Raw genomic sequence first — 72,089 nt, forward strand, 5'->3', positions numbered from 1 at the left:
GCTAATGAGATGGAAAATGTATCTTATTCTCATTAAACTCCCAAAGGATCTATAACAAAGGATGTCACAACATAAATGCCCAGAATCTCACTCAGAAAACATGGGTCAGAATATGCTATAATTTGAAAGGTTTTAATGCAAAGAATTTTAATGAGGAAGATGAATAATGAAAAAAAAAATACAATTTGATTTAAGACTTAGGCTCTCTTGGGGAAAGCAATGCCAAGCACCAGATTAACCTCATGACTTTTATTTCTAACCAGGGTCACTTTTCCTGGAGGAAACTAGGAAGGCTGCCCTAGGCTACAACGAGACAAGCTATCTGATTCCCAAAGAAGCTGAAGTCTGGGGCAATGATAATAAAATTTCTAATGTTTATTGCCTGGGGAAAGATTTTCAAAGATGGCATGGTGCCAATAATAAATTACTTTTTAAACAAATTGCTAAACCTTTGCTCTCGGTCACTTCCCTTTGGTATCTCGTCGAATCTCTCCAGTCTGATAGCCCACTTCATACTGAGACTGGTGCATATATAATTTATTGAAGGCCCGACAGCACAAATTCTTTCTCTTACATCCCATTCAGAAATTTTCCTAGGTTACAACAGTAATAACATTAGCAACACATAGGCTAGAAACTAGCAACAACTGTTGCTCTGCATATTTATTTTTGCCTAGAAATGTGTTATTAAAGGCAAATAAAAGGAAACTGAATAAGCTATTACAAAAATGTAGCTATTGTTTCTTTCTTCTTCTAGGACATGGAGCAAATAAATAAACTGTATAACACAGATCATATACCAAATAAAATCCTTATATGTACCAGTTATTCCAGAGTATACTTAGGTAAATCCTCTTAAAACTCATTAATTTGAGTGTAATTAGTATCTGATCATTATGTTTTGCTCTGTAATATCAATATGTGCCCCTAGTCAAATCAAATAAACTAGAAATACTAGTTTGTCACAAAATAGATTTTAGATTCAGACAGAATCTTTTTGTATACACACACTTTAGTGACCAAAAATCTCATTAGGCAAAGAAGTGGGCAATTTATGATTCTTAGCAAATATGAAAAAAGTCATCCAAGCCTGTTGAAACTATATGAGTTGCCAACACAAAAAGATGCACAACAAAAACATGCCTTAATCATCAAGATGAAAGAGAACTGCATTCAGGAACGAACAAAAAGCATGCATCAACTGGAATATTGCACACACACACCCCAAATCCAGCTTTTCATTTGAGTTATGTGGGGCTATCTCTTACTGCATGTGTTTTTCATAATCTCCATAGTTTTTGCTATAAATGGAATTTGATTAGATGTAACAAGAAAGAAGAGTCCCCTGATGGCTCAGTGATAAAGAATCCTCCTGCAATGCGGGAGACTTGGGTTTGATCCCTGGGTTGGGAAGATCCCCTGGAGAAGGAAATGGCAACCCAATACAGTATTCCAAGTATTCTTGCCTGGGAAATCCCAAAGACAGAGGAGCCTGGTGGGCTACAGTCCAGGGGGTGTCACAGAGAGTCAGACAAAACTTAGCAACTAAACAACAAAAACAGCAAGAAAGAAACATGTGCAGTGGTCATATCTTCCAGGTTATGAAGAAAACATTTTTCTATCAAAAGTTTTTGTTATTTAACTTATTAGTCAAGAATTATAGAATAATAGAGGTATTTTCAGATATTCAAAGATGTATACAGTTTAGGTCCTATTAACATTTTCTTGGAAAGTTGCTTGAGACAATATTCTAGCACAATGAGAAGATAAAAGTAACAAGAGAAAGTCAGATGACTTGGGGTATTTTTGAGGGTAGATTCTCAACAAAACCTCACACACAATCCAGCTTAGGTCAGAATAGTACTCAACAGAACAAAGTAATTATAACAGGAAAACTCTACAGAATTAATCTCAAATTCATGAGACATCCCATAAAAATACAATAGTAATTATTTAAACAAGCATAATATGAAATAAATAAGCAACTACAAACTCTAGAAGAAAACAAACAAAAGACTTTAAAAATGTTATGATAGAAATTTAAAGAAGCTGAAACACAGCTTCAGTTTTTTGTTTTTTTTTTTCATTTATTTTTATTAGTTGGAGGCTAATTACTTTACAATATTGTAGTGGTTTTTGTCATACATTGACATGAATCAGCCATGGATTTACATGTATTCCCCATCCCAATCCCCTCTCCCACCTCCCTCTCTACCCAATCCTTCTGGGTTTTCCCAGTGCACCAGGCCCGAGCACTTGTCTCATGCATCCAACCTGGGCTGGTTATCTGTTTCACCCTAGATAATATACATGTTTTGATGCTGTTCTCTTGACCATTACAGTATACTAACACATATATATGGAATTTAGAAAGATGGTAATGATAACCCTATATGCAGCTTCAGTTTTAACAACTGATTGGATGTCATTATGAGACTCAATTTACCTTGACCATGTCACATGACATTTTGATGACCATATTAGAAGTGACATTGAAAGAGTTATCATCTTATTATACCACGGTGTAAACCCAAGTATCATAAATTCAAGGGTGACACTTGGATTTACAGTGACTGATACTTATTTAATTTCCTGAAAATAGTGCTTGCTGACTTTTATTTTTTGGAATCAACAATGGACATATCATAGAATGCTTAATTAAGTTTAGAGAACATAAAGTGAATTTGGAAGTCTTGCCAATATAAACATACACTTACATTCTACAGAGACTAGAGAGAAGAAGGGGAATAAGACAGAAAAAAAAAAGAGAATCAGAGACTTCATCTTTTAAAGCAGACATTAGGAAAGTTCATTTTCTCTTATAGAAACAAGTAATAGAAGATTAAGTAGATTTTTAAAATTTCTATAGTTGCCATAGCAGGTGAAGTAAGAATTTTGATATAATAAAATCATCTGAGAAATAGAACAGATAAAAGAAAGTGTGATGTTACAAATCCACATATATTAACAGAAAATGGAAATGAAAAAGTTGTTTGAGCACTTCAAAATTACTTGAAAATATTTGCCTTTGAGAAGAATAAATTAAGACTCATATTCTTTATTAAAGTTCTCTGTGCTGTTAGATGAGATTTTTACAAACCACGTGTGCTTATGTTACTTCAGTCAAGTTATAAAACAATTTGAAAACAAAACTTTCATGTAAAGGGAGAAAGACAGAGTAGCAAAATGCATAATGAAAAGTATAATAAATTTACCAGTGCTGTTCTGTGGTTCCCTTATTATTTGTTAATTCCCTAACAAATTCCCCAAAAGTGGCTTCTCCATATAACAATTATTTAGTTCTTCAGTTTCCCCAACTTTGATACCAAGTTCCTCTTTGTTTGATATTTAAATAAGAAGGTAGATGCTATCTAGAAAAAAAGCTGCTAAATTCCTTTTTTTCCACCTTGAAATGCCATTTATCTTGTCTTCATTTATTTTTTTCTTTCTCTTCTGCTCTGATAGTTATGTGTCTGTTCTTCTCTAAGACTGAGTCTTATATAATCACCCTTAGTTCAGTCTCAACCGTCCAACCTCCTTCTAAACTTTATTTCCTTATTTGTCTTCGGTCTTGGTTTTCGGGGTCTCCTTGCTTGCCCGCTACTATGCTGCAATGTTATCAGACTCACACTTTTCAGATGGCCTATCCTCTTGCTCTCTTCCCGTCATACTCAATCTTATAATAATGATAGTGCACATTTACTGTGTGTATTTTCTTACCTATTGAACTCATTTTAATAATCTTTTAAAACTTCACAGTTATTTCTATTGGTAAAAATAAATTACCTCTTTATAGGTTAGTGACGGCCCCACAAATACCACATGAAAATACCTTTTCTCAGCTTTTATCCTCTTTTTCTCCTTCAACTTACCAGTTTTGTTCACTTAGTCATGAGTGAAAATCTCCTTTTTAGTATTTTTTCATCAATTTGTCCTTGTGCCTTTATGAACATGGCTGCTACTATTATCATGGTTCGTCCTTCTTCACTTTTCTTAAACTCTAAGTGATGTTAGTGTGCAAGTTTCTTCTGCAGACCTATCTTTCCTGCATCTACATTCTCTTTTTTTGTATGTGGTTTCATAGATTCCACAAAGCTGTATCTTAACTAATGCCTTTGTAGGTACAGTGCTGCATTGGAAACTGAAAACATACTTTGTCTTATCTATTATTTTATTGACTACATTTTGTCCATCTATTGCATATTACGTATCTTATTACATTTCACCACCAAGCCAGTTTCTCCTGCTGACTGTTCATCTCTGCCACTCTTCCCATTAACTAAGCTGAAGTCCTCATGGAGTCCATCTTGACTTCTTTGTCCTCCTCACTGCAAACATGCAGTTGTTTAATTCATCCCATCTTTCCTGTCCTCACAGCTCCTCGGGCATTTACCCTCCATTTTTTATTCACACTGCCTCCATTGAAAACCCTCAGATTTTATCTTTTACTTCGATTTTCCACACATACTTGTCACTCAATCCTAGTTCTTAAAGCAATCCAGACCGACTGAAGATATATTTCAGTACCTTCAGCCTCCCATCCTAACAGGGCTTGAATAGAAATTATGAGGTTGATGATTGGTGACAGATGCTGGAGGTGGAAACCAGCCTGTTTTGCACTAACAAATTTTTCTTCTTTTCTTATTAGGAGATAAGTCCCAAGCACCCAAAAGGCTACAAAACTCAGCACTCTCCATGATCTGGACCTGGCTCAGTTCGCGGGATCTGGTTTCAAGATTCATCTACCATCTTCCCCAGTGCTGAGCAGGGATAGCACTCTTCTACCACAGTTGGGATCTGTGCTGATGATCAGGGAAACTGCTTTATTCAACTTCTGCAGGTATGTGATCTACTTTTCCCCTCTTCCTGTCCTCCTGTGAAAGTAGTTGAACCATGTGTGAAAGGACTGCCACTCAACAGACTTCTCTGGAAGGTTGCCTATCTCCACTTCATTTAGTTGTTTTTCATGGGCTTTTATCTTGTCCCTTCACCTGGGACATAACTCTCTGCTTTTTCATCCTGATTGGCTTTCTGTAATGCAGTTTTGTCCTAGCTGCTGTGGGATCGTGGTTCTTCTTGCTTCTTCTGTCTTCCATCTGATGGAGGAGGCAAAGAGGCTGGTGTAAGCTTCTTGATCGAAGGGCCTGGCAGTGGGGAAAGCTGGGTCTTGCTCTGGTAGGCAGGGCCTTGCTCAGTAAAGCTTTCAACCAATTATCTGCTGATGGGTAGGGTTGCACCCTCTCTCTCTGTTAGCTGTTTGGCCTGAGGTGACTCAGCCCTGGGGTCTATGGTAGGGTTAATGGCAACCTCCAAGAGGGCTTATGCCAAGGGAGGATAGCATAAGCCATTCTTCAACCACTGCTGCCGCCAGTGCCCCCGTCCCCATACTGAGCCCCTGTCTACCCACGCCTCCACAGGAGACCCTCCAACACTAGCAGGTACTTTTGGTTCAGTCTCCTGTGGGGTCACTGCTCCTTTCCTCTGGGTCTTAATGCATACAGTATTTTGTTTGTGCCCTCCAAGACTGGAGTCTCTGTTGCCCCCAGTCCTGTGAAAGTCCTATAATGAAATCCCATTGGCCTTCAAGGTCAGATTCCCTGGGGATCCCCAGGCCCTTTGTTGGATCCCCAGGCTGGGAAGCCTGACTTAGGGTTTAGAGCCTTCCCAACAGTGGGAGAACTTCTTTGGTGGTATTATTGTTCTCCAGTTTGTGGGTCATCCTCTGGCCAGTATAGGGTTTGACTTTTATCGTGATTGCACCCCTCCTGCCATCTTCCTGCAGCTTCTGCTTTTTCTTTGGATGTGGGGCATCTTTTCTTGGTGGGTTCCATCATCCTCCTGCTGTTGGTTGTTCTGCAGCTAGGTGTGATTTTGGTGCTCTCGCAGGAGGAGATGAGCGCACGTCCTTCTACTACTCCACGATCTTGAACTGAAAGTCGGCTTCTGGTTTTAATCTGCTCTGTGAGTTCCCCAGTGATGTCCTAGCATCACGCTTATTGTACCACTCTGCACCAGTGCATGAGACTGCTACATTTTTCAATACTTTTCATACTACTCATCTCTGAGATTAGCCCTCATCGCCTGTTTATCTCCCTTTATTCCCACCTTACTCTAGTGATGTATAATCCATGGTAGACTTAAGACAGCCTTCTCATCTCTTGTCGCAACTGCTGTGATCCCAAGTTTAAATATAAATGATAATCACTATCCTGATTCAAGTGTTCAATACCTGCTTACTCTCTCTACAAAGCAAGTTGTTTAAGAATATTTATTACTTATAAACACTCTTCTAAATCTCCTTGCAAATCACTATTAGATTGGTTTTTCTATGATTGGGGAGTGTTCGTGTATGTGAATTATTATTTCCTATATTAGTTCCCCAATTCAACACATATTTATTAATTTAAAAAGCACAAAACTGATCATATATTCTCTTTCTTGAAGACCTTCAGCAGCTTCCTATTTACCTGAAAAATAAAATTCAAAACCCATTTGTTTCAAACTACCTTGACTATATTACTGTCATTATAGACAACCCACATTTTAGATAAACTAGATTTCTAATCTTTCTACAATAATTCCTACACATCTCTTTATGATATTTCTTTCACTGGAGTTAGCTCCCTGCCCTTATATGTATGAAAAACTGTTTTTTCAAGTTCAAATAAACCCAAGAGGAAACTTTACCAGATATCTGACTATGAGAATAAGGGAGGTCACTCATTTTCTAAAGATTTCCCTGCCTTCTAGTTCTGCAGTGTTGATAGCTTAGAATGTGGTGAAATAATTAATAGGAAGTTGCTATTTGTTATGCCTCACAAATGGTAACTTATTAAAGAATATTGCTATATTAATTCTGAGTGGATGTCAGCTTTTGTCATTTGATATAATGAGCACACAATAGAATTTAATTGTGCTTAACATCCTTCAGCATATTCTAAGTGATTATTATGGCAATAAAAACATCACTTGATATTGGTTAAACACGAGCAATTTTTTATGATTCATTAAGAGCATACATTTGATATGGTATATCCACCCCTCTGGTCCTCTCTTCCATTGTGCTAAAATGGAAATATTCAGCATGAAGATAATAAACACATATAAATATGGTCATTATAAAAAAAGTCAAAGGCCTATGTAGCTAATTATTTTGATTTATCAATAATACAAGGACAAATAACTCAGAAATCATTTTATGCTTTTACTGATAAAGAGTAAAATGTAACACTCTTATTTTAAATTACAACTAAAATCATCACTAAAGCATGGGGAGGAACTTTGAACCACAAATTAGTTAGGTACCTGCCTAAATTATGTGCCATATAAGCTCTCTGAAAATATACATAAGCACTTTAATATTAAAAAAGTGATATGAATTTGATAGTTTCAAAGTAAAATGTAAGTCTATAAAATATATTTAAGAGTCACTAATACAGTGTATCCATGAAAATGGAAAGAGAAATAAAGAAAAAATAGATTCATGGAAATATAAGGAAAAAAGAAATTTTCTTTCTGTCATTCAACAAATACAAATGGAACACAAAGATAGAATAGTTACCAGGACAGAGGTGATTCTTGCTGTCACAACACTTTATATTTAACTAGGAGAAGGCAAATAAGCTATCAGATAAACAGGGTAGTTTAGATGGTGATCATTGATAGGAAGAAAATACAATAGCTTAGTATCAGAGTAAAAAGGTCAAAGAAGGAGTAACTTCTGACTGAGGGTCAGAGACAGCCTCTCCAATGTGGGATTGGAGCTGAGAGGAAAATGCCAAGAGTGTGTCGTTTGTGAGGAGTCCAGGCAACAGCAAGTGCAAAAACCCGCAGGTGGTGATGCAAGTTGCTTTTTAAAGGAAATAGAAATGAGTGCAGTTGAATAAAAATAAATGAGGAGAGAAAGGCAAAAAACTAGATCAGAAAGGGGTGAATTCATGTAGAATCTTCTAGACCATGCTAGGGTGCTTCAGGTTTGTTCTAGAACTTTATTAAGACATTGTCTTCCTTAAACCAAGAGTAATGTCTAATTGACCTCTGACTACCAAAGTCTCTTTCTACAAAATATAAAACAAATGTGTCGTGGAAATTGCAGACACCTTGTTCTTATTCTTACTTATTATATCTTATGGGAAATATGTATATATATATATACACATATACACAAACACACATATGTATATATACAACTTTATTTTATTGGAATCTTTGCATTACATACAAACTCTGTCTAAAATTTTAATTATGCATACATCTTGCAATATTTATTTTAGAAAACAGGTGGAGATGTTTTCATTGGAGGCTAATAGTATTGAACAAACCATTGTGTTTGCTAAATTAACTGTGTCATACTCATTACTACTTAGGTAAATCATGTTCGGAAACTAAATGGAATGTGTCAGGTTGAGACACAGAGATTCTCATTTTCCTCTGAGATGTGACCTCTGGTACCATTGGTAGAAAGAAAGAATGGAATTGCATCTGCCCATGCCAATCAGTATGAGTATAACTTAATTTGTTGATCTGGACTTTTTCTCCTCGGTTGCTGAACCTTTACAAACATAAACACTGGGGAGTTAGACTTACAGTGTATAAAATTTCTGGTGCACTATTGCTTTTCATAATAAGAGGATAAAAGAAAACAGCCATCTTTCTGACATTCCTCAGCACCTCTCTTTAAGCTATTACACATATGGCCAAACATTTGTCTCCCTTGAGGATTTCCATGACACAACAAAGAAGAGACTGAATATAGTATTTGTACCCAACATGTTGATCATAGCAAAAAGACTTCTCTTTTATTATAAAATAATATATATTTTAGCTCAGGGAGATGGTGAAGGTCAAGGAAGCCTGGCATGCTGCAGTCCATGGGGTCACAAGGAGTCGTACACGACTGAACGACAATGATCCATACGTTTGTTCTCTATGTCTGTGTCTGTTTCTGCTTTGCAAATAAGGTCATCTATACCATTTTTCTAGATTCCACACATATACATTAATATGCGATATTTGCTTTTCTTTTTCTGACTTGCTTCACTCTGTGTGACACTCCCAGGTCCGTTCACATCTTTCCAAATGGACCCATTAGAGATGCCATTTCTGCCTCTTATTCTTTGGCCAAAATGAGTCATGTGGCCACAGCTCACTTCACAAAGATGGGGAATTGTCCAATTACCTTCTGCCCAGGGGTAAAACCAGAAATATTTGGTGAGAAATGTTAATGACTGCAATTTCTGCTTCCTCCGAGTTGAATCTCGGGTTATTCAGTCAGTCATGTCCAACTGTTTGCGACCCCATGAACTGCAGCTCGCCAGGATTCCCTGGTGATGCCATCCAAGCATCTCATCCTCTGTCGTCCCCTTCTCCTCCCACCTTCAATCTTTCCCAGCATCAGGGTCTTTTCCAATGAGTCAGTTCTTTGCATCAGGTGGACAAGGTATTGGAGTTTCAGCTCCAGCATCAGTCCTTCCGATGAATATTCAGGGTCAATTTCCTTTAGGATTGATTGGTTTGATCTCCTTGCAGTCCAAGGGACTCTCAAGTGTCTTATCTAACACCACAGTTTGAAAGCATCAGTTCTTTGACACTCAGCCTTCTTTATGGTCCAACTCTCACATCTGTACATGGCTACTGGGAAAACCATAGCTTTGACTATATGGACCTTTGTCAGCAAGTGTATTCAAAATCCTAAAATCCAAAACTTAATCTATCTTCATTTACATTTCCAGCCTCATCTTCCTCATGACCCCATGTCAGAATTCCCCTCGCATTATATGCTTTCATAATTTTTCACATACTATTTGAAAATGTCTGGTATTTTCTTTTTTCCTTCATCTCCTTCTTGGTCTAAGAATCACTCTTGAAGACATTTGTCAAGTTCCAACTTTTCTGAGAACCTTTTCAGTTTTCTCTTAGATCAACTCAGTGGCTTTTTCGAGGAACCCCCATTATCTAAAAATATTTAATTGTTTTAAGTGTTTTCATCTAAAGTTTAAATTATATGACATCAATTTAATTATTAATATGTAGTGTAGAAAAAATGATTATGAAATAGATTTCGTAATTTATAACATGCTTTTTACTTGACACATTCATCATCTTTCTATTACTTATAAACAAATTACACTAGCTCCACTTACCCATGACATGTCAGGAGCTGGCAAAATCCTACCCACGGGCCAAATCTGAATGTTTTTTGTTTAAGATAAAGTCTTATTGCAACACAGGTGTTTATATATATAATATGCATTATCAATGGCTGCCTTTGTGCCATAGCAGAAGAGTTGAGTGGTTGCAACAGAGGCTTTTTTTTTTTTGGTCAGCATCCCCGTTGATGGTATTAGGAGGTGGGGCCCACAGTGGTTTAGTGCTGAGGACAGAGCCCTCATGAATGAGATCAGTGCCCTTGTAAAAAGGACCCCAGAGAACTCACTTACCCTCTCTCTACCATGTGAGGACACAACAAAAATGACAGTCTGCAACCCGGAGAAGGTCCTCCCCAGAACCTGACCCTGCTGGCACCTTCGGCCCAAACTTCCAGCCTCCAGAACTGTGAGAAGCCCATTTCTGTTGATTAGGAGTCACCCAGTCTGGTATCTTATTACTGCAGACAGCCAACCCTTGGAGACACTGCCCTTTATAGCAAGGTGGTGAAGCCCTGGTTGTTGTCGCTACCTCATGTCTGACTGTTTTTGGACCCCGTGTACTGTCTATTTTCCAGGCAAGAATACTGGAATAGGTTGCTAAATCCTTCTCCAGGGGATTTTTCCAACCCTGGAATGGAACCCACATCTCCTGCATGTCAGGCGGGTTCTTTACTGCTGAGTCACCATGGAAGCCTGGTGGACCCTAAATAAATAGGGTCTATTAATCTAAACAAATAAAAACATGACATTTCTAAATAAAGCATGACGTTTCCAGTACATGAAGGAGGGAAGAAGGTCAATATTTTTTAAATATATTTTTTGATATGGACCATTTTTAAAGTCTTTACTGAATTTGTCACAATATTGCTTCTGTTTTATGTTTTGTTTTTTTTGGCTGCAAGGCATGTGGGTTCCTAGCTCCCCAACCAAGGGTTGAACCCTCAGCCCCTGCATTGGAAGGTGGAGTCTTAACCACTGGACCACCAGGGAAGTCCCAAGAAGTTCAATATTTGTTCAACTAAGTTTTCTATTGAGAACCGTGCTATATTCTTTATTTTTGTTACATCCCTTAACTCAAAATAGCCATATATTGGTACATCATTTCCTTTATTATGCATGAAAAAATTATTACTGAACTAGGGTAAATTTCTCCAAATACTTTAGCTGGGCTTAAAATGGAAAACTTTAACTAACAAGTTTTCTTGAGTTTCTACTATATGATTTTATTTTGGGGCTTCTGCCTGAGAGAGTCTATTTGTAGTAACTATATAATTGAATCAATTTGATTTTGAAATGTATATGGAGGACAAGCACTATTATTAGTATCATTACATATGTAGAGAAGAATACCTGATGTATTCTGAAATCTCCAATGCAAAAATCATCCTTGTATCAGAATTTTCCATTTCGTTATCTTCTGTACATCAGTTTCCCTAATACTCAGCATACCTATTAAGTACCTTGGACCTATACCTACCCATTTTTCTTAATTGCTACAACCAAACACATTTGCTTCACATGCTGTCTGAGAGATGACATGTGTCCCCTTGACTTTCCTGCCTCAAGCCTCTTTACTTGATAAGGTAAGATTAACCTTCTCATTTATCCCTTTTCCTCTGAAATGGCAGCATTTATTAAAAATAATAATGATAGTTCAATCTTCAAATGCAAAACTCATTATAATAATGACAATTTAATTCATTGAGAAGTATATTTCGAGTGAAATATACTCTCGCTCTTTTTTCTTTAAATCTTATTTAACCTGTATAACATGACATTGTATATTCTAAACTAGTGGAATAGTAAGCAATTGGCCAAACAATGAATGGACTCAAGGATTACATTTCTTCCGTTGATCCATTTACTCCTTACCTGGACTTCCTTTTACTTTCTCCTCACTGTTCCTCTGATAATAAGGTTAAACATGTGAATTTCTGTAGAACTTATATCTTATATCTCACATGACAGTGATCACATCTTGCTCATTAATAGAGTGATTTGTAAAATTGTCAGTTTTCTTTGGGCTTCCCTTGTGGCCCAGCTGGTAGAGAATCCGCCTGCAATGTGGGAGACCTGGGTTTGAAATACTGTGTAACATATCAAACGTGGATTTTTAGGCTTGGTGGTCTAGGGTTCAAGTCCAAGTCTTTCGCTTACTACCCATTCCTTGATGAACTTGGGCAATCATTTTATTCTCATTTTGGTCGGTTTTTTCATTTAATTCGTTATAATACTTTTCAAGACTGCAGTGAGAAATACATGCACACACGTGTATATCATGCAGAGCAAATAGAAAATAATAAATTATCATTGTATTTAGAATTATTCAATGAACTTAACTTAGGAAACAAGTCAGAATCATTTAATTATTATTGCAATGGAAATATGATATCTTGTTATATTCTGCATCCAATAAATATTTGCAGCTTCACTTTCTCACTTTCTATTTGGGCTTCCCTGGTGGCTCAGATGGTAAAGCGTCTGTTTACAATGCAGAAGACCTGGGTTCGATCCCTGGGTCAGGAAGATCCCCTGGAGAAGGCAATGGCAACCCACTCCAGTACTCTTGCCTGGAAAATTCCATGGCTGGAGGAGCCTGGTGGGCTACAGTCCATGGGGTCGCAAAGAGTCAGACACGACTGAGCGACTTCACTTCCCTGAGTGGTATTTGTCATTGTTCCTTTTGGATTCAGTCATATCATGAACTTATAATGAAACTTTTCCTTGGAGTGTTTGTGAGAGAGCTTATCTATGTATCTATTTACCTACCTATCTATCTATCTCTCTATCATCTTAATTTAGGGCAAAGGAAAATGGATTGACATATAAAAAATTACTATAAATAGTGGTAATGTGGATATGAGCCATAAACTTTATAAATTTAATGTGTTGCTTCTTGCCCTAAAGCCCTCAAATAATGAGAATATTATTAAAAGGTGACTACAAAAGAGAACATAGATAGGAGTCCATTATTTCCCAAATGGATGTTTTTTCTTAAAGACATTTGGTTCAGAAATTGATCTTTATCAACTCAACCCATGGGAGTACATATAAATTTCCTAGTACACAGAAATAAGAGGGAAAAAAAGAGACAGCACTAACACCAGCATGAGGAGGAGGCTAATTCAGTTCAGTTTTTGAGTTCAGATTAACTATTTCGGTTATTGGCCAGTGTAGTTTAGGTGATCAGCACACTCAGAAAGAAGATATGATCACTTTTTTTTATTATGGTCTTTGTATTGAGCTTCCTTAGAAGATTGGCTGCCTTAATGCCTTAGCAACTAAAAAGTATTTGATAAGAGGATTCAAAAGACAAAAAAGAAATAAGAGCAGACTAGTTTATCTCAGAAATTACTAACCAGAAATGAAACGCATACAGCATGACTTAGCTGATGAGAGCAAAGGGTAAAAAAGGTTTTTATTAGAATAATGAAAGGTATATTTGCTGGTTGAATAACGAACATTTCAGTAAAGAAACAGGGGTGCTGGTGGTTTAGTTGCTAAGTCATGTCTGACTCTTGTGACCCAGTGAGCTGTAGCCTGCCACGCTCCTCTGTCCATGAGATTTTCCAGACAACAAGACTGGAGTAGGTTGCTTCTTCAGGGGATCTTCCAGACCCAGGGGTCCAACCTGTGTCTTCTACATTGCAGGTGGAAAGGTTAACAAATTCAAATGTTTATGTAATAGATAGGCCACTGCAAATCGCAAAAATTTTTTAAATAAAGAACTCAAATTATATTTAAGTAGTAAAAGTTACATTCTTTACCAAATGTTTCATTAACAGAATATCATGTTAAGTTTTTCTATCCCCAAATACAAGTTTCAAATGTCAGACTTGAAATTTTTAACTTCTCTTTCACTATAATACGTGCATGAAATTGCTTTTTAAAATTTCAGTGCAAAAGCATTGATTTTATATTTAGGTGGGCTTTTCCCCGCTCTTGATAGCTTTGCCTCTGTTAGACTTTAAGTCTACAATTTGCAAAATCAATAAAAACACAGCTTTCCCCAAGAAAGAAAAGTCCTCCGGAGGTTTACCTGAGAGTGTCTTGGGCAAGATTCCTGTGACCTTGAACTATTTGTAAAGTACCAGTGGTGACTTTTCAGAGCGTCACATCAAAATTGGTTTTCTGTCTCCAAGGAAGGTTAGGCGTGTAATGTCAGGAACAGCTGGGATAAAGGCAACAATTATATGTCAACTCTGCTTTCTTTTCAAAGAGAGAGTTTTCCCAGGCTGACACATTGCTGGGGAGAAAAAGGACACACACAAAAGTTTGTTTTCATTTTCAATTATTTTTGGAGATATGGAACTTGTGACAAGCCAATAATAGTAAACAAAAATGACAAGAATTGACACTGGTGACCATAACATGTGGACGCCACTGTGGTTACTACCCACTGGGGTTGGCCCCTTTCAATTTTATGAGTTTGGAGAAAAGGAAGGAAAGGAATCCAGAAAACCATACCCATTTAATAAGATTTTGCTGGCTCTAAAAATACACAGTCAACCATGGCTTTGAAACTCCCACCATTTAAGGAATATTGAAATAATTACTGAGCATGAAATCACTGCAAAACAGTTTAAGATTGACTTCACCAAGCATCCCAGCCCTTTCTGAAGTCTGAGGCTGTCCATCGTTCACACATTTATAGGGACTTATTTATGTTGTTCGAGAGTTAGCTGTAAAAAGATCACTGTAAAAGGCAACTGTTGAAACTCACCTACGACTAATTACTGTTTAATCTACACTTTATAAAATGTAAAAAAAAAAAGAAAACTGTTTCATTTATTGAAGACAGTTGTGTGGGCTTGCTGGCAGAAGGAACTGCTATGTTATGTTATGAAATAATCAGAGGAAAAACCCTCTAATGCGCTTTTCATAACATTTAAAGGAGGTATTCTAATATCATAGAAACCTTGGGGGAAGGTTGCAGACAAAAAGCAACATAATTAAATTTCAGTTAAAGGCCTGCCAGAAAGGGATTAAATCAATGGTCCTGTTATTCTTGGTAGATGTTACGGTGTGTGTTGAACCAATAGGGTAAACACAAGCCATGAGAAGTTGTCCTGGTTGAGGTTACTGCTTTATCAGGATTTTCAACTATTTATTTTCAAAGGTGACTGGAGATTTTTAAATGCAAAGGTAAAAATGCTCTTGTTTTACTGATTAAAAATTCAATGACATTTTGCCGAATGCCTTTTATTTGAACGTTTGTCATCTTCTATGTTGGAAAAATAAGCTGCAGGAAGAGGAGAAAATATTTCAAATCTAACCATCCTTGGTTTGTGATTCATTTCAGGCTGGCATTTATAGTAGGCCAAATCTAGGTTTATTTGTTTGTTTGAATTGAACATTTTCTGTCTTAGCACTTCTCTCAGGGTATTAATTTGACCTTTCCAAATAATTAGGGAGGAGTAGGTGAGCATTAAACCCAGCACGGTGCCAGGAGGAGACCTGCATAAGTATGGGCTGATAAAAATTGTTAGCAAAGTCATAGGTTGGCAGACTGTTAGGGCAGATGGTGAAAGATCTTTCTTTTCCTTCCAGACTTTGGAAAACAAACACAAATAAACAGTCTATGAACCTGGTGGACATTCTGTGAAGTGAAATAAGCCAGCCACAGAAGGACAAATACTCTATGATTCCACTCATATTGACGTAGGAGATAAATAGGTCCCTGGGCCAGGCAGCTGATGTTTGTCAAATGGAGCAAAATGAAGTTTTTGTCTTCAGCCAGAGAAGAACAATCACTTTTTCCATTCCTCTACTGATACGGAGGGAATAACTAACAGGGGGGAATTTATTGCAACAAAAATGGAAATGAGTGAACAACCTCTGACACATACCAGCCTTCTGGTAGCTCAGACCATAAAGAATCCTCCTTGTTTCTCCTTGTTTCATAAAAACCCAATGCAGGAGACTTGGGTTCCATCCCTGGGTCGGGAAGATCCCCTGGAGAAGGAAATGGCAACCCACTCCAGTACTCTTGCCTGGAAAATTCCATGGACAGAGGAGCCTGGCGGGCTTCAGGCCCTGGGGTCGCAAAGAGTCGGACATGACTGACACTACAAGAGTTAAAAAATCTTGGTTGTGCTTTAGTTGTTACTACTAACACACATTTGTAGCTGGACTTATGTTTCCCAGAGCTAATTACTCTGTGACTCTATACAGACGAAACTCTGCACCTGCTGTGCTTCTCCCCGCTACACCCTCTTGTCGCATTCTGCATTTCAGAAGGAAGGCCGTGGTCCAATAACTTCAGGGATGTTAGACCCAATTGCTGAGTTGCCTGAATGTCAGTTGTGGTCATTTTGCAACTTTGCAAAAGAAAACAAAAAAAGTACAAGACCCTCAAGAGGATATAAAACCTCTCCTTATTCCTGAGAAGGGGGGCACAGTTCTTGAGGCCCTAGCCACTGCGTTTCCCTTTGGCCTGGCAAAAAGAATAAAGTTGCTCTTTTCTCTTTCCCCCAAACTCTGTTGCTATATTTCTATTTGGCATCAGTGGACAGGGTGCCAAGGTTTTGGCAACAATTGTTGTTGTTGCTCAATTGCCAAGTCGTGTCTGACTCTTTGCGACCCCATGGACTACAGCACGCCAGGCTTCCCTGTCGTTCACTATCTCTCCGAGTTTGCTCAAATTCGTGTCCGTTGAGTCCGTGATGTACTGGCAACAATGTGAAGTATCTAAAATGGTCCGCCTCTTAGGAGCCGACTGAAGAATGGCTGTAGCAAGAGACAGAAAAGAGCGTTCTGGGGCTGGTTGCTCAGTGAGTGGAGAGTATCACTTACGCAAGATAAATGCATTCTAGGGATCTGCAGTATAACACTGCGGCTGTAATGAACAGTATTGTTAAAATTTGTTAACAAGGTGACACTCATGTTAAATGTTCTTGCCATAATGTAAAAAGAAAAAAAAAAGTGGGAAAAGAAAAGGACTGAGTCCTCCCTGGCAGTTCTGAATGAGAGAAACAGTGCCATTGTGTGGATGGCCATCAGCAACTGGGCATAAAGCCTCTAAGTAGCTTCAGTATTTTGACTGTATAGAAGGGGAAGGATTCAGAGGGTGCAATCATGGAAAAAGTGCTTGTGCTTATTCAGATAGAGCATTCAAAGAGAAAACTAGTGAAGAGGTTTTCTCTGCTTGCCTAAAGCCACGGAGCTTGAAAAATTCTGCCATTTCAGCTGCAGACAGGAATTCATGGAAATTTTGAGCCAGACATTTTTCCTGAGGGCATTTACAAACCATCCCCAGCAGTGGTCACATTTAAATATACTGGAGGAAAGGGAAGTAAATGTCCCTACACATTGCAAATGCTGTTGATGAAGTCTGCGTGTGTTCAAAATTTCACTTGGGAGTGATATAGCCATCAAGACGGTGGACCTTTGAAGTCATATATTAGCTCTGAGCTGAGAAAAAGTCTGGACATTAAGGAAAGAGATTAAATCGATGAGGGATACTGAAGCAGACTGAAGTGGCCCAGAACCAAAAGATGAAAGTGGAGGAAGCTTGGCACAGGCCCAAATCCCTCATCACACGTGGCTAAAGATGTTACCAATATTCTAGTGGGTAAGATGGGCATTTAATGCCAGACACAAAAGATAGCTATATATATATGTTCATGTGCACTGTTAAAGTTGTGTGTGTGACTGTGTGTGTGTGTGTCTGTGTCTGTGTCTGTGTGTGTCTGTGTGTGTGTGTGTCTCTGTGTCTGTGTGTGTCTGTGTGTGTGTGTCTGTGTGTGTGAGTGTGTCTGTGTGTGTGTGTGAGTGTGTGTGTGTGTCTGTGTGTGTGTGTGTGTGAGTGTGTGTGTGTGTGTGTGTGTCTGTGTCTGTGTGTCTATGTGTGTGTGTGTGTGTGTGTGTCTGTGTGTCTATGTGTGTGTGTGTCTGTGTGTGCCTGTGTGTGTGTCTGTGTGTGTCTGTGTGTTTGTGTGTGTCTGTGTGTGTGTGTGTCTGTGTGTGTGTGTGTGTGTGTGTGTGTGTGTGAGTGTGTAGGGTTTCCCTGGTGACTCCTGGGGAGTGGTAAAGAATCCTCCTGCAATGCAGGAGACATGGGTTCAACCCCTGGATCAGGAACAGCATTTAGAGAAGGAAACAGCGACCCACTCCATTATTCCTGCCTGGATAATCCCATGGACAGAGGGGCCTGACAATCTATAGTCCATGGGGTCACAGGAGAGCTGGGCATGACTTAGTGACTAAAACTGCAACAACAACAGGAAAAAATATATGTATATATAATGTACATGTATACACACATAATACTAAGATACATACATACATACTTAGCATTTCACATGTTTTATATTCTTACATACATACACATAAACTTATGCTTAGTTATTGGCCTTCCTTGATGACTAAGCAGTACAGAATCTGCCTGTAGATGCAGGAGACCTGGGTTCGATCCCTGGGTGGGGAAGATCCTGTGGAGAATGAAATGGCATCCCCCTCCAGTATTCTTGCCTGGGAAGTCCCATGGACAGAGGGGCCTGTGTGTATATATATATATATATATATATATATTCTTAGTTACAGGCTTTACTTTTTCCATGAATTGTTTTATTTCCTTTAAAATAAAATCTTCAGATTAAATAAAGTTCCAGGTATTTATGGACCATCTCCTGAATCTTATCTGTAATCACAGTCTGTAAGCCAGAAGTACATTAACACAGGTATACCTAGTTCATTAGAGGTGTTACCCACAGCCACGCCCTTTAACTGGAGCCTGGGTTTCCGACTGTCTGTGGACACTGTTCTCTGTGGTTTCATTGACATCCAGAGCCCATCCAAGCCCTTGGCTCAAAGCTCTGTGACTGAGCAAATGGTAATCCTCAAGGAACAGTTCCCTTTCAGTTCAGTTCAGTCGTTCAGTCATGTCTGACCCTTTGCAACCCCATGGACTGCAGCACGACAAGCCTCCCTGTCCATCACCAGCTCCCGGAGTTTACTCAAGCTAATGTTCATCGAGTCGGTGATGCCATCCAACCATCTCATCCTCTGTCATCCCCTTCTCCTATTGCCTTCAATCTTTCCCAGCATCAGGGTCATTTTCAAATGAGTCTGTTCTTTAGATCAGGTGGCCAAAGCATTGGAGCTTCAGCTTCAGTGTCAGTCCTTCCAATGAATATTCAGGACTGATTTCCTTTAGGATGGACTGGTTGGATCTCCTCACAGTCCAAGGGACTCTCAAGAGTCTCCTCCAACACCACTGTTCAAAAGCATCAATTCTTCTGTGCTGAGGTTTCTTTATAGTCCAAATCTCACACCCATACATGACTACTGGAAAAACCATAACTTTGACTAGATGGACCTTTGTTAGCAAAGTAATGTCTCTGCTTTTAATATGCTGTCTAGGTTGGTCATAACTTTTCTTCCAAGAAGCAAACGTCTTTTAATTTCATGGCTGCAATCACCATCTGCAGTGATTTTGGAGTCCAAAAAAATAAAGCACGTCACTGTTTTCACTGTCTCCCCATCTATTTCCCATGAAGTGATGGGACCGGATCCCATGATCTTTTCTGAATGTTGAGCTTTAAGCCAACAAAGCTTTAAGCCAACAAAGTGAGCTTCTCTCACTTTCATCAAGAGGCTCTTTAGTTCTTCACTTTCTGCCATAAGGATGGTGTCATCTGCATATCTGGGGTTATTGATATATCTCCCAGCCACCTTGATTCCAGCTTGTGCTTCATCCAGCCCAGTGTTTCTCTTGATATACTCTGCATGTAAGTTAAATAAGCAGGGTGACAATATACAGCCTTGATGCACTCCTTTCCCAATTTGGAACCAGTTTGTTGTTCCTTTGTAGTTCTAACTGTTGCTTTCTTTCATCTAAATTAAGTAAAGCCTCAAGAAATATGGGGAATGTTAGAAAATGACATTAGCTCCAGACTCTTTTTTTTTCTTTTCAGAGTAGAAAATAAAAGGTTTGAGTATGTATGCTCAAAAAAAAAAAAAAAAAAGGAATATGAGTTTAGATGAGTTATTAAGGTCACTGATATAATACCCTAAGAAGTGGAATTTGAGATATGACAAAGAAGAGGCTTAAAATAAGTTAACTTACATATTGTGAAACAGTACAATTTCAGACATATTTGTTACATGAAAGTGGCCACAGAAATGAAGACCTGGGTTTGTATCTCAATCCTGCTCAGGTTTACAAATAGTTTATGCCAGCATGCAAGTTTCTCATTTTTATGGAATCAGATAATTATATAATCAGCTGAACTGTTTTCTGTACTTGCTGTGTGCCAACGACTATTTGACTGTTTTACATGCATTGTCTCTTTTGTCTTCACAAGGACCACTGAAGATGAAGAAGCTGAAGAGTCTACATAAATTGTCACAAAGCTACCAATGGTAGTGTCAGGACTAAGCATGTATCTGCCTGACTCCAGGTCTGGGTTGTTAAAGGCTCTAGTATTTGCTCTTTTTTTGTACAATACTGTACAAGATTTAAAGAAGGGACACTAAACAGATTTGCAAATATTGGGTATGATGCTTCTGTGATTCCCATGATAATGAGTAATATTAAAACCATCCCTATAGGATTTCGTATTCAATTGGGAAGAAAATAAAGGTATCTTGGGGCTTCCCTGATGCCTCAGATGGCAAAGAATCTGACTGCAATGAAGGAGATGAGGGTTTGATCCTGGGATCAGGAGGATCCTGTGGAGAAGGGAATAGCAGCCCACTCAAGTATTCTTGCCTGGAGAATTTCATGGACATTGGAGCCTGGTGGGTTGCAAAGAGTCAGACACGACTGAGCAGCTAATGCATACACACACACACACACACACACACACACACACACACACACACACACATCACCCATCACCCATAAAGGTATCCTAATACTATATTTGATTCAGCAACAGTGGGTTACATCATAACTAGGTATATTAAACAACTTTGAAGTAATTGCAACTATATTTTTGTGAATATTTCTTAAAAGGTACGTTGGGATTTCTTTGGAGTCAGATTCTTTCGGATTCAGGCTCTTCAGATCCTTCTGCTATTTACTGAATATTTACTATGTCCAGACGTGTTAGATTCTTAACTATTAAGAAAATATTTATGAAAAAGTACATCCCTTAAGGTTTGTATTCCAAATATGTAAAGAACTCTTCTCAGTGATAAGACAAACCATCCAGTAAGTGAATGTTTAAGTTTTTTAAACTGACACTTTGTAAAGAAGATGCACAAATGGAAATTGAACAAGCACAGGAAAATATTTTCATGTGACCCCATGGACTTAGCCTGCCAGGCTTCTCTGTGGAATTCTTCAGGCAAGAATATTGGAGCGGGTTGTCATGCCCTCCTCCAGGGGGTCTTCCAGACCCAGGGACCAAACCCATGTCTCCTGCATTGCAGGCAAATTCTTTGCCATCTGAGCCACCAGGGAAGCCTGAACATCTCTAGTAAAATATAAAATTCAAACCGTGAAGGGACATCATTACACCCCAAAGTGGTTATTTTTTTTTAAAGTAAATGTTGCTAAGGATTGAACAACTGCAGAACTGTTATATTGCTAGTGAAAATTCTAAATGAAAGATATACTTTGGAAAACAGCTCAGCAGTTACTTATAAATGTAAACATGCTTAGGAAACCCAGTATTCCCATTTATTGCTAGTTAACAAAAAGAAATGAAAATATACACATAGGAAGAGTTATCACTGAATGCCCATTGCAGTTTCTTCATAATAACTTCAAACTGAAAACAACCTTCAACTATCAAGAATTAAAAGATAAACAAATTTGGTATATCCATGCAATAGAATTTCAGCAATAAATAGGCAAGCAGACAGATAAGTAAAGAAACCACTGATATATATAATGATAAAGTCAAAAACAAAATGACAGATGGCAGACACTATGAAATATGCACTATAGGACTCGGTTTTAGTGGGTTCCAAGGTTTTGTTGTTGTCGTTGTTGATGGTTGTTTAGCAATTAATTGTGATTTCAGTGTTTTTTTTTAAGAAGGGGCAAGACCAGGTCCTTGTACTCTGCCATTTGGTGCCCACAATCCTTTCTGTGCAGAAATATATAGTCTAATGGTAGCTGGACTCTACAAATAAACAAATAACCTCAACTATAAAATATATTAGCCCATGCAAATTATGTAGTTGCTTGCTCTATATTCCTTTAGAGTTTGCTATTTAAATGAACTCACCTTCCTATTATGGAAAGATTACTTTGTAGGAAGAATCTATTGTAATCCTGATTAATTAAGCTTAAAATTTTCCTCATGTTTAAGATATTACCAAGAAAATATTTTTTTGCAAATTTGCCAGATAAAAACCAAACTGCATAATGAATGATTATGTGGATGTATGTATCTTAGCAAAATTAAATATGTGACTTGCAGAATTTCAATTCAAAACTTGTGATTGAAAATTTTGGGAAATTATCACTTTATGTATTTACCGTTTGACTATTACACATGGTAAAGAGTGACAATGGCCTTGGTGATAAAGCTCTAATTATTCAACTATTATATAAATGACTTCAGATTATTGGAACACTAATAATAATAGGTAGTAATAACAATAGGTAACACTCAATGAAAATTTAGTATGTATTAGGGAATACTCAGGGCTTCCCTGGTGGCTCAGATGGTAACGACTCTGCCTGCAATACAGGAAACCAGAGTTCAATCCCTGGGTTGGGAAGATTCCCAGGAGAAGGAAATGGCAATCCACTTCAGTATTCTTGCCTGGAAAATCACATGGACAGAGAAGCCTGGTGGGCTGCTTTCCATGGGGTAGCAAAGAGCCGGACACGACTGAGCAGCTGAAGTCTAAGTGCTTCGTATACATTAATTTAATTAATTCTCACAACAAACTCATAATGTAGGTGAGTATAATTCTTTCCATTGTATAGGTGAGAAGACAGAGGTACAGGGTTCAAGAAACTCCCAAATAGTACAGAGTCCTGGCAGAGCTGGATATCAACTCAGGCAGCGGGGTTCTAGAATCCTTGATCTTAAACACTATTTTCTGTTGCCTTTAAAGAAAAATTGCTGACGATATTCTTTCTTGTGTAATGTTATTTTAAAAGTTCTGTAATTATGTACTTGGGTTTAATCCCTGGATTGGGAAGATTCCTTGGAGAAGGAAAAGGCTACCCACTCCAGTATTCTGGCCTGGAGAATTCCATGGTCTGTGAGGTCGCAAAGAGGCGGACACAACTGAGCGACTTTCACTTTCACTTTTCAATTATGTACTTAATTAAAACTGAACTTAGTTGGTAAAGAATCTGCCTGCGATGCAGGAGACCCGGGTTCGATTCCTGGGTTGGGAAGATCCCCTGGGGAAAGAAATGGCACCCCACTCCAATGTCTTGCCTAGAGAATCCTAGAGACAGAGGAGCCTGGCAGGCTACAGTCAATGGGGTCTCAAGAGTCAGGCACGACTTACAGACTAAACCACCACCATGGGATCCTTACTTTTCATCATATCTCAAAATAAACATGTGAAAACACATAAATCTGAATCTAGTTGAAGAGTGTACACTGTGGGGCTAAAGATGAAGCGAATCAGGAGGAGGTAATCAAAGTCCCTCCTTATATATTAATAGCTCATGATATTTTAAAAATAATGTTTACATTTTGATTAGGTATTGCATTCATTTAGTTCACAACTCGAAAGTATTGTGTATGTCATACTATGGTAAGTATCCTGTTAAACCCTGTATAGATACTGGGTTCACCTCTAGTAAATAATTAGCACCAGTAGTTCCTTGTTTATCTTTTTCAAGTATTTCATGCACTACAAAATGGTGGAGCAGAAGGACATGTGCTCATCTCCTGCAAGAACTGCAAAATTACAACTTGCGGCTGAATAGCTATTGACAGGAAAATGTTGGATCCCACCAAAAAAAGATACTGCACATCCAAGGGCAAAGGAGAAGCCCCAGCAAGATGGCAGGAAGGGCGAAATCACGTTTAGAATCCAACCCCATACCCACCAGCGGTGCTCAGAGAGCTCAAACAGACCTTGTGCACGCCAGGGCCCAGAGACCCCACAGAGGCTGAGACAGAGCTGTGTTTAAGCGTCTCCTGTGGAGGGACGGGTCAGCAGTGGCCTGCTGCTGGGGCAGGGGCTCTGGGTGCTGCAGACCGAGGAATGGCATAAGCCCTTTTGGAGGAGATTGCCATTAACCCCACCATAGAGCCACCAGAACTCTGACCCAGACTTGCCCGTGAGTGTCCAGGAGTCTCTGGTGGAGGTGTGGGTTGGCAGTGGCCTGATGCATGGGTGGGGGCGTGAGTGGAGCAGTGCAGGCATGGGACCTTTTGAAGGAGGTTGTCTTCATTACCTCCACCATAGTTTGGCCTCAGCTCAAACAACAGGGAGGGAACACAGCCAATAGAAAATTGGATGAAACCATGAGCCATGCCATGTAGGGCCACCCAAGACAGACAGATCACAGTGGAGAGTTCTGACAAAATATGGTCCACTGGAGAAGGGAATGGCAAGCCTCTTCAGTATTCTTGCCTGGAGAACCCCATGAACAGTATGAAAGGCAAAGAGATATAACACTGAAAGATGATCTCTCCAGGTCAGTAGGTGCCAAATATGCTACTGGAGAACAGTGGAGAAATAACTCCGGAAAGAATGAAGGGACGGAGCCAAAGTGAAAATAACACCCAGCTGTGGATGTGACTGGTGATGGAAGTAAAGTCTCATGCCATAAAGACCAATATTGCATAGGAATGTGGAATGTTAGGTGCGTGAGTCAAGGTAAATTAGAAGTGGTCAAACAGGAGATGGCAAGAGTGAATATCAACATTTTAGGAATCAGAGAACTAAAATGGACTGGAATGGGTGAATTTAACACAGATGACCATTATATCTACTACTATGGGCAAGAATCCCTTAGAAGAAATGGAATAGCCCTCACAGTCAACAAAAGAGTCTGAAATACAGTACTTGGATGCAATCTCAAAAACGACTCTCAATTCAATCTCAAAAATGGATGATCTCTGATTGTTTCCAAGGCAAATCATTCAATATCACAGTAATCCAAGTCTATGCCCCGACCAGTAATGCTGAAGATCCTGAAGTTTAAGGTTCTATGAAGACCTACAAGACCTTCTAGAACTAACACTCAGAAAAAGATGTCCTTTTAATTATAGGGAACAGGAATGCAGAAGTAAGAAGTCAAGAGATATTTGAAGTAACAGGAAAATTTGGCCTTGTGTACAAAATAAAGCAGGCACAGATTAACAGAGTTTTGCCAAGAGAACCCACTGGTAATAGCATATACCCTAATCCAACAACACAAGAGAAGACTCTACACATGGACATCACCAGATGGTCTACACTGAAATCAGACTGATTACATTCTTTGCAGCCAAAGATGGAGAAGCTCTACACAGTCAGCATAAACAAGACCGGGAGCTCACTGTGGCTTGGATCATGAACTCCTTATTGCCGAATTCAGACTTAAACTGAAGAAAGTAGGGAAAACCATTAGACCATTCAGGTATGACCAAAATCAAATCCCTTATGATTATACAGTGGAAGTGACAAATAGATTCAGGGGATTAGATCTGATAGACAGAGTGCCTGAAGAACTATTGACGGAGGTTCTTGACATTGTACAGGAGGCAATGATCAAGACAATCCCCCAAAAAAAGAAATGCAAAAAGGCAAAATGGCTGCCTGAGGAGGCCTTACAAATAGCTGAGAAAAGAAAAGTCACAGAAGGCAAAGGAGAAGAGGAAAGATATAAAAAGCAATTGAATGCAGAGTTCCAACAAATAGCAAGGAGAGATAAGAAAGCCTTCCTCAGTGATCAATGCAAAGAAATAGAGGAAAACAATAGAATGGGAATGATTAGAGATCTCTTCAAGAAAATTAGATTACCAAGGGAACATTTCATGCAAAGATGGGCACAATAAAGGACAGAAATCGTATGGGCCTAACAGAAGCAGAAGGTATTAAGAAGAGGTGGCAAGAATACACAGAAGAACTACACAAAAAAAGATCTTCATGGCCCAGATAACCAGGATGGTGTGATCACTCACCTAGAACCAGACATCTTGGAGTGTGAAGTCAAGTGGGCCTTAGGAAGCATCACTACGAACAAAGCTAGTGGAGGTGATGGAATTCCAGTGGAGCTATTTCAAATCCTAAAAGAAGATGCTGTGAAAGTGCTGCATTCAATATGCCAGCAAATTTGAAAAATTCAGCCGTGGCCACAGAACTGGAAGAGCTCAATTTTCATTCCAATCCCTAAGAAAGGCAATGCCTAAGAATGTTCAAAGTACCACACAATTGCACTCATCTCACACGCTAGCAAAGAAATGCTCAAAATTCTCCAAGCCAGGCTTCAACAGTACATGAACGGTGCATGTCCAGATGTTCAAGCTGGATTTAGAAAAAGCAGAGGAACCAGAGATCAAATTGCCAACATCCACTGGATCATCAAAAAAGCAAGAGAGTTCCAGAAAAACATCTACTCCTGCTTTATTGACTATAAAGCCTTTGACTGTGTGGATCACAACAAACTGGAAAATTCTTCAAGAGATGGGAATACCAGACCACCTGACCTGCCTCTTGAGAAATCTGTATGCAGGTCAAGAAGCAACAATTAGAACTGGACATGGAACAACAGACTGGTTCCAAATAGGAAAAGGAGTACGTCAAGGCTGTATATTGTCACTCTGCTTATTTAACTTCTATGCAGAGTACATCATGAGAAATGCTGGGCTGGATGAAGCACAAGCTGGAATCAAGATTGCTGGGAGAAATATTAATAATGTCAGATCTGCAGATGACACCACCCTTATGGCAGAAAGTAAAGAAGAACTAAAGAGCCTCTTGATGAAAGTGAAAGAGGAGAGTGAAACAGTTGGCCTAAAGGTCAACATTCAGAAAACTAAGATCATGGCATCTAGTCCAATCACTTCATGGCAAATAGATGGGGAAACAGTGGAAACAGTGACATACTTTATTTTGGGGGGCTCCAAAATCACTGCAGATGGTGATTTCAGTCATGAAATAAAAAGATGCTTGCTCCTTGGAAGAAAAGCTATGACTAACCTAGACAGCATATTAAAAAGCAGAGACATTACTTTGCCAACAAAGGTTCATCTAGTTAAAGCTATGGTTTTTCCAGTAGTTGTGTATGGGTGTGAGATTTGGACTATAAAGAAACCTGAGCACAGAAGAATTGATGCTTTTGAACTGTGGTGTTGGAGAAGACTCTTGAGAGTCCCTTGGCCTGCAAGGGGATCCAACCAGTCCATCCTAAAGGACATCAGTCCTGAATATTCATTGGAATATTCATTGGAAGGACTGATGCTGAAGCTGATACTCCAATACTTTGGCTACCTGATATGAAAAACTGACTCACTAGATAAGCCCCAGATGCTGGGCAAGATTGAAGGCAGGAGAAGAAGGGGGCAACAGAGGATGAGATGATTGGATGGCATCAGTTCCTCAACGGACATTAGTTTGAGTGAGCTATGGGAATTGGTGATGGACAGGGAAGCCTGGCATGATGTAGTCCGTGAGGCTGCAAAGAGCTGGACACGACTGAGCGACTGAACTGAACTGATGCACATATAAGGAAACATGATTCTATACAAACTTCTGTCCGTCCATCCACTTATTAAAAATTCTGTTTTAATTTTTTAAGGCTAACTTTCGGTTCCTCTGGCTGTCTTATAGTTTTACTTTATTGTTCTTTCTCCAATTAGAAAAATCTATAGATTCCTGTAAATATTTTCAGTTATTATTGTCATCTTCCCTGTGTTATGACTGAGTGTTGCAGACATCTGTTAGCAATTTTTTGTTTCCGTTTCTTTTTTTTTTTTTCTTTTCTTGTAGCATATTTGTGTAGGGTCTGTATTGATTCCTTTTCATTGCATATCTCTGAGAATTAAGAGGCAATTTCCACCCCCCTCACCCCTACACCCCCCAGGCAGTTACTTGCAAGTGATTTGTTTTGGGAGTTGTCTGTACTTGTTTGAAGCTAATTGGAGTTTTGAGTGTTATTGTTTGTTTGTTTTCTTAGATATACTTTTTGTCTGAATCTGATAGTGCTTTTCTTCTTCCTAATTAAATAAGATAAACAGCTCATTGTGAAAAACCACATTTTGAAACTCTCTTCTTATCCATTGTCATGGAGACAGTACAGGTTCTGTAAAAATGACTTTCCCCCCCAAATTCTCATTTACTTCTGCTTCCTTTGTTTCTCAGAACCAGTCACCTCAATGGAAACCTAGTGTTTTACAAAATGTGCATCTCAACTTTTGAGAGTTGTGGTTGCTCTTTGCTTGGGAGCCATCAGAAGGGAGTCTTCTCCACTGGTGTATCAGCTCAAGTTTTTCCTGTGTGCTCACTTCATCCAGGTCTTCCCTGGCAGCCACTCCATCTGTTTTGTCTGGCTTCCCAGCTGCCTCCTTGTTTCATTGTAAATGCATTTTTCCTTGCTATTTTTTCAATGACCTCTAAAACGAGCTAGCAGAAAACTGGATGTTAACCTTCATGTTCAAACTGAAAACAGTTCCTTCTAATTCCTTAATTAAATTTGCCAAGTAACTTATTATATTCCTGTGTTTTAGAACAAGATTTAGCAACATACCTTAAAATTAATTGCATGGAGTATTTTGTGGAAGCAGTCTATCTGGATGAATGAGTCTATGTGAATATCATTTTAATATCCTCATATGTTTATTCCATATGTTATCACAAAGCAACATGATGATGTGAATGTTGCCATTTAAAATGAGCCACCTTTCATACTCTCTTTCAAAAGCAAAAAGTTTGAATTGACTGAAAGAATCAAAAGAAGTTACTACTATCCGTCATTTTCAAATTTCGGGTCAGCTTGCCCTTCACCAACGTGGTTCACAATACGTTGCTATATCTTTGATGCGCTTGGTTTCCTTTGCACAGAGCAATTAGCATGCATTTTCAACACGTGTTACTGTAAATGACTTGTGTATTATGTGAATCACTTCACGTGTAGGCATCATTTCTGTAATTGAAACAGACAAATGAATAGATGGATGGATATAGCAAAGTGGCACACAGAGAAAAGCTTTTGAAACTTTTCTAAGCAAAACTTGTGCTTAGAAACTAAAGATGATAATACATAGAATGAGGCTCATGGTGGACATGAAATTGAATTGAGATCAAGATAGAAAGCCATGAGTCTGATCATTGTGATGCTCAGAAAACTAAATCAAGACATAGATCTTCAACGGAATCTAGTAGGAAATTTTGTGCTTCAGCTATGCAGAGCCCAATGGAGAAGGGAATGGCCACCCACTCAAGTATTCTTGCTGAGATAATCCCGTGGACAGAGGAGCCTGGCAGGCTACAGTCCATGGGATCACAGAAAGAGTGGGACACGACTGAGCTTGCATGCAGCAGGCAGAACTAAAGGAGGTCCAACAGGAATCCCTCAGGGGTCATGAAGCAGACAGAGGGGGTCAGCCAGAGCTTTCCACCAGGGATGCTGCCAGAGCAAAATCTTCTGCCAGCTCTGCTTTGTCTTATGGTTGCTACTTCCCCTCAGTCAGCTGGTATCTCTCTACCCCCTGTGATTCTGAGCGCTTAAGACCTTATCCCCTTGTTCTCAAGCTCAAAATCACAGCGTCAAATAATCTTTCTATCTTGTAATTGCATATCAAATGTTAGCTTTAGCCACTGTGCTTCAAATAGTCACTTACATCAAGCGCATCATAGTAAACATCTATTCCTAATCTCAACGTATTTCAATTGAGGAAAAAATTTAGTCCCAAATGCTATTTATACAATACTTTAAAATATCAAACAGATCATTTTGAGGCATGGAATCCACCTCCCTGATCTCCTGTTTCCACCCTTATCTGTAAACCTGTGTTCCTTTTGTGCCTACGTGTGTAAGCCACACTTTCCCAAGTGATTCCAGTCACTGTGAGAATCAGTGTCTCTGTCTTTAATCATGACGTGGTTAGCCTGAAGCCATTCTTCGTTTTCCTCTTTGTTTCTCTCTTTTGCTCAAACAATCCCCGTGTCACCCACCCGAGTGCCCTTTCTGCCCAAACCTGGGCTGGCTTCTCTCTCGTGACGATGGGTGAGTGCGAACGGCCTCTTCTCATCGTGTCCTTGGACTCATTGTTCCCAGAGGGCCCACACTGAAGGTCCTGTACCCACCCCCGAGGACCAGTCAGCTGCCGCTGTGTCTTTTGAAGTGGATAGCAGATTTTATTGCTTTAATTAAACTCGTTGTACATTTTGTTTTTCTACTCCACTGACACCATGGCCTCTGGCCTTGACGATTCCTCCATTCATAGTACTGATCCTAGCATCGCTTTTGCTGCCCCCCGGACCACTGCCACTGAAAAGAGAACTCGAACTGTGGTCTAACTGTTGGACATTAAAGCTGCGGCCTCCTGAAAATCGACTATTTCCAAAGGAGGTAAAACGACTCCATTGGATTGTCCCAGAGGCTCCTGAAGCTTTTCTTAATTAAGCCTAAATGATTGCCAGAAAGTGGCTGGGTCTTAGACCAGTCCTTTTCTTGTATTGATTTCCTGACTTCCTGGGTAACCCTCCCTGTCTTTAATACAGGCTAAGCCTTCTTCCTGGATGGCCAGCGAAAGCTCAGCCCTTGTACAGCACAGCCAGCTGCTCAACACTATCCACGCATAAGCAGTTTAAGAGCTCTCGATATTCCTGTCTGAGTGGTGGAAAGATAATAATTGGAATCCTGAGATCTTGAATTGTTTTCCACATGTTCAAACTGCCACAGGTTTAAAGGGAGATAGGTAGAAAGGGATGCTTCCAATTGAATTCAGTCTCTTTAAACACCAGAGGGCGTGTTCCCAAACTTCTCCAATGGACTTCTGACCTTAGCACATGGGGCTGAAGCAAGTAGAAGGACTTTATGTGCCCCCAATTTGACCCCTTTTTCAAATTGTTCATCCTAATTTTAGCAATTAATATCTTTGTTCAGAGAGAAAGTGAGAGAGATGAAGCCAGGATATTCATTGCATTTGCCATGTGTTGTTGCTTAGTCACTAAGTGACAACCGAGTCTTTGCAACCCCACGGGCTGTAGCCCACCAGGCTCCTCTGTCCGTGGGATTTCCCAGGCCGGAATATTGGAGTGGGTTGCCGTTTCCTCCTCCAGGGGACCTTCCCAACCCAAGGAGCGAGCCTGCATCTCCTGGAAGTCTCCTGCATTGGCAGGCAGATTCTTTATCACTGAGCCACCAGGAAAGCCCATTTGACATGCAGGTCTCACTTTAATGCTCAGAACTGGAATAGGTGTGTGTGGATATGCTAGGGAGTGATTCATGTGCTTCTCTTCCATACGTGGATGGGAATTCGGGGACGTGGAACCCTCTCGACATTAAATACAGCTTTAACTTTGATTCCAAGGAAAATGTTTTCCTGCCTTCCAAGAGCAACGTTACCCTTTGTTCTGCAAAGCCAGTATACTCAAAAGGCTCATTCAGGCTTCTTTTTCTTTTTAATTCAATTTTCATTGGAGTCTAATTGATTTGCAATGTTGTGTTAGTTTCTGCGGTACAGCAAAGTGAATCAATTATAAATATATCTACTCTTTTTCGTATTCTATTCCCACATAGGTCATTACAGAGTATTGAAGGGAGTTCGCTGTGCCATGCAGTAGGTTCTTATTGCAAATTTTTGTCATGGTGGTTAGAATGTGCTACTAACAATAAGCTATCTCAGCTGTCTGCTCCTGGTTCTCTCATAAAACTGACAGTATTTTTGCCCAGAAACCCTGTCCAGCTAGATAGAGTTGATAGTGTCTCAGTAAACCCAGCATTTCAATGGAGGATGTGATTAGAGTTATATAGTGGAGTCAATAATGTTTTAATAAACTCTAAGGGGCATATGGAATTTCCATGACAAAAGCGTTCAGAACACAGATGCTCAAACCTGTCTGTTTGAAAGTCACAGACAAGGCTAAGGTAAGAAAAACAAATGATACGGGAAGGGATCTTTACACAGGACTCTAGTTGAAGGCACCCTGGGGACAGAAGACCAAGCATTGAATCCAGTCAATTGTTTATGATTTGAGTTCTTTTATTAAGATTGATTTATTGATTTCGGATGCTCTGGGTCTTCATTGCCGCACATTGGCTTTGGGAGCTCCCCTCTGGTTTGTGGTGGCGTTCAGCCTGCAGTGTTGGGCACACAGGGCTAGTTGCTCTGTGGCAGGTGGAATCTTACTGGACCCATGTCCCCAGCATTGGCCAGTGATTCTTAGCCAATGGACTGCCAGGGAAGTCCGATTTGAGTTCTTTTGAAAGTCTTTCTGGGCCTTATTCTTCTTATGTATCGCATGAAGGTAGTAATTCTTAGCCCACGGAATTGGTGTAATGGCCAACCAAAATAATACACCTATTACACAGAGGCAACTCTATGGTTGGGTGAAGACGGTGATGTGAGAGCTTACACTTTATGCTCATATTTTGTCTGCACTTAGTAAATATTTGTAACACAATCACTATAAAGGACATGAGATATATCCTCATAATATTTCAAGGTCTTCACTTTACAATCATAGGGTCACTATATGCAGAAAGAAGGGTCAGAGGCACAGGTTAATTGTTTATTGTGTTTATATGTGTGTGTGAAAGACAGAACTTTATTGTAAGATTCTCCAAATCCTTTGGAGTGAATAATTATAATATGTAAGAAAAATATGGACCGCACAGGTTATTGAAAGGCAATCTTCTTGGTTGTTCCATAAGATATCATACTTTCCAAATCCTCAATAGCACAGAAGTTTCAGAAACCTGCTAACCAAATTAAGTTAATACATAAGGCACTGATTTAATACTATCCGCTGCTCAGGGATTCCTAAGTCTCTTTTTGCAAATGAAAAAGAGCCCCTAAAAAGATTATCCCTTCTATTTCTCCAGAAACACATTCACTGATGCTAATAAAAGTCAATCTTCTTTCCTCAGAATATTTCTACAAAAGAAGTCCACTTGTCCTGGAAAGAATCTAAACCAGCGTTTCCCTGACTCGGTTCCTTAGACCACTAGTCACTTTGAGAATTTAATAAACATATACACACAAAAGTCAAACTGTGGCAATGTGGGAAATGTTAGGTTTTAAAATTAGACAGGACATCTCAGACTCTCGAAAATGTTAGTTTGCATTGGGATAGACGCAGTGCTATTTCATAAAATCTATTTGAATGGGAGGAGATTTCAGCCATGGTCGGCTTACCATCTTATTTTTCACCAAGTATTTTAAGTAAACATGGATCAAAACAAACTGTGGAAAATTCTTAAAGAGATGGGAATACCAGACCTACTTACCTCCCTCCTGGGAAAAACCTGTATGCAGGTCAAGAAGCAGCAGTTAAAACTGCACTTGGAACAACAGACTGGTTCCAAATTGGGAAAGGAGTACGCCAAAGCTGTATATTGTCACCCTGCTTATTTAACATATATGCAGAGTACATCATGTGAAATGCCAGGCTGGATAAAGCACAAGCTGGAATCAAGATTGCTGAGGAGAAATATCAGTAACCTCAAGATATACAGATGACACCACCCTTATGGCGGAAAGCAAAGAGGAACTGAAGAGCCTCTTGATGAAAGTGAAAGAGGAGAGTGAAAAAGCTGGCTTAAGACTCAACATTCAGAAAACTAAGATCATGGCATCTGGTCCCATCACTTCATGGCAAATAGATGGGGAAACAGTGGAAACAGTGTCAGACTTTACTTTTCTGGGCTCCAAAATCACTGCAGATGGTGACTGAAGCCATGAAATCAAAAGACACTTGCTTCTTGGAAGAAAAGCTTGATTTCCATGGAGTCCAAGGGACTCTCAAGAGTCTTCTCCAATACCACAATTCAAAAGCATCAAAACAGAGATATTACTTTGCCAACAAAGGTCCATCTAGTCAAGGCTATGGTTTTTCCAGTGGTCATTTATGGATGTGAGAGTTGGACCATAAAGAAAACTGAGCAACAAAGAACTGATGCTTTTGAACTGTGGTGTTGGAGAAGACTCTTGAGAGTCCCATGGACTGCAAGGAGATCAAACCAGTCCATCTTAAAGGAAGTCAGTCCTGAATATTCATTGGAAGGACTAAGGCTGAAGCTGAAGCTCCAATACTTTGGCCACTTGATGCGAAGAACTGACTCATTGGAAAAGACCCTGATGCTGGGAAAGATTGAAGGCAGAAGGAGAAGGGGATGACAGAGGATGAGATGGTTGGGTGGCATCACTGACTCGATGGACATGAATCTGAGCAATCTCCGGGAGTTAGTGATGGACTTGGAAGCCTAGTGTGCTGTAGTCCATGGGGTCGCAAAGAGTTGGAAACGACTGAGTGACTGAACTGAACTGCACTGACCAATGGCCTTTGTTTGCAATTAGAGGCGCACAGCAGAGGGATTAAGGGCTCAGACCTTCCTGACGGGGTAGCTATGAAAGCCAAAGGAGATAATGTTTACAGAGAAAGAACAATACTGCCTGGCACACATACATGCCATGTTAGCTATGTGGCTGTTGTTTAGTTGCTCAGTTGTGTCTGACTCTTTATGACCCCCTGGACCATAGCCCCCAGGCTCCTCTGTCCATGGCATTTCCCAGGTAAGAATACTGGAGGGGGTTGCCATCTCCTTTTCCAGGGATTCTTCCTGACTCAGGGGTCTAGTCTATGTCTCCTGCATTGCATGTTGATTCTTTAGCACTGAGCCACCAGAGAAGCCCCATGTTAGGTATAGTCGTCATACATGTTAAGAGAAATTACATGAAGGAAAACTTGTACAAATAATTCTCAATATCATTTCCCCCTTTCATCGTGCTTGTAAGGCATACTCAGATGTTTTCCTGAGAGCTTTAGAATTGCCCATTTCATTACATCTCAAGTTAGAAAAAGAAATATAAAAGGGAAAGGCAAATAAATTCTAGTTATGTCTTGGAGAAAAGATGGATTTATGGCATATTTAAGCAGACAAGAGTGATTGTACACCCATGGAATGGATTTGAGCAGCTGTACTTCCATGGGCAAGTTCTATGCCAAGATGCAAGTTAGCCAACATTATTATAACTATTTTAAAGGTGAGGGATTTGAAAAAGAGAGAAGCTGGGTAATCTAAGCACATACCTCAGAAGTTTTTCAAAGCAGAGTTTTGAAAATGGGCATCCTTACTCTGGAATTCATGTTCTAACCATTACATTATTAACTTAACCTTGTGGCAACATCTCAATAACTGGTTTAAACTCTTCAGGTTGGCAATGAAAAACTCATCAGTGCAGAGGAAATAATGCCCTAAAGCCTCTGAAATTTGGAATTTTTCTTTTGCTTTTCTCTCCTTATATATCTGTCTTCTCCCTAAATAACAGTAATTCTCTGCAGCTGGTCATGAAATTTCGAGCCTAGACTTTAAAATGCATATTTGATTCTGACACACAGGTTTTGCAGCAAAATTTTGTAATGGAGTCGTTGGAATTTAGATTATAAACTGCTGTTTGTCACATTTAATTGATATTTTGGTTGTTTCCAGACTGTGTGGGTATGAGGGAGAAGCTGTGGTTTTCTTGGGTGTTCTGAGCATTTCCCAAAACTATAGAAAGAGCTATTTTGGGAGGTGCTGAAATGATTTCAATGGGAAGGTGTCCCAGGCCTCATATATTAAAGAAATGCCTGAAATTTCATTCAATCACTTGACTGCCATTCCTTACGCTTAATGTGAGCTGAAATAAGAAGCCACATAGCACACATATTTTTTGGTATGTAAGTGAACACTCAAATGGCTCTAAGTTGATAGGCGGGAATGCAGATGTAGACTTTTGCTCTTTTTAGCTCTCCTGATTTCTCGATGAGAACAAAGATTGGCTTGGCAGAAAGAGCGGGAAGTCACAGCATTGCGTTTTACTTTTCCACACATGTTCCTGTGGTGAGTGGACCGCTGCCTAATGGCCTGAGGTCCATTCTCTTTTCTGATGATTCCTAATGGTTTATCTCCATTCTTCATTTATTCACTGAGTTCACATATCCAGTGCCCGGTCTGTGTCTCCACGTAGAAACCTTGTAAACATCCCTGACTTTGCTTCTGCAAAGCAGAGCAATTGATTTATGCCCACACCCCCAAAGACATCTCCTTTCCCAGGCTCTGCATTCAGCAAATGATGTCACCATCAACTGAGTCCTTTAGGCCAGAAACACAGGACATATCCTTCCTGTATCCCTTTCTTAAAGGAACATCTCTCCCTTTTTAACAAAGTTTTTATTTTATGTTGGAGTATAGTTTATTAGCAATGCTGTGTACAATTCAGGTGTATAGCACATGCACACATCTATTCTTTTCCCAATTCTTTTTCCATTTAGGTATAGTGAGTGGAGTTTCCTGTGCTATAAGTTAAGTCTTTGTTGGTTTGCTGTTTTTCTTTAGTCGCTAAGTTGTGTCCATCTCTTTTGCAACCCACTTGACTGTAGCCCGCCAGGTTCCTCTGTCCTTGGGATTCTCCAGGTAAGAATACTGGAGTGGGTTTCCACTTCCTTTCCTTCTGCAGGGGATCATTGCAATTCATGGATCAAACCCCCAACTCCTGCATTGGCAGGTGGATTCTTTACCACTGGGCCACTTGGGAAGCCCCCTTGTTGACTATCCAATTTAAATATAGCAGTGTGTATAAGTCATTGATTAACAGAAAATAATCTAATAGCAATACCGCCTCCATAATATAGCAGAAATCCATTCATGTCTTGCTATTTCTACCACTACTGCCTTCATCCAAATCATCACCATGCAGCTGGATTCACACCTAGATTTTTGCATCAAAACCCAACATGCCTCCCCGCTTCTGCTGCACACTTGATAATTGTCCACACAACACCCAAGACGTCATGTTTCTGGAGTGATCAAGGTATAATAAATAAAAGGCTATGATAGCTGACCCACATATTATTTTACACATAAGAGTAGCATCACTTATTAGAGAAGAATTCCCAAAGGCACAAGTGGAATTCTGGAATGATGCTTCTCCAGCATAGAAAACACAATGAACCTAGTTATATAGGTGCAAGATTAAAAAAAAAAAATACTCAGAAAAAAGGAGAAAGCCTATTTGAGTATTCCTCCCACGTCATGGGTTTCCCTGGTGGCTCAGCAATAAAGAACCTGCCTGCCCGTGCAGGAGACGTGGGCTCAATCCCTGGGCCGGGAAGATCTCCTGGAGAAGGAAATGGCAACCCACTCCAGGATTCTTGCCTGGAGAATCCCATGCAGTGAAGAGCCTGGCGGGCTACAGTCCATGGGGTTGCAAAAGAGTTGGACATGACTTAGCAGCTGAAACAGCTAACAATCCACATCACACCTTAGCAACAGGGTGGTGGCTATCTAAGTGTTTCATGTCATCAGTATCGGCGAGGCTCACCCATCCTGCGCAGTCTCACTATACGGTGGGAAAGTACATGAGTAAGAAACAAGAACGGGAGCTATTACTCTCTGCAGGGCCATGGGTCACACCTGAGAATCTTGGTTTCATAAGTTGCTAAAACGTCATAGCATTCTGTTCATCTGCTCTCTGTTGAGGTAGGAAGTGCTTTGTCAGAGGCCAAGGGTAAAATGCAGCTCTCTGGTCCACAGAAGCATGAGAGAGGATTGCATTTGACTTTTTTTTTTTTGTAGGTTAGAAAAATGATTATGTTTGGAACCTACCAAGTGTAATATTGTTCTCTTTATGCAACACTTTTCTTTGAACTCTTGTCATCTGCATGGAAAATTGATAGCAATATTCCTTCCAGATTTGTGAAGCTCTTTGCAAATGCATGGGTTTCCCTGGTGGCTCAGTGGTAAAGACTCTGCCTGCAATGCAGGAGACACAGGAGATGTAGGTTTGATCCCTGGGTCGGGAAGGTCACTTGGAGGAGGAAATGGCAACCCACTCCCATATTCTTGCCTGGAAAATCCCATGGGCAGGCTACAGTCCATGGGGTCATAAGAGTTGGAGACGACTGAGTACACACACTCACTACCACTACCTGCCAGTACAGAGTAGAAAGAGGGAAAGATCTTTGCTGGTGGAAGGATAGCAGTCAGCTTGAGGCTTTCCATACTCTGCTCTTCCTATCTCCACGGGAAAGGGTAGCATTAAAGGTTATGTGTAATTGGAGTTTATAAACCAGGATGAGACCAGCTAGGCTTTGAGGAAAATGCAGATTCTTTTGGTGATTGAAGCATATTCTCCAAATAAATATTCCTTCACTTGAGAATTCAGAAAGGGAATGATGACTGTGGTATTTAGCATAGAGATTTTAGATTCTCGGTTTTACTTGGAGCCATGACTGAGGGGTGTCTATTTTATTTTATTTTATTTTTATTTTTCTCTGCCCAGGTGGCACTAGTGGTAATGGTCAATGCAGGAGACATAAGAGACATGGGTCAGGAAGATCCCCTGGAGAAAAGCATGACAGCCCACTCCAGTATTCTTGCCTGGAGAATCCCATGGACAGAGGAGCCTGATGGGCTACAATCCACAGGGTTGCAAGGAGTAGGACATGATTGAAGTGATTTAGCATGCACATATGGCTGAGGGGTGTGTGTGTATGTGTGTGTATTTCTCTTTATAAAAATTGGAATACATCTTCCAAGGGTTTATGTTATGATGTGGTGATTTTGAACAGAGGTAAAGGACTAACCACTGTCATGAACTTTCGGTTTTCAATGTCATTGCATCTGAATTAGAGACACACCTGAATTATCACTACTCTCTCTGTCAACAGAAAAAAAAGAAAAAAGAAAGAAAAGGTGGCAGGGAGCAGAGTGAGTAAAATTATAGGAAAAGGGGAAAAATGGACTTTATTGCCACACGTCAATAAAAAAGCATTGGTTAACTTACAGTGTTTATCACTCAAGGTATGCAATTCCAAAAAACACATTTATATGCTGTGATTAGTTAAGTGTACTGAGCCATTCTTCATCAGATCAAAAATGAAGGTATAAAGAGGGTAGGCTGACATCGTGTTATATAGGATTACAGCTTTTTATCAAAGATTAGCAGGCTGTCTTCTATTATTTAGATTGCCCAAGTTCTCCCAATCCACTGCCTTTTCAAGGTAGAATGACAAAATTCAAATTTCAGATGCGGTCAGAGAATGAAAACAGAGTGCAGATGACTCAGCCTGGAGAATATATGACTGTTGGAATATTACCGGAAAACAAGCCTCACTGTTCAGTCTGTCAGCACAAATAACCAGAACAAGTAGAACGGGCTGGGTGGAGAAGAGGAATCTGGACGAATATTGGGTTCTCAGTCTTTTGACTGGTTATGAAAAAAAGTGAAAAAGGACAATGTTGCGAAGAAGAAAGAGGATGTTTCTATGTTTACATTCATAGGACTGATTTAATTTTCATCTATAAAGCAAAACAGGGGATTGAAGGAATAAATAACTGCCTTTGGAAATCACCTGATCAGGATGTTAGGTGGTAAATATAAATTACGCTGTACCTGGTCAAGCCCTTAACGGAGAATTGACTCATTATCAGTAAGCAGTCCCTTCCTTCATATGCAATCTACTTATTCATGAATTTTTTAAAAAGGTTTGAGTTTTATAAATATTAAGCCTAAGAGAACAAAACAGCAGGAGAATTCTGGAACAAAATAACACAGCATACATTTTTGTGTGTTTCAAAGAATATAGCCACTGTATAAGCAATTGTAATTGGGAGTTGCTTGCTATTGATGATAAATGATCAGGTTAGAGGTCTTTTTACTTCATAAGCAAAGATTGAGGTCTAGGAAGATCTGATATAGTATAAGGTTTGAGGATATTTTATTGTAGTAAACATGTATGTTTAACAATGACCCTTGAAACATGTTTATATTTAAGTGCCTGATTGACTAGCTACTGAGTACAAGGTGTATAGACACAGATCCATCAATTTTATAGTTAACGTGACATGATCCGTGAATGAATTCTGTCATACCTTTTCAGGAATATAATGAATTTGAAGGGCAGAATTTGGATCTGCTTTTATTGTACTACATCAACTGTTTCTTTATAGACCCAGTTACTTTCAAAGCGGTTTGAAGTGACAAGGATAACAAACGCTGTCTTTGTAGGTTACAGGCTCACTAGTGGATGGCTCCGTGCGTTATTGACTTGCCCCAGGCAGGGAGCCTAAGAACCTACACACTGAGATTGTCCTGAGCTACAATTTTTACCGCTTGTGAGTATTCAAATCAATAACATGTCCTGTCTAGTTCATGGGGGGGCCCTGGTGCCAAGAAGAGCTGCGTTTAAGAAATGGAAGCTCTTCACACTACACATGATTTTGGGAGGATCCACTTGGGCAGTGACTTTTTGTTCAGCATCTTGCATGGTGTGAATGTTGGGGTTCTGTCATCATCACATTCTGGCAACTCCTGCTGAAGGAAACTTCTTTGCCACTAGTTCTTCAGTCTTTCTTCCTTTTGCCTAACTATCCACAACCTGTTTCTGGATGTGTTCACTCTTCTCAGGTGTTCTTCCAAATGTCCCTCTGCACTTCAAGCATTATATATGTATTTCTTTCCAAACAAATGAAGACATGATATGCCATTTAATTTTTATTTTAACAGTACATCTAGAGATGCTGTATTCTGTATAAAACTAACATATTTTATTGTATGAATCTATAAATGTAGCATAATCTATCTAATTTGTCCCATATTTGTAGGTCTTTAATAGTTTTATTACAACACACAATGATGGTCCTTTTCATATAATATTTTACAAATGTGCAAGATATTTTACAAATGTGCCCAAGAAAATGGATTGCAGAGTCACAGGGTTGGTGCATTGATTTTATTGTCAAATTATGATGCATGGGGATTATAAAAATGTATAATCATATCAGTATACATGTTCATACCACACAACTGCACTCATCTCACACGCTAGCAAAGTAATGCTCAAAATTCTGCAAGTCAGGCTTCAACAGTACGTGAACTGTGAACTTCCAGATGTTCAAGCTGATTTTAGAAAAGGCAGAGGAACCAGAGATCAAATTGCCAACATCCGCTAGATCATCAAAAAAGCAAGAGAGTTCCAGAAAAACATCTATTTCAGCTTTATTAACTATGCCAAAGCCTTTGACTGTGTGGATCACAATAAACTGTGGAAAATTCTTAAAGAGATAGGAATACCAGCCCACCTGACCTGCCTCTTGAGAAATCTGTATGCAGAATGAAAACGTTGGCTTAAAGCTCAACACTCAGAAAACTAAGATCATGGCATCCGGTCCCATCAGTTCACGGCAAATAGATAGAGAAACAGTGGAAACAGTGACAGACTTTATTTTTCTGGGCTCAAAAATCACTGCAGGTGGTGACTGCTGCCATGAAATAAAAAGACGCTTACTCCTTGGGAGAAAAGTTATGACCAATCTAGACAGTTGAGACATTACTTTGCCAACAAAGGTCCATCTAGTCAAGGCTATGGTTTTCCAGTAGTCATGTATGGATGTGAGAGTTGGATTATAAAGAAAGCTGAGCACCAAAGAATTGATGCTTTTGAACTGTGGTGTTGGAGAAGACTCTTGAGAGTCCCTTGGACCGTGAGGAGATCCAACCAGTCCGTCCTAAATGAAATCAGTCCTGAATGTTCATTGGAAGGCCTGATGTTGAAGCTGAAACTCCAATACTTTGACCACCTGATGTGAAGAACTGACTCATTGGAAAAGACCCTGATGCTGGGAAAGATTGAAGGCGAGAAGAGAAGGGGACGACAGAGGATAAGATGGTTGGATGGCATCACCGACTCAATGGACATGAGTTTGGGTAAACTCTAGGAGTTGGTGATGGACAGGGAGGCCTGGCGTGCTGCAGTCCATGGGGTCACAAAGAGTTGGACACGACTGAGCGACTGAACTGAACTGAACTGAACTGAACTCATACATGTTTAAGGACTTGGTATTTTTTTAACTGCACACTGCCCTCTTTTTCTTTGATGTTTTTCTTTGTCCTTTTGATTTACCAAAATACTTAAACATTAAGAAAAACTTTCCTTCTGTCTGGGATATAAATTGAAAATATTTTCCCAAGCTAATATTAGTCCTTGACTTTGTCAACTTTTGTGTAATGAATCTTAAAATGTATATGTTTTAAAATTTATTTATTTTACTTGTTGTCTTTTGTGTTTTTGTTTAATTAGAGATGACAGGCCCACTCCAATTTTTAAACCAATCAATTGCTTATGCTTTTGTTTTACACTTTTTTTTTGGCAATTGTTTCAATCAATTGATACATCTTATTTTAATGAAATATGTGAGGTGACTTTACAAATTATTTATTATTTTTCCTTCAACTGACTACCCAATTTTCCACTTTTTGAAAAATGAATCTTTCTCATTGATTTGAAATGACACCTTTATTATACTCTGAATATTTGCCTCACCATCAATTCTCAAACCCTCCAGCTTTTGGACAATGCTACCTTTTGCTTCTGTGATCTTAGACTTTTTGACCCTCCTCCAACACAAGGAAAACCTCAGGCCCCTAGACGTAAATCTTTGCTTATCTCCCCTGTTTTGGACAAAATACCTTTCATTTTTTCCTCATCAACCTAGGGAAAAACAAGTTTGATTAATTGCTTTATCTACTCTTCTGTCACAGATGGCGTAGATAGAGCCATAAACACAAGTGGAATAATTGTACTTAAAAACATGTGCTTCTCATAAAAACGATATCTTATAAATCATTGGTGTTAAAATTGGCTGCAAAGTAAGCTGGTTTAAGTTGCATGATGTTTAATCAAATATAACTGTGTGAGCCTCTTCCTAATGCAGCCAAACCATAATTTAACCCGTGAATAACTGTATAAAACTCAGGGATCTCCAGAGAAGATTCTGTGGAGTTTGCAAACATAACTGAGTGTCTAGTTGTCACTTCCACATCTATTAGAGTGACTTTGGATGCAACTGTTTTATTCAATGGAGTTTTTATAAGATGTTATTTGAAAGAAATTTCCAGTGGTAAAAAGCTTTAAAGATGCTGAAATATTTGATGAAGACAACAATTTGCATGCATCCTTAAACTATTTAAATGAAAATTCAGATTTGGCTTTACTCAAGAAGCCATTTGTAATCATCCTATGGTTTATTATATGATATTTTCCCCCCACAATCTCATAATATCCTCTCTAAACCCTCTTTATTGGTCTGTGTTCTTCAGAGAAACAGAATCAATAGGATATAAAATTATAGGGAATTGGTTCAGGCAATTATGGAGGCTGAGAAGTTTTTAGACTTAGAGGTGACAAGTTAGAGGCCCAGGAGAACAGATATGGAGTTCCAGTCTGAAGGCTGGCAGGCTCAAGACACAGGAAAAGCCAGTGTTTCCATTCCAGTCCAAAGACAGGAAAAAACTGATGTCCCAGTCTGAAGGTGGTCAGGCAGGAAAAGTTCCCTCTTATTTGGGAGAGTTCTTGTTGTTCAGTTGTTAAGTTGTGTCTGAATCTTTAAGACCCCATGGACAGAAGCTGAAGATTCCTCTTCACTTTCTGCCATTAAAATGGTATTATCTGCATATCTGAATTTGTTGATATTTCTCCTGACAGTCTTGATTCCAGCTTGTGATTCATCCAGCCCAGCATTTCACATGATGTACTCTACACATAAGTTAAATAAGCAAGGTGACAATATACAGCCTTGATGTACTACTTTACCAATTTTGAACCAGTCCTTTTTTCCATGTCCAGTTCTAACTGTTGCTTCTTGACCTGCATACTGGTTTCTCAAGAGCCAGGTAAGGTTGTCTGGTATTCCCATCTCTTTATGAGTTTTCCAGTTTGTTTTGATTCACACAATCAAAGGTTCTAGTGTAGTCAGTGAAGCAGAAGTAGATGTTTTTCTGGAATTCCCTTGTTTTTTTTTTTTTCCTATGGTTCAGTGGATGTTGGCAATTCGTTTTCTGGTTTCTCTGCCTTTCCTAAGTCCCGCTTATACAAGGAGGAAGTTCTCGGTTCATATACTACTGAAGCCTAGCTTAAAGGATTTTGAGCATTATTTTTCTAAAATGTGAAATGAATGCAATTGTTTGGTAGTTTGAACAGTCGTTGGCATTTGGGAGATAGTCAGTCTTTCTCCTAGCTTGGCCTTTGACTGATTGGGTGAGGCTCACCCATATGAAGGATAGCGGTCTGCTTCACTTCTATAGGCTCCAGTGTCAATCTCATCTAAAACACCCTCACAGAAACACCTAGAATAATATTTGACCAGATACCTGAGCACCCACGGCGCAGTCAAGTTCATACGTAAAAGTAACCATCATAATCCCTGTTGGTGAACTTATATTTGGCATCTAGAACATGGAGACCTCTATAAAGACAGACCAAATGTTTGAGCCTATGTATTTTTGTTAGCAAGCACTGCCTGATCTTTAATAAACATCAGATTTATGAATAAATTAAGCAATTAACATTGATAAACCTATACTTGTTGAATTAAGGATAACAAAAATTTTGGCAAAAATTTGAATTTCCTTTAAATCTAAAATTTAAATTAATTCTTCTCATTAGAGATAAACTAAGTCCATATTTTAAATTAATTGAACTTTTTTTAAGAATAAACAATTTGGCTGACTACCATATTAAAGCTGATCTCTGTATCACTAAAATAATTAGTTATTCAACTATGACTCAAGTGAGAAAGTCTCCAGACTTATCTGTAAAATTTCTCTGAGAAATGAAAACCATACACACACATACATATATGTATGTATACATATATTTATATTTATAAAATGAAAAGTTGTTTTAGTGATTTTAGTTAATATCTGCTGCTCTTTTAGTAACTTCCATAATTAATTTTGTGTGAGTCTTCTTGTTTCTATTTTTACCCCCAGACACAGGCTCCATAGGATGAAGTGGCATGCAGTTAAAGAGGATACCTCTTTTTAAGTGCCTGGTTGGCAAATCCTTGGATCTCAGAAGGATAATTGTAGAATTATAGGAATTAGATGGTCTGTCTCCTCTCAGTGTTTCCTCATTCATCCAGTTCTTTCTGTGCTATGAGACTTAGGATCAGTGATGTTATGAATGTTAAGAATGAAAAGCTTGAAGGTAATGTCTATGTACAATCTACATTTTCCACCCTGAAACAGTGAGAAGCAATGCATAGCTGATTAACGGGGATCCCTTAAATTGTGTAAATGTGTGCAACCTTGTCTTCATTGGGGGATTTTTCTTAGATTTAACACAGGGCTGCCTCCTTCTCTATAAACTTTTGTTGTTATGTTGGGAAGTTATGTTGGTCTTAAATTTTCTTCTGTGAATCGTAAAACTGTCCTTGGAGATTTGATTCATAGGCAAATTCTCCTTAGAAAAACATTACTTGAATTTGAACCATTTGTAAAACTATGGCTCTTTGGGACTGCTGGCTTCTGACCTCTGAATCCTCATAAATACCCTAAGGCCACAAGTGTACCTAAACATCACTTCCATAGGCCATTCAGTGCCTCCCTTAATCCATCAACTCGTCATATTGCTTACACAGCGTATGCTTCTTGTATCGTGGGTATAGGCTTCTTGGGCTGGCGTCTTCCTACTTAGTTATTTCAGTCTGCAGTCGCTCCTAATCTGAGTTCCCAACAAATGTGCTCAGCCATTTTGTCTAATGGGAGGCTCCTGCTTGTGGTCGGCGGCCTTACATTTAAGTACCCACATCATCACATAACAGAGGCCCCTTTTGTTTTTCCTTTTTCCTAAGAAGAGGTAAGTACCAAAACAATTAGGTGGTGACTCAAGTTGTAATGCCTGGATTGAATAAATTTATACTGGAGTTACTGAAAGAAGAGGCTTTTAACCAACAAGCAATGTGAGAGAAAATTATCAAGTCAAAGGAAACATGTTAAACCAGATCTCTAATAATACTGATTTTAAAAGAAGAATAGGGAAAAAATGAGAATACTCTGTAGAAAAACATTATCATGCATGTTGATTCAGAATTCTATATTAATCAAATTATTTTGGTACACCTTGTTCATTGGCCTTTTCTCAAAAGATTAGAAGAAAAATCTGTTTATTAGGCAAACTAAGATTATTAAACTTATAGAAGTAAAGAGAAAACCATATTGATAGTCTTAGGAGAGACTAGACATAAAGAAATTGTAGAAGTGTATTTATTGAAGTTGGAGAAAGTGAGATAGGTGATTTTAAGGTGGATATTTCAAGGTATAGAACTGGTTGGGAATGGGCAAAGTTTATAATATTTGGTTTCGAAGACACATCAAAGAGGTGAGAATCTTAAAGTGGTTGGATGAGCAAATTTAGTCTTGATAAGTAAGCACTTTAGTTACTTCCTAGTCTTATCTGCCAAGAGCAGGTAATTCCTGGAGCAAAAAGATAAGCTATTTTTGGCTTGATCTCAGTATAGAAAAGTATGACTTATTGTTTAGCAAGGGAGAGGAATTATACTGGTTTAAGTTCTTGGTCTTTAGCTGACCTAAGATAGCATCCTATATGTTTTTAAGAAAAAAGAATTTTCTTATTATCTACTAGTATATATCTGAACACATATTTATAGTTATGTTGTAGTCAATATTTACTCCTGTTTTGGGAAGAATCATGAAAGGATCTTGAGTTTGGCTTTCTCAGTAGTTTCTGACCATTGACAGTGGTGCCATGTTTATTTTGACAGTCTTTCTTGGTAAAATAATAATAATAATAATAATTCAATTTCTCTTTAGTTTTAATTAAGTAAAATGATTCAGAAATATCAAATTATTTGAAAGTTTTCAAGGTCCATCTTTGATGAAGGGTGGAGCAATATATCCAAGTCTATCCAAAGGTCAAATTCAGACTTATTTTAATGGCCAAATTCAGATTTAAATTGAAGAAAGTAGGGAAAACCACTAGACCATTCAGGTATGACCTAAATCAAAGCCCTTATGATTATACAGTGGAAGTGAGAAATAGATTTAAGGGACTAGACCTGATAGAGTGCCTGATGAACTATGGATGGAGGTTCATGACTTTGTACAGGAGTCAGGGAGCAAGACCATCCCCAAGAAAAAGAAATGCAAAACGGTAAAATGGCTGTCTGAGGAAGCCTTACAAATAGCTGTGAAAAGAAGAGAAGCAAAAAAGAAAAGGAAAGATATACCTATTTGAATGCAGAGTTCCAAAGAATAGCAAGAAGAGATAAGAAAGCCTTCCTCAGTGATCAATGCAAAGAAATAGAGAAAAACAATAGAATGGGAAAGACTAGAGATCTCTTCAAGAAAATTAGAGCTACCAAGGGAACATTTCATGCAAAGATGGGCTCCATAAAGGACAGAAATGGTATGGACCTGACAGAAGCAGAAGATATTAAGAAGAGGTGGCAAGAATACACAGAACAACTCTCCAAAAAAGATCTTCAAGACACAGATAATCATGATGGTGTGATCACTCACCTAGAGCCAGACATCCTGGAATGTGAAGTCAAGTGGGCCTTAGGAAGCATCACTATGAACAAAACTAATGGAAGTGATGGAATCCCAGCTGAGCTCTTTCAAATCCTAAAAGATGATGCTGTGAAAGTGCTGCACTCAATATGCCTGAAAATTTGGAAAACTCAGCAGTGGCTACAGGACTGGAAAAGGTCAGTTTTCATTACAGTCCCTAAGAAAGGCAATGCCAAAGAATGCTCAAATTACCACACAATTGCACTCATCTCACATGCTAGTAAAGTAATGCTCAAAATTCTCTAAGCCAGACTTCAGCAATATGTGAACTGAGAACTTCCAGATGTTCAAGTTGGTTTTAGAAAAGGCAGTGGAATCAGGGATCAAATTGTCAACATCCACTGGATCATCGAAAAACCAAGAAAATTCCAGAGAAACATCTATTTCTGCTTTATTGACTATGCCAAAGCCTTTGACTGTGTGGATCACAATAAACTGGAAAATTCTGAAAGAGACTGGAATACCAAATCACCTGACCTGTCTCTTGAGAAGCCTGTGTGCAGGTCAGGAAGCAACAGTCAGAACTGGATATGGAACAACGGGCTGGTTCCAAATAGGAAAAGGAGTACGTCAAGGCTGTATGTTGTCACCCTGCTTATTTAACTTATATGCAGAGTACATCATGAGAAATGCTGGGCTGGATAAAGCACAGGCTGGAATCCAGATTCCTGGGAGAAATATTAATAATGTCAGATATGCAGATGACACCACCCTTATGGCAGAAAGTGAAGGAGCTAAGGAGCTTCTTAATGAAAGTGAAAGAGGAGAGTGAAAAAGTTGGCCTAAAGCTCAACATTCAGAAAACTAAGATCTTGGAATCCAATCCCATCACTTCATGATAAATAGATGGAGAAACTGAAAACAGTGGCAGACTTTATTTTTGGGGCTCCAGAATCACTGCAGATGGTGACTGCAGCCATGAAATTAAAAGACGCATACTTCTTGGAAGAAAAGTTATGACCAACCTAGACAGCGTATTAAAAAGCAGAGACATTACTTTGCCAACAAAGGTCCGTCTAGTCAAGGCAATGGTTTTTCCAGTAGTCATGTATGGATGTGAGAGTTGAACTATAAAGGAAGCTGAGCACCAAACAATTGATGCCTTTGAACTGTGGTGTTGGAGAAGCTTCTTGAGAGTCCCTTGGACAGCAAAGAGATCCAACCAGTCCATCCTAAAGGAAATCAGTCCTGAATGTTCACTGGAAGGACTGATCTTGAAGCTGAAATTCCAATACTTTGGCCACCTGATGCAAAGAGCTGACTCACTGGAAAAGACCCTGATGCTGGGAAAGATTGTAGGTGAGAGGAGAAGGGGACAACAGAGGATGAGATGGCTGGATGGCATCACCGACTGATGGACATGAGTTTGAGTAAACTCTGGGAGTTGGTGATGGACAGGGAGGCCTGGCATGCTGCAGTCCATGGGTTCTCCATGAGTCGGACAGGACTGAGCGACTGAACTGAACTGATCCAAAGGTCAGATTGTTAACTTGTGAAGATCCTCTGTTGCCCCTTAGTTAAAAAAATCCTTAAAGAAAAATCTCAAGAAAAAACAAAAAGACTCAAGTAATTTCCACATCTTTGTTTTTGCCCAAGACTTAACTTAGGGAAGATTTTCCTTGTTTATATATCCCTGAGAAATTAGTACCATGAATGCATGCTAAGTTGCTTCAGTTGTGTCCAACTCTTTGTGACCCCATGGACTGTAGCCCACCAGGCTTCTTTGTCCATGGGACTTCCAGGCAAGAATACTGGGGTGGGTAGCCATGCCCTCCTCTAGAGGTACTCCCCACCACAGGGATTGAACCCACATCTCTTACATCTCCTGTATTGGCAGGCAGTATCTTTACCAATAGCAAGGGCTGCCTGGGAAGCCCAATCAATGCCATACTACTCATAATATCCTAATTTCTGCCATATATAGAGAACTTTGAATATGGCAGAAATGTTCACATGCCAAATCTCAACTTGGTGCAAAAAACTCTCTGTGGTAGATGGGAATGATTTGTAAAGAGGGAAGTGCAGAAGCATTCAAGGTCATTCCTCTGGAAGATGTTAGTGATGAGAGTAGAAATCAGCCCTCTGACAATTAGTTACTGCTCCTTCAACCGCTTCAGATATAGGGCTGTGACTGCAGACCTGGGTGTAATGAGGACACAATCTTTCTCTCTTTAAAAAGATAATTATCTTTATACCTGAGATGCCTTCCTAGACAATCTGGATCAGTCTGGATAGGGACAAAAAGAATTAAATCTCTGACTAGTCCCCTGAACTCTTCGCAGTTAAGTCTCTGTGGGATCAGTGGGTGAAAAAGAGATTTAGCCTGAGGCCTTACCTTGCTAAGCATTTAAATGTGGTTCTTCTCCAGGAAAAAGTTCTTACTTCAGAGCACTTCAAATATCTGAAGTGAAGAATTAGTTTAATTTTTTGTTTAAATTTTAACATATCACTGCTGTATACTTTTATAAAATCCAATGAAAACTTACTAGAATAAGAGGAAAAGAACATTAAAACCACAAAACCACATTAAGGAAACACAGAATTAACAAAGTTACTTTAAAATTTTCAAAATATTTACTCCCACTTTCTGTATTTATCTCATCACAGACTTAACAGAGAGAGCATCACTCGTCTGGGCTACACCATGAAAAAAAAAAAAAAGTGCTTTAAGTCACATGCGTATGTAGACCATAAATGCTGATGGAGTTGAAGAGTGAGAAGGAGATCTTAAAAAGTGTAGAATCTGATTCCGGAGAAGAAACACACTGCTGTGTTGAACTGTGATGATTAGCTGGAAAATCTCCTTATGTAGACGTTCTCCTCCTTCTTGCATTTAATCCCGATCTTTTAAGAGAAGGGTGCCCAACTTCCAGGATCCAATACCTGATGATCTGAGGCGGAGCTGACTAATAATAATAGAAATAAAGTGCACAATAAATGTAATGAGCTTGAATCACCCTGAAACCACCCCCAACCCCATCTGTGGAAAAATTGTCTTCCACAAAACCACTCCCTGATGCCAAAAAGTTGGGGACTGGTATCTTAGGGCACTTATATTTTCTATTTTGAATTTGTATTATTTTATGCTTGACTTCTTTCAATTTCTAAAATATAAGCTCTTTTTTAAAAAAAAGAGAGAGAGAGAGATCTGTGTCTAACTTGCATGAATTTCCTTCCTTCAGCCTAGCATCTTGCTGATAGGAGATCAATAAATATATTTCAACTCAATAATGCATCCATCTGCATAAATATAACAAAGTCATACAAAACAAATTATTGTCTAAATCATGTTACTGATAATCAAGTTCAACCAGTCTATTCTGAAACTGTAAAAGGCTCAAAATCTGCCAGAGATAAAATAATCAGTTGCTATCCTGGCTACTATGGGATGAATTATGCCCTCCTAAAAGAATTATTGAATTCGTAGCCTATACCCATGAATGTGGCCTTATGTGGAAGAAGGATCTCTGCAGATGTAATTAGTTAGGTGAGGTCATTAAGGTGGGTCCTAATGTAACAGGTCTGGTGTTCTTATAAGAAGAGAAAAAAAACAGATACAGAAGGCATATGACCATGAAAAGACAGGGGCAAAGATTGGAATCATGCAGCCACCAACCAAAAATCACTTTGTAAAAGGCAAGGAAGGGTGGTTCAGAGGGTAAAGAAGTGAAGTGAAGGTTGCTCAGTTGTGTCCAACTCTTTGCGACCCCATGGACTATACAGTCCATGGAAATCTCTAGGCCAGAATACTGGAGTGGGTAGCCCTTTCCTTCTCCAGGGGATCTTCCCAACCCAGGTATTGAACCCAGGTCTCCGGCATTGCAGACGGACTCTTTACCAGCTGAGCCACAGGGAAGCCCAAGAATACTGGAATGGGTAGCCTATCCCTTCTCCAGCGGATCTTCCAGACCCAGGAATTGAACTGGAGTCTCCTGCATTGTAGGCAGATTCTTTACTAACTGAGCTATGAGGGAAGCCCAGAGGGTAAAGAACCTGCCTGCAATGCAGGAGAACCAGGGTTCAATCCCTGGGTCAGGAAGACCCCTGGAGAAGGAAATGGCAACCCACTCCAGTATGCTTCCCTGGGAAATCCCATGGACAGGGGAGACTAGTGGGCTACAGTCCATAGGGTTGCAAAGAGTTGGACACGACCTAGAGACAAAACAATAAATAGGAAGGAAGGATCATTTGCAGAAGGTTTCAAGGGACCGTGGCCTTGCCAATATTTTAATTTTGGATTTCTGGCCTCTGGAGTTATGAGAGAATAAATGTCCGTTGCCTTAAGCCACCCAGCTTGTGGTACTTTGTCACAACAGTCTGGGAAATCAATATGTCAGAGAAACGTGAAAAAATTGGAATGATCAGTTCCATGTGCAACTTCCTCGAAATCTGGACAATAGACAGAAAACTTCAGGAATGCAGTGTGGGCATGAGGCTCTTGGACAGGAGCTTCCAGATTCTCCGTTTACAGAGAGAGACAAGTCTGACCTTCGTACTGGAGGGGGGCATGGCAACCCCCTCTAGCATCCCTGGCTGGAGAATCCCCGTGGATATAGGAGCCTGGTGGGCTATAGTCCATGGGGTCGCAGAGAGTCGGACATGACTGAGTGACTAAGCACAACCTAGGCAGCAGGTATCTGATTTTTAAAACTCCACAAACTGGCTTAGATCCAGAGAAGAAAACACCAGTAAACAATTGGCTTGGCGCCCAGTGCCTGGTGCAGCAGAGTTACGTATCTGAAAGCGCAGAGGAGAGGCAGGATGTCCACTGTTAACCCTGCAAATGTGCCAAGGTGGCTGCTGCTGTTTGAATTCTGCTTTCCCCCTGAGCATCACTAATTATTTCCTGGAAGAATGGCACACACTTGTAAAGAACCACCTAACCGTCAGCTCTGTAACTTTAATTTCCTTGAACTACTGATTTGTTGTTCATGGTATTCTAAAGAAAAAAGAAAGCCTTGTTATTTTACAAAATTTGAGGGAAAATGTTTATCAAAACAACACTAAAAGTCTGCATTCAAAAGGCACATAGTAACTTGAAATTTAAAGACATATAGATCAATCCTGTATTGATTCAGTTTAAAAGCTTGTTAGCTGTGTATTAGTAGTAATACATTAAGTGTAGGAGGATGCATTTTAAATTTGTAGAATCAAGCATATGAAATCATTCATGTATGCCCATTAACTCTAATATAATACTTATGAGGCTTATGGGATCAAATACAGAAAGCTGACATCATATGAGCATTAATTCTCAATTCTAGATTTATTTAACCATGACTTGTTACAGAAAAGGATCTTCAGTCCCTAATAAAAACTGGGAAAAAAAATGGAGAAAAACTCAAGTGGAAACAAGAACACATGGAGATGGATGAGCATGTTTAAAACAAAGTAATAAAACAAAAGCAATCTGTTAAAATACCAAGTGCCCTTAAAAGTGAAAAGAAGGTCTTAAAATTGAACACAAGGGCATAACTTTTAGATGCTATTATACTTGTAAGAGAAAAAGCACTTATCTGCAATATTTTTAAAGGTCAAGGGTATATTCAGAAATAGGTCAGTGAGGACTGAGGTCGCAGGTGCTATGCATGCCTTGGAGAAGGCGTCTCCCACCAGGTTGCCTTGCCTGCCCTCTGTGATGACCCCTAAGGAACCCCGCCCAGCGGCAGGGACCAGAGATGTGACCACTGAAGGTGCCATCAGCATTTGCAGTGATGCTTTCTATGTATAGGCAGGAACTTAGAAGACAGATCAGTTCTAGGAAAGTAGTTCTAGTGTGCAAAAGTCAAGTGAATCTAGTAACAAACTGAATTGCTAAACATGAGCACTGTTCTGGAATAAACCTAAAAAAGTCAGACATAAGCTTTCAAGAGTATGATTTTTCATTTCTCATTACAAAGTACTGGGATTAGAAAAATTGGTAACTCCAGCATAATCTGAAAATAGGAGAAAAGAAGTAACTCAGCAAAGCAAATTAAGCATGAGAGAGTCTAACCTAGCTCATATGTGTCATGTGGGAAGCCATCCTCTCAAGTGTCCTCTGTTATAAATTCATTTAATTTTTGAAATACCTTTCATCACTGTAAAAATGAAGAAACTAAGGCACAGAGGGGTTACCTCACTTCCCCAAGGTCTCACAGTGGGTAAGAGGTGGAGATTAGGTGTAAATCTAGGCAACCTGTCACAAGATTCAAGGCCACGCATATTCACTGCATAATATTGACATCCTAATTCTTGCATCATTTTAACTGGTAGCCTTTCTGAAACTATAGTGTGTTTTTACAAAGTGCTTCAATTTGCTACTCATAAAGAATTTTTTTAAGATCTGTTTGCAATTTTGCTGAAATAAATATGCAAAGCTAGAAATATGTGTCTTACATGATATGAAAAAAATTTGAGAAGTAAGTAAACCTATTAATTGAGATGATAATAAGGTCCTTTCTCCCTTTATGCTTTATGCAGCTTTTCTTTTTTCCATTTCTATTTCAAATCAGAACAGGATACCTCTGGCTAACACCACCGTGCTCAGTGCAATGATGTTGATTTCCAGGACTCGTAAACCAACTTCAAATTCAGCTCCATAATTGGGACTGCAAAAGTGTTCTATAGTAAGACCATGATGGAATAAGTGTATAGTTTCCTAGTGTAATGATGCTTATTTTCAAAAGGGAATCTAAAGAGAGATGATACAAATGGACTTATTTATAGAACAGAAACAGACTCACAGACTTAGAGAACAAACGTATGGTTGTTTGGGGGGAAGGATGGGTGGAAGAGATAGTTTGGAATGGACTTGTACACCCTGCTATATTTAAAATGGATAACATACAAGGACCTATTGTATAGCACAGGGAACTCTGCTTAGTGTCATGTGGCCCCTGGGTGGGAGGGGAGTTAGGGGGAGAATGGATACAGGTGTATGTGTGGCTCAGTCCATTTGCTATTCCACCTGAAGCTGTCACAACATTATTAATCGTGTATACTCCAATATAAAGAAAAAGTTTAAAAAAGCAAGTTGGGATTAGGCTTGTCCCACTCTTAGATTCATTATTTAGAGCACACATTAAATGTTCTTTTTATCATTAGCCTGTATTTATTTATTAAAGCCAAAGGTAAGTCCTAGGAATGCAGAAATATTGCTTTTGGAGGTAATTGTGATTACTGAGGCACTCCAGCTGGATTTCATTGATCCGACAGGCAGATGTGAGTTAAAGAGTGAGAACCAAGGCAGCAAACATATGTCTTTTGCACTTTTCTATTTCAAGAACTTTGCATATTGACTCCTTCTAAGTTGCTTAGTAAATATTGTACAGACATGGGAGATTTTGATGATGACTCAAAGTCACCGTGGAATATGCAGATTATGTTAAAATTTCAACCTAATGACAAAGTTAACTACTCCTTACTGGCTTTAAAATGATGACATAACTTTGAGATTTTAAATTAGCTCCATTGGCTGAAGTTAAACAGAGCTCCATTGGCTGAAGATCACATATATTTCTCAATATTTTCTACTGAAAACCAACTAAGATTGTTATTGATTTTGGGTTAGTCATTTAGCCTAGTCATTCTAGGTTTCCTAGACAGAACCAGGAAACAAACATGTATAATACCTTTACATTGACATTTCTAATGTAAAGTTAAAATCATAGAATTTGTACTTAATGTGAGTTTGATTTTGATTTTCTCCCACTGAATATCCTAACTACAGAATTATTTGCTCTATCATCTATTTATCTTTCTGTATACCATCTCACAATGGCAAGATAGAATATCAATAATAAAAGAGCTTCAAACTTCTTTACATTCATTATGGTTCTTGGGACTGATCTCACCAGATATATATAGTTGAATTATGATTTTTAAAAAACATTTAGTTTGACTTGGCCACCAATGCAAGAAATAAACTAAATTGTTTTATTATGCTCTTGGCACCTAGGGATCATTCAACTCTTTTAATTTTATTTTATAACTATTTAAAACATACACTTGTTTTTAGTGGCAAAACTACAAATATGTGGTATTTAGGATATTTACCTTCTCATCACCATGAGAATTGCCTTCTTCCCCTTGACGTCTCAAATCACTCCCCCAATACCCTTTTGGTCTTCAGCTGAAGATGGTATTTAAGGTGAGGAGTTCTGGCTATTTTAGAGAGTTATTCAGTCTTCCTGTCTCTCTTCCATGTACATATGTTATTAAACATGTGTTTGATTTTTTTTTTCCTGTTAATCCATCTCATGTCAATTTCACCCTTAGACCAGCCGTATGAACCTGGAAGTTTTGAGGACAACGTCCTTGGTAATAAAGTATGTCAGGCACAGTTTAAGCACCAAGATTACATCAGTGAAGAAAAGTAGGCCTGTCTTCATAGAAATCACGTTTTAGTGAGAGAGGCAGAATTTAATTGAATGAGGAAAACTATCAAGGGAAACCAAGCAGCAGGGGCAGTCAGTGCTCTGGAGAAAAAGTGTGTTTTCAATGGCATTGTTTGGAATAGCTGGTGCTTGGTGAAAATGAAGAGCAGGAGGCTTTCGTGGGTTCTTTATGTCTTTCATTCTCTACATTTGCACCCCTTAGACGCGTGGGTCTCATGCAGGACCACCTCTCTCCCAAATCTGACATGTCACTGGTGTGGGGGGTGTGTCTGTGTATGCTCTGTCAATCGTGTCTGACTCTTTGAGATCCCATGAACTATAACCTTCTGGGATCCTCTGTCCACGGAACTTTGCAGGCAGGAATACTGGAGTGGGTTGCTATTTTCTCCTCCAGGGGATCTTCCTGACCCAGGGATCAAACCCTCGTCCCTTGCATTGCAGGCGGATTCTTCACCCCTGAGCCATCTGGAAAGCCCACCTGATATGTCACTGGTAAACATCAAATAGGGATAAATGCGATGCAGGGAAACAGCCTGGGGAAAGGCACAGAGTGAGGAGTTAGGGGCATGGGGATTTTAACAAGGGTGGTCTTGTATGAGAAAAAACTTAGTACAGGAGGACAAGGGGGGCTTCTGGTGGCCTTTGATGTGTCTCTGCTGTTTGCTGTAACTGCAGTGGATACGTTTCCACAAGGATGGATTCACCTTGGCTAACAGCATCCCACTTGGAGTGCTAGCTGCGAGTCCTTCTGCTTTGGTGCCGTTCCTCCGTCACAGCAGTGGGGCTCAGAGATGGGGGCTTCCAGATGCTGACTCCCCCATGCCATTCTGGGAGGCTTTCTGAACGCTGCTTGGCCAGGCTGGCAGAAGGGGCCACTGCCCGCAGAGGTGATGCTGTGTGGGCATGTCTCCCTCTCGTGTGTAACCCTTCCACCCCCTCACTCCTGTTCCTCTCTCAGTCTGTCTATATGGGGAAGGCAGTCAATTAGCTGGGTGTCTCCCTGGCAGGGAACATTCCAGGCAGAGGGATGAGCAGGTACCATGGAGCCTTGGTCTCGTGAGCCAGGAACCAGGAGGCCAGTGCTCGGGGAAGCTGCATGGACCAGCAGAAGAGGAGAGACAGCCTCATGCATCCCTTTCAGAGCATCCCAGGGTCTCCAAAAACAAGCTCTGAGTAATGAGCAGCAGAAAACCTTACACAACCTTAAACTGCTAGTTAATCATGTGCACATGACACAGCCTTGGAATAACTGGGCTCACGGAGAACACTCACCTCTTTACTGAACACCCCCACCCAGCGTTCTCTCTGCCCGCTGGAGTGACCTTCACTTTCTTCCCTTTCTTTTCTCTGAAGTACTCTTCAGCTTTCCTGCCTCATCATTTCTTCTCTCCAAATTTTATTCACCATTTTGTCAATTTCTTCTACCAAGATGCCTTTCCAAATCCCCATTGTTAGCTGACATACCAAATGATATGTACAAGGATTTTTTTTTCCTTCCCATTTCCTGAAGCATGTAGCTCTGACACAGAGAGACAGAGCGAGAAAGAGAGGGCGGGGGCGAACTTCCTCTACTGGAGTGTTATAAAATAGTAAATGTACGTTACATAATGTAATACTGATAAATTTGTTTTATGGGAGCTTTCAAACAGATACATTTATGTTCAAAGAAAGAACTGGAAAGCTAAATTATCATAACAAGGGTTTCTTCTTTAGAGTCTCTAAAGTATTTTAGAGAATAAACTCACTAAAATTTTATGTGCTTATAAAAATACAGTGTATGGAGTTACTTAGGAATCATCCATCGCTTCAGAACCTTTTTCAAAGAAATGATAGAGCATCTGCTACGTACATATGCACAAAGTCTAATACCCTTACTCTTTGAGTGGCTGCCTAGCAAATGAGATGGACCCTTTATATATAGATTTAAACCTCTGAAATAGAAACAAAGGATTGGTCAAGACAGTTAATAAAGGAAATGTTTGATGAAGGTGGTATAAACGAATGAAAGAGCGCTCACTCTCAGACCTCACTATTCAAGTTCAGCTAAGCCGGTTCAGCTCTCAGTGAGACCTAGCTTGATAATGTTATTATTTCCCCCCCGCCCCAAAACTATACTTCATTATTCAACCCCATTTTCAGCAACAAGCTCCACCCTATTTCCTGTGCTTCAGGAGGCTGCCCTTGGGTGCAGACTAAGAGCATCTGCGTGGTGACTGGCCCTACATTCAGCAGTGGTCAGTCAGCCAGGTAGTTCAGTCGCTCAGTCGTGTCCGACTCTCTGCGCCCCCATGAATCGCAGCACACCAGGCCTTCCTGTCCATCACCAACTCCCAGAGTTTACTCAAACTCATGTCCATCGAGTCGGTGATGCCATCCAGCCATCTCATCCTCTGTCATCCCCTTCTCCTCCTGCCCCCAATCCCTCCCAGCATCAGGATCTTTTCCAACGAGTCAACTCTTCACGTCAGGTTGCCAAAGTATTGGAGTTTCAGCTTCAGCATCAGTCCCTCCAATGAACACCCAGGACTGATCTCCTTTAGGATGGACTGGTTGGATCTCCTTGCTGTCCAAGGGACGCTCAAGAATCTTCTCCAACATCACAGTTCAAAAGCATCAATTTTTCAGTGCTCAACTTTCTTTATAGTCCAGCTCTCACATCCATACATGACTACTGAAAAAACCATAGCTTTGGCTAGATGGACCTTTGTTGGCAAAGTAATGTCTCTGCTTTTTAATATGCTGTCTAGGTTGGTCATAAGCAGTGGTAGTGCGACTCAAACCTGTCCTTCCTTGCTCTAACCCCAACTTTCTGTTTGCTTGGCAACACCTAATACCTAAACTCTTATGGTAGTGTATGATCATATCTTATATTCCACTAGATTGATACATCAGTTAATGTGTTTAATGCCAACTATGTTTCAGGAAGACGTATTGGTTCCCAATACTCAGAAGCCAAAAAATAAAAGAAAAAAAGATTTCAGAGCACTTCTGTATAGACTTACAATTCCAATGGGGGACAGGGAGAAAACACAGAAGTAAGTGAAGGAAAACACAAGATTATTTGATATAGTGATCAGTGCTAATTGGACAGTAAATCAAGTTATTTGAAGAATTGGAGGTGGTAGGGTATGCCTGAGAATTACTAATTTAATAAGACAGGAAAAGTACGTCTGAGGGACAAACATTAAAGATTCTCAAAATCTTGTGTTCAGACACTCTTTTCTTTTTCCCTTAGTTTTCTCCATGAAATTTTAGTGGAGACGTGTGTTCATGTGACAACTTCCTGGAGTAAATTTGGAGAAGGAGACCTGGAACCATGAATGAATATTTGAAAAAAGGGAAGCTGGTTAGATGTACATAGCGAATGAAATGAAAAAGAGAAGGTTTACATAGCCATCTTAAAATAATGCCATGTGTTGATTTCATCAAGAGGCTCTTTAGTTCTTCACTTTCTGCCATAAGGGTGGTGTCATCTGCATATCTGAGGTTATTGATATTTCTCCCGGTGATCTTAATCCCAGCTTGTGCTTCTTCCAGTCCAGCGTTTCTCATGATGTACTCTGCATATAAGTTAAATAAGCAGGGTGACAATATACAGCCTTGACGTACTCCTTTTCCTATTTGGAACCAGTCTATTGTTCCATGTCCAGTTCTAACTATTACTTCCTGACCTGCAAACAGGTTTCTCAAGAGGCAGGTCAGGTGGTCTGGTATTCTCATCTATTTTAGAATTTTCCACAGTTTATTGTGATCCACACAGTCAAAGGCTGTGGCATAGTCAATAAAGCAGAAATAAATGTTTTTCCGGAACTCTCTTGCTTTTACAATGATCCAACAGATGTTGGCAATTTGATCTCTGGTTCCTCTGCCTTTTCTAAAACCAGCTTGAATGTCTGGAAGTTCACAGTTCACATATTGCTGAAGCCTGGCTTGGGGAATTTTGAGCATTACTTTGCTAGCGTGTGAGATGAGTGCATTTGTGCGGTAATTTGAGCATTCTTTGGGATTTCCTTTCTTTGGGATTGGAATGAAAACTGACTTTTCCAGTCCTGTAGCCACTCTACTGCTGAGTTTTCCAAATTTTCAGGCATATTGAGTGCAGCACTTTCATAGCATCATCTTTTAGGATTTGAAAAAGCTCAACTGGAATCCCATCACCTCCACTAGCTTTGTTTGTAGTGATGCTTCCTAAGGCTTTCTAAGTGAAAAAGTTGGCTTAAAGTTCAACATTCAGAAAACTAACATCATGGCATCTGGTCCCATCACTTCATGGCAAATAGATGGGGAAACAGTGGAAATAGTGGCAGACTTTATTTTTTTTGGCTCCAAAATCACTGCAGATAGTGATTGCAGCCATGCAATTAAAAGACACTTACTCCTTGGAGGAAATTTATGACCAACCTAGACAGCATATTAAAAGGCAGAGACATTACTTTGCCAACAAAGGTCCATCTAGTCAAGGCTATGGTTTGTCCAGTAGTCATGTATGGATGTGAGAGTTGGCTATAAAGAAAACTGAGTGCCAAAGAATTGATGCTTTTGAACTGTGGTGTTGGATAAGCCTCTTGAGAGTCCCTTGGACTGAAAGGAGATCCAACCAGTCCATCCTAAAGGAGATCAGTCCTGGGTGTTCATTGGAGGGACTGATTTTGAAGCTGAAACTTTAATACTTTGGCCACATGATGTGAAGAGCTGACTCATTTGAAAAGACCCTGATGCTGGGAGGGATTGGGGGCAGGAGGAGAAGGGGATGACAGAGGATGAGATGGCTGGATGGCATCACCGACTTGATGGACATGAGTTTGAGTAAACTCCAGGAGTTGGTGATGGACAGGGAGGCCTGGCATGCTGCGGTTCATGGGTCACAGATTTGGACATGACTGAGTGACTGAATTGAACTGAAGTGTTCATTTAGAGATTGCAGAATTTCTTTAACATGTAAAATCAGTAGACGAAGGGTAGAAATGATAGAAAAATGAGTTCAGTTCAGTATATATCAAAATTGGGTCTTTAGTGATAGAGCTGACTCAAGTTGTTCAAGCAGAGTTGGTGCTGCCCTTCAGAGATGACAGAGGACCACCTTGCTCCAGGTTAAAAGCACAGCCCATTGCTGGGTGGTGTCTGTGGTTCTTTCCAAAGCAAATACTAAGCATATATATTATGCTATGAGTGAATGAATAAACTCCGTGTTAAACACAGCAGCATAATATAGTCTAAAGCTAAAAGCAATTCAAGAAAGCAGTTTTAGAGGCAAAATTCTAGACAACTGAATGTAAACTTTGTATCTGTTCACACAGAGGTGGATTCCTCCCTCTGCTTCACAAACACTTGGCAGAACATTTTTTTTCCCTCTATTCTTCTTCTGTTTTACATACTTCATTGTATACGAAGAGGCTAATTTGCACATTTAAATGGTATCTCCCTATTTGATTTATCTTAGTGCTAGTAAGCTTCAATGACATCACATTTTGTGATGTAATTAAATCCAGAATAGAAGACCAGTGTAAGCTAACCATTTGTCAACTCAGTCTATGCAAGTTAAATTGAACTTTGACTTGTTGTATCCTCATTTATTTCTTCCATCTGTAACACAGGAATTGCTTCAATTTGTGCTACCTGCTCATGTGTGACATCTATTAATATCCTGTTGAAGTGGAAAGAATATGGGCTTTGTCTCTAAGACTGAGTTGTCCATCTTAGTCAAGTGGAAGACGTTTAAATTTCAGTCACTAACCCAATGACACGGAGACATCCCCTTAACATATACAGGCTCATAAAATGATAAAAATAAGGGTAGCAATTCCTATCTTAGATTGTTACAATTTTTACATTAAAAGGAGACGTTAAAGGTGGCTGAAACATTAGGGCATAATAGCTGCTCCATGCTTCCCTGGCGGCTCAGCTGGTAAAGAATCCACCTGCAATGCCAGAGACCCTGGTTCAATTCCTGGGTCGGGAAGATCTGCTGGAGAAAGGATAGGCTACCCACTCCAGTATTCTTGGGCTTCCCTTGTGGATCAGCTGGTAAAGAATCTGCCTGCAATGCTGTTGCATAAATAGTGTGTTTCTTTTATCTGGAAACAAACAGAGAAGAAACATGTTTTCTTATACACTTCATATTTTACTTGGAGGAGATAGTTTTACTTTTCAAAGTGTCAATTATATACTCATATATATATTTGATGATTGGACATGTAAAACATCTATGATATATATGATAAAGTTGCTCTTAGTTTTGCAGTATCTAATAAGCTGATCAATGTGAAAGAATTTATAATCTATAAAATGTCATAAAAACTAACCTTTGGAAAAAAGGAAGGATACATCAAACAATAGATTTATAAAAGTAAAGTAATTTGATGAGGATTATAGTCTACATTTCCTTTACTTACTGAGTTACTTATTCATTTATTGATTCATTCTTTAAGAAGCATTTGTTGACATTTACGATGGGCCAGTTTTTACACATATATGCTATGCATAATGAATTGTTTTGATATTATGCTACTGATATCAATACCGTATGCATTTCTTGATGGACCAGCATTTAAATTACGTTTATTTTTAATGGTCATATTTTTATGGCACATTTTTGGAAAAGCTCCAATAAAGGAATTTAAATAGGCTTTCATAATTCCTTGAGTTATTAAAAGGACTCAATTTGATGTTTATTATTAGAGTGCTGATATTTGGAATATAATTCTGAATGAAATGCGAATTGAAATGAAATGAAAGAAGGCCTTAAAAGTTATGTATGAAAAATGTGAAAGACCAAATACATGCTTGATGTTGCCACTTAAAACCAGATATTGCTGTATTTATGTAAAACAGAGATGCAGCAGTAAAGTTTAAAATGATAAGATGGATAAGTAAGGCTCTGAGATGATTCAGTGGAAAATTGCTTTTAAGCTTATTTTGAAACATTTTGTATGAACTAGATTTTATTGAAAGTTTACTTAAGGTGTGAATGAGTTACAGAGGCTTTTTCCTCCACTTTTTGTAAATGAATAGTCATTACTACTAAGATGAGCTTCTTCAGAATGCATTCCTTAATTCTCAGATTTTCATGAGTCACAACTCAAAGGCAACCACGATACTTCTTTACATTATTTTGCCTAACTATGGAAGAAGCTTTTTTACCATGTTTGATAATAGGATTAATGGATATTTCAAATTATGCCGTCATAAAAGTCTCTGCTATTTACCGCTAGGAAGGAAGAGAAGGTAATACTGAAAATGGCTGATATGAAGCTGCAATGAGAAATTGAAATTCATTCACACATTAAATATGGGACATCAGCATGTTTTACATTTTGAAGGTAAGGATTTAGAGCCGAAATAAATAACTAACATTTTCAAGAGGAAATGCATTAAAATGCAACTTTCAAAAGAAAGTTTTTCTACCAAAAATTCCCTGGTAACAGTAGTTCCACAATTTTAAATATTCATCCGATATCTCAAAGTACTTAATTATCATGAACTACATACCCTAAAACAGTGTCAAATATATAAGGTTGAATAGATCTTGGCTCAGTGGTAAAAAACCCATCTGACAGAGGAGCCTGGAGGACTGCAGTCCACGGAATTGCAGAAGAGTTGGACACGACTTAGCAACTAAACAGCAATGGCAAAAACAGTAGCAACAGCAGATCTACAATCACCTATATGGGTGTGCACGCTCAGCTGTATCCGCCTGTTTGCGACCCCGTGGACTGTAGACTACCAGGCTCCTCTCTCCATGGGATTCTCCAATCAGGAATACCGGAGTGAGCTGCCATGTCCTTCTACAGAGGTCTTCCCATCCCAGGGATTGACTCCCCATCTCTGGTGTCTTCTGCATTGAGCAAGTTGGATCCCTGGATCTAGAAGATCCCCTTCAGATTCTTTCCCAACTGCGCCAATGCAGAAGATGCCCTGGAGAAGGAAATGGCAACCCGCTCCAGTGTGCTTGCCTGGGAAATCCTGTGGACAGAGGAGCCTGTGAACTACAGTCCAGGGGTCGCAAAGAGACACCGCTGAGCTGCTAAACAACAGCAGCTCAATAACTGGGAGGGAAAACTGGGAGGGAGCGTCTTTGAGATATGAAGGTCTTCAAGACACCAGCGAGGGAGCAATGGAGGAGGCCACACGCCTGCCCAGAGCAGAACCCAGGCCTGAGACGACCTGAGCAGACCCGACGCATCACCTCTGGCTGGTCTCCAGGCTCAGGCAAGAGACGTGAGGCCCAAGGCAAAGTCCTCAGTGGCCTGGTTGCCCTTGGAGGTGAGACCACTTGGAAGCTGCTGTGGAAGACCAGGAGGGCTGTTCCTTCTCTTTCTGTTTCCTACTCTCCTTTCTCTCCTTCCTTTCTCCCCTTTCTCCTTCTCCTTTCGTCATTTATTGGCAGTTACTTTCTTTTTCAGGTAGTGAGTCTACTTTCTTTTTTTTTTTTTTGCATTTATTTTTATTAGTTGGAGACTAATTACAATATTATAGTGGTTTTTGCCATACATTGACATGAATCAGCCATGGATTTACATGTGTTCCCCATCCCGACATGTGTTCTCCTGCCTCCCTCCCCATCCCATCCCTCTGGGTCTTCCCAGTGCACCAGCCCTGAGCACTTGTCTCATACATGAGACAAGTGAGTCTACTTGCTAACAACCCTTTCGTGGTACCTCATGTCTTCCCCTGCCTTGCCCATTGCATAGCAGCGCTAAGGGACTGTCACTGTATCCAGTTGTTCAGTTGAGTCTGACTCTTTAGGATCCCATGGGCTGCCCGCCAGGCTCCTCTGTCCATGAAATTTTCCAGGCAAGAATTATATTGGAGTGGGTTGCCATTTCCTACTCCATTATTAAACAGAATGTGTTTTACTAAACAGTGTCTAAGTGAAGAAATGTGTCATTTAGATGAATGGCAGATAGATGATTTCATATGACTTGGTTACACATTCACAAATTAGAAGCATCAAGGGGTGTTTTCTTCAAGCTTTCTGTCCTCACTCTCTGGTCACTTTATTCCTTTGTTTTATACTTTTAGATAAATTATTATTTTTTAAATACTTACTTGATTCTTCTGTGCTGTCTCAGGCTGCCCAAACGAATCAATGCATGTGTGCTAAGTCGTTTCAGTCGAGTCCTTTGCGACCCTATGGACTGTAGCCTGCCAGGTTCCTCTGTCCATGGGATTTTCCAGGCAAGAATACTGGAGTGAATTGTTATGCTCTCCTCCAGGGGAGCTTTCTGACCCAGGGATCAAACTGGCATTTCTTATGTCTTCTCAATGGCAGGTGGGTTCTTTACCACCAGAGCCACCTGGAGTCAATAATCATTTATATTCTTGAACTCCAGCTAATTCTTATTTAAAACTATGGGTTTTTGTTTGTTTGTTTTGTTTTCCGTAAATACAAAAGTCTCTAACTTAGCCAAACGCTCCCTGGCCCACCCCACAGAATCTGTGGTTTGCTTAGTCCGCACTCCTACTGATATGGGACTTCCATCCTGATGCTCGTATCCTGGGTTCTAACACCTTGTTCTCCCCCCATCAGTTTCCTCCCATCATATAAAACTGTTTTCCCTGCTACTCTGGATCCTCATAACCTGGGTTTTCCTTTTCTTCTAAATAAATCATTCCTTAAAAATTACCCTAAATGGTATTTTGTGCCCAGTGATTCGAAAGGTACCAATTGGCAGCTTGTTCTCTTGAGACCTGTAGTGCTTCTAAGCCCAATATAACCAACACACGAGATTAAAGAAAAAGTGTGGGATTCTGTTTTTGTGAACCACCTTTGCTTCCATTGGCTTCTCATCCCAAATTACTGAACTGATTTTCTGAGGGACCAAATGAAGGCAGGTTCTGCATTCAGAGTTTCAACCAGTGGGTTCCATCTGTGATTGGTTGAATAGAGGGATGTGGTACCCACAATTGCAGAGGATGCTAAGTCCTTTTATATAAGACTTGAGCATCTGAGGATCTTGATATCCATGGGGGCTCTGGAACCAGGAGGACTGTGTACTATGTATCAGCAAATATCCACCACTATGCATCTTTCTGTACAACATTAAATACGAGTCGTGGGAGAAAATAAAATTGGACAGGTGATGGTGGAACGGCACTAAGAGTTGATGCCATTGTACATGCGAGGAAAGAACAGGATGGGAAACTGGAGTAATGTTTGCACGTATCTGCAAAGGTGGTCTTGTATCTCTTGTTTCAACAAAGAATATCACCACCATCAACACTGACAGTCATCAGAAGCTTTACACCTTGATTTCAATATCTACTTGCAAATTCACAGCTGACAGATTAGTCTCCATAGACTCATAAAGAATCCTGTCATTAAATCTTGTAGTTGTTGTTGTTGTAGTTGTCGTTAGGATGAGATATTTTTGAAAATTGTTACAATGGAATAAAATAAATAGCATTTGTATAAAAAAGCATCTATGTGGCCCAAGAGCAAACTGTTCTCTGGATCTCAGCCTATAGATTCAACCTTTTTGTTATGATGGTGAATTTTAGGTTATGATGCTCTAATTCAATCTTGCAAGTTATAACAGTTATCCAGTTAATCCTACTTGTGCATAAATATTTCAGGAAGTTTCTATTAAAAACATCAGTTAGGGAAAGAATTTAGACGCTATGGTCTGGCTTTGTTTCCTGATATAATCCATCCTATAGTAAAGGATTTTTCAGATGATAGAGTGGTTACCACCATTGTGAATTGCCATGGTCCACTGGAAAGGGTGCCAGTCTCAGACTTTTCAACAAAAAGTACATCTTGATGCAGCACCCAGTTACAGATGGCAAAGTGCAAGGTGAAAATCCGATCTCAGTGTCCACCTCTGCAGAAAACCATGACCTTGTGTGAGCTACTTAAACTTTCTGTACTACAGTTTGCTAACTGATAAAATGAAGAAGACACTACTTGAAAAGTCTTACCCCATTTATACTCCTGATAACAAAATAACGTGATATGTGCAAAAGTGATAAAAGTTAATCTTATACAAGTTTACATATGATTATACTTACCTTATTTGTAGTTATTTGCAATTAACATATATACAGGAAGTCATTTTTATGATTATTTCTTATGAAATTCATGTCTTTATTTATTCAAGTTTGAGGAAATTTTGCTTTCAGATAGGCATCACATTGACAAAGTCAAGGATTTTCAAGGAGATTAATAGCAACTTTGTCTAATTCTGGAAATGAGAAACCCCAAATTCAGTTTCTGAAAGATCATGTTTTACAGTTGTAACATTAAGGTAGAAAAAAATTAAAACATTTTAGTATTTGTTAACTTTTGAGGCTATGCTAGCTCCAATCCAAAAAGTTTTAAACAGTATGAATCAGGTGAATTCCCTTTGTAGAGTAACCTCAAAAATCAAGTGAAAATTGATAGATACTACTGCAAAGTGGTTCAAATGATTCAAATTTTGGTAAGTAAAGAAAGTAAAATTCTATTTCTTTTGACAGCAGAGTTTTTATGACCATAGTTCTGAGGTCATTTAAACTGACAATGTCTAAAAAAGAAAGGTAAGAGGGTACAGTTCTTTAAAATAATGGGAAAAGTTGTAGCTTTACATTGGATTTCATATTAGAAATACTTTAAAGTTCACTTTGAAGGTAATGGAGGATAAACTAATTTCCCATGGAGGACTGACCATGTGAAATCATAACATATGAAAGTAGCAATTTTAAATCTACTGAAGCACAACCGTGGAGTGTAATTTCAAATCTAAACCCTTGCAGAGGTCAGGAAAGAGAGAACTATCAAGAATAAGGTATTATATGTCTCTCCAAATAGGATGGGAGGAGAGAGACTATCATCCTTCTTGACATTGAGTTGATTTTTCATCTATATTAATTTCTGGGCTCCCCAGGTAGCACTAGTGGTAAAGAATCAGTCTGCCAATGCAGAAGATGCAAGAGCCGCAGGTTCGATCCCTTGGTCCGGAAGATCCCCTGGAGATGGGAATGGCTACCCACTTCAGTAATCTCGACTGGAGAATCCCATGGACGGAGGAGCCTGGTGGGCTACAGTCCATGGGGTCACAAAAAGTTGGACACGACTCAGTGACTAACACTACTGCTACTACATTAATTTTTAACCCCATGATTTTGGCAAATGTTCTCAAAAACTATTAAGAGGCAAGAGTTCAATAGAAGTTAAGTTGTAGCTGTCTAACTTCACCTCAAAATAACAGAGCATGTCCACTTTGCTTTTTTACAGGGCATTTTCATTGCTAAAATGAGCACCCCTTCAAAGTAGGAGCTAAACCTTTTTCATTTTTAAGTTTGCCACCATGCCAAGTAAAGTGTTTTGCAAAGAATAATTCTCAATAATTAGAACTGAATTAAATTTCACATTCATTCAGATTAAATTAATTCAATTCAATTGTGTGTTTTGGAACTATGGAGCATAATCACTTCCATATCCACTGCTTAACTTCTAAGAGAAAATTAAATGTCTTTGAAAACAAATGCATAGTCGTTTGCTTCTCTTAAAAGTATTATTGGAAGACTGGGAAAGTTATTACAAATGTTATCATTAACAAATATAAACAAGGTTATCCACATTCCCTTACTTAGTCATTTTTGATACATAAAAACAATCTCCTTGTAGTAGTTTGTTGAATTGTTCCAGTAACAGTGAAAAGTGAAAGTGAAAATAGCTCAGTAGTGTCTGACTCTTTGCAACCCCTTGGACTATACAGCCCATGGGATTCTTCAGGCCAGAATACTGCAGTAGGTCGTAGTTACAGAAGAGATTTTCTCTGGGAGATCTTCCTAACTCAGGGATCAAACACAGGTCTCCCGCATTGCAGATGGATTCTTTACCAGCTAAGCTGCCAGGGAAGTCCACGAATATGGGAGTGGGTAGCCTATCCCTTCTCCAGCAACTCTCCCTGACCCAGAAATTGAACCGGGGTCCCCTGCATTGCAGGCAGATTCTTTACCAACGGAGCTGCATTTTCACTTTCATTTTTCATTGGTGATGTGTAAGCACTGCACACAACTTTGACATAGAGTATCTCATTTAACTTTCACTTTCGCACTCCGAGGAAAGAATCATTGCCACCACTTTGGTACAGACATGGGAAAGTGAGATAGGCTCATCCAATTTTAGAAATGGAAGGAAATGGTCAACCAGACCTGTTTTTAGCTAATTTACTATTAAGTGAGCAAAAGGTAGTGTCAAATGTAAATCCAGTGTTAAGAATATGCTGGTAAGTAGACAGGACTCTTTGCTCTCTCAGTGTCTCTCTTGGAGGCCCTTCCAACATTAAGTGCACAAGGCAGTCTACACCATCACCTTCCAGAATTCTGAACCTCTGAGGTGCTAGAGAGGCCCCATCCAGGCTGAAGATCCTACTCTATTATCATATAAGGACATCCTTGCTGGGTCAGAGTTTCATTCTCCTCTTTCCAAATTTTTGCTATTTAATTGATTCTACAGCAGTTTTGGCTTTGTCCTACAAGGAAATCGGGAACTTTGCTAAATAATTTGGGCAGTGAGGTGTAGTGAGAGTCACTCAGTTATGCTCCACTCTTTGAGACCCTACGGACTGTAGCCCGCCAGGCTCCTCCATCCATGGGATTCTCCAGGCGAGAATACTGGAGTGGGCTGCCATTTCCTTCTTCAGGGCATCTTCCCTACCCAGGCATAGAACCCAGGTCTCCTGCAATGCAGTTGAGCCACCAGGAAGCCAAATTAATTTGGGACCAGCCAACTTTTGAGGGGGGTGAGGAAGATCTCCTGGAGAAGGAAATGGCACCCCACTCCAGTATTCTGGCCTGGAGAATCCCCACGGACAGAGGAGCCTGGTGGGCTGCAGTCCGTGGGGCCACAGGGAGCTGGACAGGACCGAGCGACTAAGCAGCAACAACAACATGTGAGGGACGATTGGAAACAGTATCTGTCTGGCTCCAAATCCATCACTTTGGCCTGTATGATTCTGAAAGTCTGTCTTTTCCCTTGTTTTAGGTATTAATTTAAAATTCAAAAAAAAAGTCGTTCTAGGAAAATGAATGTAATTAGTCTAAATATATTCTTTGTTATTATACAAAATATGATATAAAACATAAATATCTATATTAATAAGGTCTTTAATCTTTACAGTGTTGCCGTGTTAGGAATTTTGTTTTCCCATTGAAAATTCTACATCACAGTAGTCAGAACTGGATGTTATTCTTTAGAGGGATGGAGAAATCTCACAGAGGACTGAAACTAAAATACATTATAAAATTCATTAAACTTTCCATGATTAGTCTTTTTGCTTAAATCTGTTTTCTTATTAGACCTTTTTTTAAACATTGTTTCTCAGTATTATTGTCACATGCCCCATCTCTCTTTTTAAACAAGAGAGATATTTCTGCTTCTGCTCTTTTGAAAAAAAAAAATTATTTATTTAATTTGTTTATTTCATTGCACTGGGTCTTATTTGTGGCATGTAGGATCTAGTTCCCTGACCGGTGATTAAACCTGGGTCCCCTGCATTGGGAGCAGAGTCTTAGCCACTGGAGCATCAGGGAAGTCCCATGATTCCACTTTTTAAATTTTTTAAATTTGAATTTTACTTATTTATTCATTTAGTTCTAATTAAGGTATAGTTAATGTAAAAGGTTATGTAAGTTTCAGGTGTACAACATAGTGATTTACAATTTTTAAAGCTTAGCTTTTATTTATAGTTATTGAAAATTGGCTATATTTCCTGTGTTTTACAGTATATCCCTGTAGCTTTTTAAATTTTTTATATAACAATTTGTACTTCTTAATCCCCACCTGTACATTGCTTCTTCCTCCTTCCCTCTCCTCTCTGGTAATCACTGGTTCTCTAAATCTCTGAGTCTGCTCCTTTTTGTTATATTCACTACTTTGTTGTATTCTTTTAGATTCCACAAATAAGTGATATAAAGTATGTCTTTCTTTGACTTATTTCACTTAGCACCATACCCTGCAAGTCCATGCCAGCTTGGTTTTTTTGTTTTGCCTGAGAACCACTATACATTTAGAATATTTTAAATTTGTAGACTAAAAATAGACTTCTACAATTATTTTTTTCTTTTATATTCTTTTACAAGGTGCCCTTTTTTCAAGAGAGATTATCAGGGTATTTTAAGATTCACACATTCAAGAAGCTCAGAGTCACTATAATTTTATGAACTTCATATAGAAATAATGCAAGCGAGAAAGCAACAACTCAAATAATATTGTAAGATATAGATAATATTTGACAGAGATGCCAATACACAAAAGTGTAGAGACACAGGTACCTGGCAAAGTGAACTTCATGGAGGCTTATGGGTGGTTTCAAATACAGTATAGGTAAAATAGCTTAATATTTTAATTTTGTTCCTTTTATATGGGAAACATGGTTTTCCCAGGTGGCACTAGTGGTGAAGAACCCACACAAAAGCAGATATCAAGTTTTTTCTTTTTAAAGACATTGTGGTTTATCTATGGAAGGTAAGATCTTCAGGAAATATGATGAGACCAATCACAAAACAAAATAAAACAGGCTTGAGGTTTTGATCATGGCATCTGGTCACATCTTTCATGGCAAATAGATGGGAAACAGTGGAAACAGTGGCTGACTTTATTTTTGGGGGCTCCAAAATCACTGCAGATGGTGATTGTAGCCATGAAATTAAAAGACGCTTACTCCTTGGAAGAAAAGTTATCATCAACCTAGATAGCATATTAAAAAGCAGAGAGATTACTTTGTCAACAAAGGTCTGTCTAGTCAAGGCTATGGTTTTTCCAGTGGTCATGTATGGATGTGAGAGTTGGACTATAAAAAACCCTGAGTGCCGAAGAATTGATGCCTTTGAACTGTGGTGTTAGAGAAGACTCTTGAGAGTCCCTTGGACCATAAGGAGATCCAACCTGTCCATCCTAAGGGAGATCAGTCCTGGGTGTTCATTGGAAGGACTGATGCTGAAGCTGAAACTCCAATACTTTGGCCACCTGATGCGAAGAGCTGACTCATTGGAAAAGACCCTGATGCTGGGAAAGATTGAAGGCAGGAGGAGAAGGGGACAAGAGGATGAGATGGCTGGATGGCATCACCAACTCGATGGACATGAGTTTGGGTAAACTCCGGGAGTTGGTGATGGACAGGGAGGCCTTGTGTGCTGCA

This window comes from Dama dama, chromosome 30, assembly GCF_033118175.1.
Source record: "Dama dama isolate Ldn47 chromosome 30, ASM3311817v1, whole genome shotgun sequence".
NCBI classification, from domain to species: domain Eukaryota; kingdom Metazoa; phylum Chordata; class Mammalia; order Artiodactyla; family Cervidae; genus Dama; species Dama dama.